This window comes from Theobroma cacao, chromosome 5, assembly GCF_000208745.1.
Source record: "Theobroma cacao cultivar B97-61/B2 chromosome 5, Criollo_cocoa_genome_V2, whole genome shotgun sequence".
Taxonomy (NCBI): Eukaryota; Viridiplantae; Streptophyta; class Magnoliopsida; order Malvales; family Malvaceae; genus Theobroma; species Theobroma cacao.
The window spans coordinates 21,325,611-21,378,112 of record NC_030854.1 but is presented as its reverse complement, the minus strand read 5'-3'; the positions used below and the strand labels follow the sequence as shown (position 1 = coordinate 21,378,112).

The window sequence follows — 52,502 nt, the reverse complement described above, 5'->3', positions numbered from 1 at the left end:
AATTAAAAATTAAAGAAGAAACATAACTTATCTAATTATGAACAAATACAAATATGTCTCAATCAACATAAATTTGAGTTATTACAAATAAAGCATACAATTTGTTGAACAAAATAAAAAATTAAGTTTCATTTCTAGAAGCTGTCCAATCATTCCACATTTCTTGTGCCAAGTTATTTCTCCAAGTAGTCCATGCATTTGATGTCTCAATGCATTGGATCGTATCTGCATTTTCCATCGTTTTTGATTCCACATACTCTTCATCCATTTCATCCTCAAGTGGATCATGTGTCATTTCTCTCCTAATGTGATTGTGTAACAATGCACAAGCAGAGATAATTCTACATTTTGTTTTCACCGGGTACCAAGACTTCTCTCTAAGTATTGCCCATCTCATCTTAAGGAATCCAAAACATCTCTCAATAACAGTCCTAGCACTAGAGTGTTTGTAATTAAACAGTTCTTCTTTTGAATGAGGAGTGCGATTTTGTCTCCATTCATTCAACTGATAACGCTGACCTCTATATGGACTTAAAAATCCCTCTCCATTTGTATACCCAGCATTACATAAGTAGAAAAAACCTATGATAAAAAATTTATTTGTAGTACATCACTCTAAACAATGTCGAACTAAAATAGTTAATAATTTAATGTATATTTTCCTCATACCTTTTGGGACTTTCAATCCATTTCTTCTAGATATTGCATCTCGAAGAACCTTAGAGTCTGAAGCAGAACCCTCCCTCCAGGTAAGATATATATGAATTGCATATCCTGTGAACATACCCCTAACACATTTGTAGCAATTTCATTCTTCCTTGTTCTGTATTTAGGCTTATCAATTTCCAGGGCATTGACTTTAATGTAAGTTCCATCTAAAGCACCTAAACAATTCTATTATTTCCAATATAATAATGACAAGAATTATCCTCTAGTTGCATTTTTAATAGGTTCTTATACTCAAGCTATAAATGATTAAGAAATTTTAGTTTACCTTAAACCATTTCCATCTGAAGTCAATTGAATTCTTGAGTACAGGCTTTGGCTTCTTTAGTAGTATTGATTGTAATCTTAAAACAGAATTCAAAACTAAAACAAAATGCCTACTCATTGTCTCACCACTTCTAACAAATTCTCTCTTGATGATCCTATACTTTGCATGATGAGAAATTATGTACAGAAAGATAGCCACCATTTCCTCAACATTCATGTTTTTTGTTGGTGTAAGCCTACCAATGCATTGAAGCATATTACATAGTTTATAAAATGCAACTCTATCCATTCTAATTTTTTCAATGCATGTTAAATCAGAATCAAACACCATTCTCCTAAAATTCAATTACCTAATAATATGTGTCATATACGTACTAGTTTTGGATCTTTTACGCTTTCTAATATACATTAAAATTTGATAACATCCTTGAACCAAAGTATTAGCTAAAAGTATCATGTGGAACAGCTTAATGGCTAATACAATAGTAAACACGATCGTTGCAGTTTGCTCTTGAGAAAACCCTTCCATTGTGTGAACAAACAATATAAAAAAAATAATTAATATCATGAAATATAAACATTATAGAAAAACAACATATAGTAAGCACAAAGTTAACTTATCATGTCCACCTTACAAATATTCAATTTAAAAATAGCATATAGAAGGATCCATTTTTTATATACAGGGAATATGTTCAAAAATTTTAATGTAAGTTCAATTGATACTAGAGACCGATTTAATGGTAGCAATCAATGGCAAAAAAAAAAAGATTACACTGCAAGAAGTAGGACTCAAACCCGAGACCAATAATGCAAGCATCACTAAGCAGGACTTTTTTCTTGCACCCTAAAATCTTAAAAAAAATTATAATGGTTTCCTACTATCAAGACCAAATTTACCCTAAACAAAAGAAAAATGGGAGGTCAAATCTTAAAAAAAAAGCCATGAAAAGAGTACAAATTCAAATTCAGGGTTAAAATGAGGTTTTTTGGGTCAAAACGGCAGCAGACCGCCTTCAACTGTCTGTTAACGCATAGATCTCAAAAAGTTACATGGAATTAAAAAAAATCACGCAATGCATTAACAACTAGTCATGCAATGCCCAAAGTCATGCAATGCCTACCAACTACTCACGCAATGCCTTAACAGAAACTAGTCACGCAATGAATTATTAAAAACTAGTCACGCAATGTCCAAAGTACGTCACGCAATGTCCAAAGTAAGTCACGCAATGCCTTATCAAAAACCAAGCACAAAGAAAATGGCCATGTCTTGACGACATCATGGATTTGGCAATGCTAGGTACAAGTTCTACTACTTTCGGCATTTCTAATTGGATAGTAGTTCTAATTGGATAGAACTTGAAAACTATTTGATAGCCCATACTTTGTTGAGGGAATAAAAACCAAAAATTGTAACACCAAAAATTACAAAAAAAAAAATGCACAGCATTTTATTTCATCACAATTACATGTGCCTCATGTTGAAGATTAGCCCAAAAATCCAACCTCGCTTGCCGATCAAGGGCCAAATTGTTTTGGTGGTAAACCCTAAAATATAAATATGAAGAAAACCCAAATTAATAAAAAAAAAAGTCATATTAAAGAATACAATAAGAAGATAAAAAAAAGAAGAAAGAAATAGAAGAATGAGAGATTTCAACCCACAATTTTAGATGATGAAGAAGCAGATCTAGAAGAAGGAGGAGCGACTTTAGCAAAATGGAGAAGAAGCAGCAGACCCTCAGCCCTAAAAACGATGCTTTGCTTCGAATTGTGAGTAATTTTTTAAAAAAGTGATGGGTAAAAGTGTCCTTAAAGACATGAAAGAATGCAATGTAATGTGATTGCATTGGTTTTGGAATGCAATCACATTACATCCATTGGCTGCAATGTCATTGCTATTAATGACATCACATCCCTTATACAAAAAACACCCTTTATGTCGACCGTTGTAATAAAAAAACAAAAAAGGCATAAGATAGCTTCTAACAGTTTCTTTCATATTTCAGTCTTCCCAATATCTATCGATAGCTGCAGTTTCATATTCCAACCGTTCCAAACTTAGTTTAAGGGTGAAGGAAGTTGAGCCACCAAAGCTAAACCGTCCTGCACTATCTTAAGCAATGGCCACATCTTCGAGCAGACCCAATGTCCATGACAATGGCGACCAAAGTATGGGTGATGATGAATACTCTCACCTACGATGAAGGAAGAAATGAAAATTAGCTCTTCAACTGCTTGCCGCATCAATTGGTTTTTCAATTGAACCAGGTAATGATCTGTGCTCTCCCTTACGGTTTAGGGACATATCACATGGTGGTAGGTATTGGGTACTAGAGAATGCCATGATATCGTGCAGGAAAGTGGTAGATTGGGAAAGCTTAAAGGAAAACATATACCTTGAGGGTGACATATCTTCGTTTTTCGACATGGGTAACCTTAAGGGTCTAAGTACCTTTCCATATTTTGATTATAGCCTGACTCTTGTTAGGGAATTTTACTCCAACATTCGCCGGAGTGAAAATGAATTTGAAAATCCTAGAGATTTTGACCCAGATGTTTTGAACATGTTTTTGGGAGGAATAGAGTTTACAGTGACTCCCTTTGATATTGGGAAGTTCCTGAAAATAGAGTATAGACACGGACAATACAGACCTCCACCATCATATGACTCGTCCCACATGTGGGCCCAGGTGACAAGTAAAAGAGAACCATACACCACAGAGTCATGTTCTGCTTGTCGTTTGAATTCTGCACCAGATAGGCTAGTACATAATTTTCTGGGGTCCACATTACAGGGAAGGATTAGTCATTTAAGACATATTAGCATTGAGGATATGTGGATGATGGAAACAATTGGAAGCAAGTTTGGCGTGAATATTGCAGAATATATGATCACGAGAATGAGAGAAGTTGCCATGCGGGAAGAGATGACCCTTTCATACAGGAACATCATATCGGCTCTAGGTAAGAAAAAAGGGATATGGAGCAATAGGTATCTAGCTTATTAGGCCAGTCGCAGGCCTCGTAATCTGTCGTTTCGATGGCTCGTGAAAAGGGGATATGACTTGAGTCTTAATGAGCCATCGAACTTTGTCGAAGGCAGCCCAGTTCATCCTGCCCATGACACTCCATCCAAACAACCGTCTAGAATTCCTGTTTCCAATGATGTGATGTATAATATGCTTTTAAGGATTGATAAGAAGCTCAGTAATCAAACTACTACAATGTAGGCAATGGAATTGAGGATATAGAATGGTGAGAATCTTCTAATGCAAAGAACAGATACAGTTGTTCGGGCAGCAAAAGCATGACAGAATTGACTGTCTTCAGATGAGTTTCTTCGACATTAACCTTAGAGAAAAAGGAAGTCAGTTGTCGTTGGTTCTGGCTGAGTCAAACATACGAGATGAACATTCATATTGAGAGTTGTGGGTTAACTAGATTATGGAAACTGTAGTTTGTATTTCATAATTCACTTGTGGTATTTTGTTTTCTTTAACTCGATATTTTGTTATGATGGTGCTTGGGGTTGAGTTATGGTTTGATATTGTCCATGGTAATTGGCTTACCCTTATTCGAAGAACATGACACAAAATAGGAGAGTCACGCGATGCAAGATCAACAAGTGATGCAATCCATATCATCTACTCACGCGATTCAATAAGAATTCGCGCCGCCACTCCATTTATACTACAAGAGCGACTCCATATCAACTAGTAACGTAATTCCATAATACCCAGTCATGTGATTCCATTTTCTACTCACGCGATTTTAGAATAAACACTCACTCCATTCTACAAAAAAGTCATGTCACGCGCTTTCATATTAACTAGTAACGCCACTCCATAGTTACTACTAACGAGAGTCAATATCTAATATTCACGCGATTCTAAATCTTAACGGTTCACGCGATCCATATTTACTACTAACGGGAGTCAATATCTAATACTCACGCGATTCCCAATCTTAACGGTTCACGCGATCCATATTTACTACTTACACGATTCCAAGTGGATTAGTAACGCGATTCCATATTAACAACTGATGTGATTCAGAATTTAGTACTCGCTTGACTCCATAACAAATACTCCCACGAATCAATATCAACTGGTGACGCGATTCCATCCACACCATTCACGCCATTCAATAGCAACTTCTTATAACCCTATGTCACGTAATGCAATTCAACATGTCTTATAGGCTATAAAGTAAAGAAGCAAATGTGGGTTAGCATATGCAAACGATTGATGTTTGGCCTGGCTTTTGCTTTTAAGAGGTAGATAAGATGAAAGGGCATGTTGAACAAGTACTTAATAACCAATTCAGCCCCCCTTCATTGCAGTGATATGGTTACAGAAAACAAAGAGTCAGCATTCATGCCTATAAATAAAGGGAACCATTAACCATTTGAATCAAATTCAATTATCTTAATCAATCTCAGATAATTGAAAAATGACCTCCAGAGATCCAAGAGTCGAGAAGGGGAAATGGGCAGCCTCCGAAGAGGAAGAGGTGCCTTTGAGTTTAAAAGACTAGTTGCACATATTCCAGCAGAAAAGTAAATCTAAAACACAATATGTCTCTTTGAAAGTGGATGGAAATTGTATGCAAAAGCAAACTGAACGGTCTGATTGAGGAATGAAAAGTAAGATACACAAGATGCCCATATGGAAGAGAAAACCTTCAAGTCCAATGATGGGGCCGGTGGAACTAGTTGGGGAACAATGGAGGTCCAAAACAACTGAACATGGGACTTGAAGGTTTTCTCTTCCGTATGGACTGCTTGCGTATCGTACTTTTCATTCCCCAACCAAACAGTTCAGTTTGCTCTTTCATACAAGTTCCATCCACTTTCAGAGCAGCTATTGATATATTCATAACCTATCGATACTCAAGCAGGTCCAGAACAACTAAACGTTTATTGAAACAGAAGGATGGGAAGAAGATGACGAAGAAGCTGTTGGAAGTGAGGAGAAAGTGTTGGAAATAATTTGATAATTGTATAGTTCAATACAGTTCCCCTTATGTAAAAAAATGCCATTGCATAGTTCAATCATAAAATTCCAGTTAGAGTACTTAGCCCATTTGTTGGATCATCAAATTCATTGTACTCCTTCATAATTTGTTTTTCTTTGTAAACGATTAAATAAAGCATGAAATATTTAATTTAATAATATTTGCGTGATTGATTTTGGCATCCTGCTTCATATTTTTGCCCAGAAAATTATGTATAATAATAGTAATAGTTGTTCTTAATGTCGACCGTTGTAATCAAAAAACATAAAGGGCATAAGATAGCTTCCAACCGTTTCGTTCATAACATGTGCTTTAACTTTCATCCGGTTGAGGGTTTAGGGTGTTCAACTCGATATTTTTTTATGATGATGCTTGGGGTTGAGTTATGGTTTGATATTGTTGATGATAATTGGCTTACCCTTATTCGAAGAACAAGACACAGAATAGGTGAGTCATGAGATGCAAGCGCAACTAGTCATGCGATACAATAATAATTAGTAACGCCACTCCATATATACAACTCACGCGACTCCATATCAAATGGTAACGCAATTCCATAATATCCAGTCATGCGACTCCCTTTGTCTACTCACGCGATTTTATAATACATACTCATGCCATTCGATAACAACTAGTGAGCCACTCCACATATTACTCACGCGAGTCAATATAAACTAGTGACGCGATTCCAAAAAAAGTCATGTCACACGTTTCCATATTAACTAGTAACGTCACTCCATATTAACTACCAACGGGAGTCAATATCAAATACTCACATGATTCTAAATCTTAACGGTTCACTCGATCCATATTTACTACTCACACGACTCCAAGTGGATTAGTGACGAGATTCCACATTAACAACTAACATGATTAAAAATTTAGTACTCGCGTGACTCCATAACAAATACTCTCGCGAATCAATATCAACTGGTGACGCAATTCCATCCACACCATTAACACAATTCAATAGCAACTGCTTACCACCTTATGTCACGCAATGCAATTCAACATGTCATATAGGCTATAAAGTAAAAACGCGAAAGGGGGTTGGCATATGCAATCAAATGAACGCTGTCATATAAATTGTGTAAAATACTAACAAACTTTACGATATGAATAAGAAAAAAACAATGTTGTTCTTATTGGACCAGTATGCTTATCACATGAATGAATACAAAGAATAATATGTAAATGATACAACAAAGAATAATATGGAAATGATATAGAATAATGTTAATGTTAATGTTAATTACAGAATGAATAAGAATAAACAAATTTAAAAATTTAACAACTTGAGCTATTGGCAAAAATCTCAAGGGCAAACTTTGTTCGAATGCCTTCTATGGCGTTTTCCTCGCAACTGTATGAATCTTACTATATCGGGATCTTCTCATTTAACCTATATTTCATCCGCGTCAAAGGTCCCTTTTGATGGTGCGACCTGAAAAAGTACCCCGCCTAGTGGCATATAATGGGAAACAATGATGTTAGTGGACTCATCTGCTTATCACACAAGCTGAAATTCAGTGCATCTTTTCGACCGTACGATGAGTCCACTAACATCATAGTCCATTTCACCAAGTTAACGTGCACTACCACCCAGTGGCCGTAAAAAATGCATGGTACGAGAATTGCATCAACCCCATGCCATGGCAAACCCCACGGAGGTCTCCCACCGCTAGCATACTCAAACAACTCATCTGGCAAAACCACCTCACTCGGCTTGAATGTCTTCTCGGTGGGTGAAGGCCACATTTCTTCGCTCAGTTAGAGCAAAATAAGTTGTCAATTACGTTATGCACAATAGTTAGATGCAATTAAGTAACCCTAAACCCCATACATTTGAATAATTACAACTCAATAAAATATAATATACTTCCATAAAATGTGGTGTCAACGATCAATATTTTTTGCTTGTAGTGTTGTGGATGGTGCTCGCACGCTCGCTCACACAACACACTGATGCATGCATCAATCTGTTGGGTGCCCATCAACTCTGTCGGCATCTCCAATCGTCAAAAAAAATCAGGGCCCTCTTGCCCTTCGATGCCTAGAATGTTAACCCTACAAATTTAAAATAAAGTTATAGTAAAATTATAGTATTACGGACTATTTAATAAATATCCTAGAACAGTTAACCCTAATATGGTCTATTGTTTTCATTTTACCTCGCTTCATCGTTTTTCAAAAAGGACTCATATTTGTCCTTCAAATCGTCTTTCACTTTGCGCTGGACTAATAGCGGGTTAACATATAGGCTTCGAAGGTATTTATTGGCCAAGATCACACATGCATCTTCGGGCTCAGGTCAAGGTGGAGCCTCAGCAGAAGGTCTGATCTCACCATGCGGGGGGCCTCTATTAGAGTTGGGACAAGAGCAGGACATGTGAAAGTTGTAGTTTCACTACTTTCAGGATGAGGTACCTCTTCGACCTCAAACGAAGGAGGTGGAGTGTCACGACCCAGTACTCCCCTCGAGCCCGTGACAACCGCAGCAATGTCCTGATAGACATTCTTCACCCGAAATGTCGACTAAAACCTCACAAGGCTTTTATATCAGTTTTTATCACCTCCCCTGTGAGCGACAGTTGTTAAATATCATGTTTTGAGAGATTATAAACTATTTCCAACTCAAAACAATAGAAAAATAATTTTTTTCTCACAAGGGTATTTTGGTCATTTTTCCTAAAAATTTCAAAAGTAGCTAAAAATGTTTTATGCAAGTGGAAAACACATATTTCATAATCAAAAATAAGTTTAGATATCTAAAACATTCATTTAAAGTAAAATTATAAGTATTTGAATATAATAAAAATATTCTATTTTCTTATAAAGCAATGTTTATAGAGTTACCGGTAAATAATTTTTATTGCGTAAAAGCTAAATAAATTTATACATACTGTAATACAGATAACCAAAGTATAAAATTTAATTTACAATGACACGTGGGCCCACGAACGACCAAAAGTATCAAAAGCGGTAAACCTACAGTTTTTTTTTAAGGATGCAAGTCCAACTGTAGCCCTCAAGAAAGTGAGCTATCTACTGACTATCTTGAGCCTTAAATGGGTGGAAATGAGGGTGGTGAGATTATATAATCTCAGTGAGTAAACAAATACCATCTAAAATATCTAAAGTTGAGTAAATTGAGACAGATTAAAATAGATTATCATATTGTAATTAATCACCTTTCAACTCATTTCAACCAAATAAAATTAATTCATATAAATCGAGTATTCAACATGGCTTATGAATTTCTTAAAACTTTGGCTCATGCCAAAATCATTCTCATACTCAGTTATCAGGGATACCTTGGCCGAGGGCTATCCCAACCAAGTCCGCCAAGCGTGATAAAAAGTTATGTACGCATAAATCATGTTTTTATTTTGAAAATATAGTCGTTCCTTAGCGTTGGCTGAGTTCACCCTCAAGCGGTGGTTTGGCGTGAAGTGAACTCTAAAGTTTTAACCTCAAGAGTTATCCAACCGCGCCTCTCATACTGAGGTATGAACATAATAGGGTTACCGTGCCCCTCTAATAGGCTGGTCCACAGAACCCGTCCACTACAGCGACCAATTATAACCCACCAATTCAATAAAATTCAACAGCATGACACGACAATTATTTTATTTTACAGCCTCTCAAGGCAAACAACAGTTTATACATTTTCAACACAAATATCAATTCAGCCATTCATGCCAATATTGCCATAAGCGAATCAATTAGAACCGTAAATTCACAATACATCAAATGGTCTCCAATTACTCTATTTTCAAAGCCATCATTCAATTTCAAGACAATTTATAAAATCATTTCATTTAAACACATTTTGTTTATAAAACATAAAGATTTACCATTTAAACTCATTTTTCTATCAAATCACAAAATCAGATAAAAATCACTTTAGATAATTAAGACGATAGTAAGGTTACTCACTATTTCGAGAGTTGAATTTCGAGTACTCAGATTCTTGATCCTCGGGTACTATCTCTTTACTTTTGCTAGAATACTCACCACCTAGACATAATGCACAATAAGCCATTTACTACATTTGTGCTAAATTGTTATAAAACCAATTCAAGCTTTATACTAATGTATGAAATGGGATGCAAATTGTTCAGATTATTGTCTAAACACGGTGCTTTACACAAATTCAATTGTGTACCTAAATAAAACGGTATTGGCCTAATTCGATCTATCACTCGATTAATTGGCCAATATGTCCAATTTAACTCCATTTAATTCCATTTTTCTTCCAATTCTCCAAATCATCAAACACAAATTAAATAACTTGAAATATGGCAAAATCATCCTCACATTTTCTCTTGGAAAATTCAGCCATGGTAGGTGCATCAATACTATGATTTTTCCTACTTGATTCTCACACCATAAATCACTAATTTCTAACCAAATCACTTGAAATAAAATCAAAATCATCATCAATATTCCACATGGAGAATTCAGCCAATGATGGGTGATGGGAGAAAATGAATTTTTCTTGTTGGTTTTTCATGCTACACATCACTAACTAACTAAAAACACTAAAATATCTTAAAATCTAACCAAATCAAGCATCAAAACCTCTCTCTAAGTGTTCAGGCAGCAAGATACCCATCATGAAATCATGTGATTCAACCATGAAAAATGCAAAAGAATGCATGGGAAAGGTAGATCACAAGTCAAATCAAGAAATTTTACCTTTGATTGCTTGATTACTTGAAATCCACCAATTTTCTCTTGAATTTTCACCTTAGGGTTCTGGTTCCTTCTTTTCTTCCTTTGTTCTTGCTTTGGCAGGCCATATGAAGAGAAATGGGCTGATTTTGTGCTGATTTTTAAGCCAAATATTAAATGGATGAAAATTTGACACATGTCACCATTCCATTGGTCCATGTGTCATACTTACCCATTAAGCAATCTCTCTCCACCACTTAAATTTTCTCAATTATCTATGATAATATTGGGTAAAATCCATGTGCTAGACAAGTGTTGGGTGGTGTAAAATTACAATTTTACCCCTGAGGTGGTAAAATGACTATTTTGCCCTTACGCTCAGAAAAATGCCGAAATTAAAATTTTTCACTTCTCAAACTCTAATTATGTTCTAAATAGTCAGTCTTGATCAAAAACTTCTTCCAACATTCCAATTTTAACCTTGGGTGGCAAAATGACCATTTTGCCCCTAAGTCATAAAAATTTCAATTTGACTCCAAATCGGTCCTCGAACTCTGAATCACCATTTTAAGTCATTCTGGGATTTTAAAATTCTCAATTTCATCTTAAAATCTCTATTTGGACTAGTTTGAGGCTTAATTCAACTTAATTGTACCATTTGGTACATTGTCGTCTTTTAACGATTTCTGAGGTACCCAAGTAAGCAAACATGCATTCTTATGTAGGAATGGCATAATAAACATATTGTAGAGCTGGGCTTGACATGGAGCCTCAAGAGAAGGTGTGGGCTGAAATTGCTAGGCTGCCTCTATCGGAGATGGGATAGGCATAGGATCATGTTCAATCGGGCTACCGAGAGGTGAGATTCGAATCTAAACAATCAAAAAAAAATCAAACACATTAGAATAGTATATACATCGTACATGTCATAACTCACGCAATGAATAACATAAAACCTCATATCTCAAAACGGTTAATCAGTCGACCGATAATCCGATCCTCCTGCCCTTGCAACGAGCGTTGGATATGCTCATGTAGTGTCTGCATTTGCATCTGCATCGCCCACTGGATCACCAACTGCATCTGCATCTGCATCGCCCGCTGGATCTCCAACTGCATTGATTGTTGGATCTCCAACTGCATTAACTGCATCTGCATCTGCATATTCGTCTGCAAGGACTGGAGGTTTTTCTTCCATTGTGTCCGCATCTTTTGCAGCTCTCCCTTAATGCTCGTAGTCATTTGCAGACGCAACGCCCGATTGCACGGCTCAGCATGAGGGGCAACACCCAAAGCAGGAGGTAGGGCAGCAGCAGAAGTAGGAAGAGCAGCAGCAGGAGTAGTAGCATGATGAGCAGCAAGAGATGCACCATGAAGAGCTGTAGCAAGAGAATGAGGTGCCTCAGCAGCACCTCGCTCAGAATGGACCTCCTCGTCCATGGTGCGACTCCACTTAACTGCTCGTCGTACTGGACTTTTCCCTTTACGGTTCATTATTTTCCTCCTTTGCAGGGGATCAAATTTTGGCCGACCCTCTAACTTCCACAATGGAATCTATTGCTGCCCCTCAAAGATATTGACCTTAATGTCTGCCCAATATGCGGTCAACATCTCTTCTGTCGTTGGCTCCAACGCCCTCACTACCCACAACTGCACCAAAACATACATTGCCATTAGGTATAACCCTTGCTACCCTACGACAATCAAAATGAAAATTAATAAAATAAAAAAAATATGGTTTATTTACTCACCTTGCCCTCTTTCTCCAAACTTGTAATATTGGCGTGGAAGCCTGAAGGCGTCTCGTCACATTACCATTTAAGCATTCTTGGCCAAACTTGTCCGGACTGTCGCTGCCTTCCGAACAAGCTTCTGATTTTAGGTATTGCTTCCAATGCCCAAAACTGCAAGTCAATTGTGTAACATTTTTACTCACCTCATAAATTCTTATGCGAAAAGAATAATGATAATGATAAACATTAGACTATGGCAGACTACCTGAAACGCCCATATGAATCCGTAGAGGTTGTAACGCTTCTTCTCTACTTTACCCATAACAGGAGGTTCAAAACCCCTTAGTAGGTAATCCACAGTCAGACTCCACACATATGTGCCCCACTCATCGATGTTCTCGACCAGTGACAATAACCATGGAACCACAGATCGTCTATAGTCTTGACCAAATAAAACATTCGTCGCTATCAAGATGAGGGCCATCTTGCTCGTGTCTCCCTCCTACTGAAACTACCCTCCCTTCAACGTATCTAAAACCTGTTGGATCTTCACCTCCTTCCCTAGTCCCCAATATCTTAGGTGAATTCCTCCAAGAAGGGCCTTGCACCGATTGACAATGAGGGCCGATAAGGGACCAAACTTCAATCTTGTGACCAGATAGAACTCCCTCTTAGAAAAGCGAGCCTTCGTTTTCCTTATTGTGAACCATAACTCTGCCTCGGTGGCGTCAGGTTTGTTGATTCTGCACAGCATTAGATTGTGCACTAGACTGAAGCAGAATAAACCCTTGTCTGCTTCGACATCCATCATGTGCCCGAAGCATGTTCTCTTAAAGTTTTCCAACTCGTTCACTTGACACAGCATCTCACGTATCACGTGCAGATGCGATCACTTACAGCGGATGTTAATGCCCGCATTGAACCCCTACCGATGCCTCGGCACACAAAGCAAGAACTTCACATTTTCCTGCTCTGTTAATGTGCTGGCCATCTGCAACATAAAACAGATAACATTCCCATTTTAGTCCTGTCAATACCATCATTGTAGATTAACAAAAAAACTAGCGAAATTTCTGAAAAATGACCCTCTTCATAAGCTCACTCAAAAAATAACCCTAACAATATTTTTTATTGTTTTTAGACATCCCTGAAACAGAATAATTAATCCAAGTGTGGAGCATGGATTATTAAGTAAATCAACATATACACATTAAAGCATTACAGTTGACCCAAAATAATACAGAATGAACCCATGCAAATAAATTTCATGCAGTTATGACACTCGTGCAATTTCCTACAACAATAGTCACGCAATACCTAATCAATTAGTCACGCAATTACTAACATTAAATCACGCAATGATTTATAAACAAGTCACGCAATTCTAAGAACAACTAATCGAGTCACACACACACTAACTGATGCCATGCCTGAACAATATTCACGCAATAACATAGAAACTAATCACGCAATGACCTATCAATCAGTCATGCTAAGTTGAACCCTTTTTCAATCACGCAACCCCAATGTGACCCCATGCCAAAATCCACTCAAGCAAAAGGTGCCAACCACCTAAGCACGCCCTCACTCACCCAACATCTAAACCCTCAACCGAATTCCTAACACATACATATCAACCAGTCACGCATGGCTGGTCACCTTTCCACCCCTAAACACCAATAATACCACCTTCATGTTTATATTCAAAAATTTCAAACAACAAAAATATCAATATGAATGTGCAACATGTATAGGTTTATGCTCAAAAACCTTAACCCTAAACACGAACAATAACCATTCTATCAAAAACCTCCACATGGTTCAAAATAAAATAAATAAATTCATAAAAAAATATTATACCTTTCTCAGCGTAATGTCAACTTCCTCACACTGCTCAATATGTGAACTACCTTTGTGCGAATAATAACCACTCCAAAAGGCTCCTACCACTGCCAAAATGCTCAAAAGTTGAACTGTCGAGGAATGCTTTTGCAGACTTGCTTCTGAGGATATGTACTATCTCTCGATGAAAACCGAAGAGTTGTGGTCCACATAAAGGACATACTTGACCGGTTAATAGGTTTCGGGTTGAGGCACGGAGCCTAGCAATGGGTCAATTTCATTAAGGACAATTTTGTCCATTTTTTTCTTGGCTAAAAACAGTTAAAATTATAAAGAAGACCATTCTAAAAAACGCCTTATGCCTAAGGCCCATTTATGAAAAGCACTCTTTTTCTTTTAGTACATAAGAAGAAGGTCAAGAGAAAATAAACGTTAGACTTTAATCCTCTTAAAGAAAATGGTAAGAACAATTAAGCTAAACCAGAATTGTTACATTAGTTGCATATTTGCTATGTGATTACATACTCAACCATATTAGTGTTATAGTATACTTTTAGAGATCTAACTGTTTGAAGATCAGTGCTACTCAAACTCAAACCTTGGGGACAAAAACCGATTGCACCACTAATTCCAATTATTGATTTTAATATAATAATATAACTTTAAAAAAAGGGTTCCTCAATGGTACGGTGCAATGATGGACACACTAGAAATACAAAAAGAATGAAAAAAATGATTATAGTCATTAAACATGAGATCTAGGCAATGGCCTTCTTTTTTATTTTATTTTTGCTAACGTCTGAAGAAGAAAATGGCAAAATATCTCTTGTTAGAGTATTTTTATTTCTCTTTTTTTTTGGTTGAACAAATATAATGTGGATGTATTAAATTATCCGAATTTGAAAGTGAAAAGCATATGTTTTGCTAACCCATTCATTCACTTCCGAGAAAAAAAGAGCTAACCGTTTATAGATGTCCAATTTTGATTAACTATTATTTCTTTAAGTGTTGTCTTGTATAATGAGAACAAATATGGAACATCTGTGTCATATGGGAGAGTGAAAGTAACTCAGAACGAGTAACAGGGTTCACGAGTTATTTTCACAGTGGGATATTTTAGAAAATTTAACTTGATGGCTCAGATATGGAGATAGTTAAGAGGACATCCTCTTAACCTTAAAGTACATGTGCTTTACCCTTTCCTTTTTTCTTAAGAGTACACATGTCACATTATTAAGTATCACTACTTCATTACCTAAAACTTATGGGCCGTTAGTGTAGAAGTCCCAATAAACAATATATCAAGAGGGGGTGAATTGATATATTAAAATTTTCTTTGAAAATGTAAGTATAAAAAATTAAATCTTTTTCACCCAAAAATATTTTGTAATATCAAAAACAAATTTCCAACAATAAATCACTACGTATAAAAATAATGAGTCAAGGTAAAATATTTTTCTTGAAATAAATGCTAGTTATGAAAGATCAAACAAAAATATTTTCCTAAGAGAAAAACAATAAATCAATATAAATCTATTTTCCTGAGGCCAGTATAAGCAATAAATAATAATGTGAAAACTAAAGAGAGACACAAGTGATTTATAGTGGTTCAGCTTTTTTGATACCTACACTCACTCCCTTAGTAACCAAAGAAGTTCAATCCACTATCAAGGATTCTTGTTTTTTAATGGGAAGCGATAACCCTCACACAATCCACAAAAAGATTTTGTTTTTCACGAGATCAAGTGACAACCCTTACAACGGCTTTTTACGGGATCAAGCTATAACCCCAACACAATCCACAAAGGGATTCTTACTTTTTCACGAGATGAAGCGGTAACCCACACAATCCACGAAGGATTCTTGCTTTTTAAATGGGAAACGATAACCCTTACAAGATAACTTTTCAAGATTAAGCTAAAACCTTTACAATATGTGTGTACGAAGCAGTAGTAGCAAAGATTTGCCTCATAAAGGTTCGATGCTAGATTTTTTTACTTGGGTGTAGTGAGAGAAGAAATTTCAGCTGGATTGAAGCAAGGATTCAACTATGAAAGCTTGGTGGAAGAATAAAAAGATGCTAGAGATTGAATATGAGTTTATGAGTAGTTTTTTAGGGCTTGAAGCTTTGGTTCAGGTATTCTCTACTTTAAAATAGCTTAAATGCATCTATTTATAGTTGAGGCAAGGTTTGGAGTTGTTAGACACAAGTTTTAATCAAATCTGACTGTTGCTAAAGCCTAAAGGTCGATTACAACACTCTTAGGGTCGCTGTGTTATTCAAATTTCTCAATTAAGGCTTCCATAGTCGAATATAATTTTCCTCTAGTCAATCAACTTCCAAAGAATGTGTATTTTTTCAAATTTGACTTTCTATAATCGACTATGCCTCTTTTATAATCGACTATGTTTGTTTAAAGTTGACTTCCTCTAGCATTTGACTTGTCAAGGTCAATTATACCTTTTCTATAGTCAACTATGGCTATGCAATCTTGACTTTTTCTTGCTATTGACTTGTCAGGGTCGACTATGCTTTCTTTGTAGTCGACTATGGCTGTGTAATCTTCACGTTTTCCACTCTTCTAGCCTTTAGATCAACTTAAGCTTCTCTAGGATCAACTCTTGGCTTGTGTCTTGAGGTTTCCTTAGCTTTTCGAAACTTCTCTCCAACTATTTCCTCTTTGCCTTGTACCTATGTTCAAATAAACATTTCAAGGTATGTTTGCTTTTGATTTCTTAGTTGAAAATGCATTGTTTGAAAGCTTATAAGGCGTTTTTTAAAGATGTGTGGCTTTCCAAACAAATATGTAAACATAGGGGATTAAAAATGTATTCGAGATAATTTCAAATGCTTGATATTAAATTCAAGAAAACATGTGATTTTTGTCAAATCAAAACATGACATAAGTTAAGGCTGACAATCTCTCCCTTTTTTGATATGATAAAAACATGAGCATATTTCATTTGAAATTTCTTGAAACCTCCCTTTAACTTAATTAGTTTCTATGCCTTTGTTGAAAACATTTAAGTGTAAATGAAAAGGGTATAAGAAATGAATATGAACTTTGAAAAATTCTCCCTCTTAATATATGCATGAAGTTCAAAAATGTTTTTAAGGCAAATCCAGCTAATATAGAGCATTTAAATGTGCTCATAAACCTTTTTCCCCTTTTTGTTATACAAAAAAGGTTAAGAAGTGTGAGCTTTAAGCACTTCAACTTAAGAGAGAATAGTTAATGATAATCATCAAATATAAATAAGCATTAAGTTCGATAATGATTTCTAACCATCAAATCAAAACAATGACATATATTTTTACTCAATATTCAATCAATAGATTAAGAAATATATGCAATCATCATGATATGAGATCACTAAATGAAGATGTATTTCCAATCAATAGATATTCAAGCAAAGCATAAGGAAATATACTCATTTAGCACATATAAGGATCATAACATATTTCTTCTCTAGATATTCAAGTAAAGTGTGAAGAAATATATACAATCATTGCAAATCAAAGCACATATAGATATTTTCAACTAAGAACTCAATTCAAGAATGCCACATATATAACTATACATAACCAAAATGATGCGGGCAGTACATTTTTCAAGTTCATGGAGTTAACAAGCATAAACATAGACATATACATAATTAATCATCCATATTACACAAGCAAAAATATAAACATGATGAAATGCATGAGTAAACATAAACCAATCATAGTTATATACATAAAATGAACAAGAATAGTCAATCAACAATAAGAGATTCAATGAAACAAAATACTACTACCTATGTAACATTAAAACATAGATTTATCAACTAGTCATGGCATATTCATAATACCTAATTCTCCATTAATCTTGTAAAAGGCCTCCATATCTAAAGGCTTAGTAAAAACATTAGCTAGTTGATCTTGAGTGCTTATATATTCTAAGACAACATTTTCTTTTTGTACATGATCTCCAATGAAGTGATGTCTTATTTCAATGTGCTTTGTTCTAGAGTGATGAATGAGATCTTTGGTGAGATTAATAGCACTAGCATTATCATGCTTATTGGGAATCTTTTCCATTGATAACCCATAGTCCTCTAATTGTTGTTTCATCTAAAGCATTTGAGCACAACAACTACCTATTGTTACATATTTGGCTTCAATTATGGCTACCCTATTTTGCTTTTTAGAAAACCAAGATATTGACATTTTTCCTAAGAATTGACAAATGCTGGAAGTGCTCTTTCTACCTATTTTACATCCTCCAAAATTGACGTCCGAGTTAGAGTATAAGTTAGAGAATGAGTTCTTTGGGTACCATAAACGTAAGTTAGGAGTGTCATGAAGGTATCTAAATATCCTCTTGACAGCACTTAAGTTAGACTCCTTAGGTGATGATTGAAACCTAGCACATACCCTACACTAAAGCTTATGTCAGGTCTATTAGTAGTAAGATAAACCAAAAAACCTACCATTGATCTATATAGTTTAGGGTCAATATGTGTACCTTCCTCATCAATGTCTAGCTTGGTAGATGTGGCCATTGGAGTGGAGTAGGATTTAGTTCCCACCATTTTAAATTTTTTAAGCATGTCATTAGTGTACTTGGCTTGATTGATAAATGTACTATCTTCTTTTTTTTTGATTTGTAATCCCAAGAAGTAATTTAGCTCATCCATTATACTTATTTCAAATTCTCCATACATTACTCTTGCAAATTCTTGAAAAAGAGATTCATTAGTAGCGCCAACATTATATCATCAACATATACTTGTACTACTAAGATCTGTATGCCATTTGTTTTAATAAAGAATGTCTTATCCACCTTACCTCTATCAAAGTGTTTCTCTATTAAAAATTTTGAAAGTGTCTCATACCAAGCCCCAAATGCTTGTTTTAGACCGTACAAAGCCTTTTTAAGTTTAAACACATGGTTTGGAAAGGTTGGACTTTCAAATTCAAGGGGTTGTTCCACATACACTTTTTCATTAATTTTCCCATTTAAAAAAGCACTTTTGACATCCATTTGAAACAATTTTAAGTTCACATAACATGCAAATGCTAACAACATCTTAATAGCCTTTAACCTAGTTATGTCTGCATATGTTTCATCATAGTGTATACCTTTCTCTTGACTATATCCCTTAGCCACCAATCTAGCTTTATTTCTAGTTATATTTTCATATTCATCCATCATATTTTTAAACACCCATTTAGTTCCTACAATGGGATAATCATGTGGTCTAGGTACTAATTCCTATACCTCCTTTCTCTTAAATTGATTTAGTTCCTCTTACATTGCTAAAATCCAATGTTCATCATTCAAGGCATCATCAATTTTCTTAAGCTCTATTTGAGAAATGAAGGCAACATACTCACAAACATGTTTGGCTCTTGTTCTTATTCCTTAAGTGGAATCTTAATAATTTTACTTTCATTAACTTCTTTTCTCACCATGAGGTAGTTTGGCTCTTTTTGTTCAATGATTTGTTCAATATGTTGTTATTCTTCTGGTGTTAATTTCTTCACTATCTTTGTTGAGATCAATGTCATCAATTGGCTCTTGAAAGATACCTACATCATCATCATAGTCTTCATTTCTAGAAAGAAGGTTAGAATCATCAAATAACACATGTATTGACTCCTCAACCACTAGTGTTATCTTATTATATACTTTATAAGTTTTAAAGTTTAGAGAATATCCTAGAAAAATTCCTTCATCACTTTTAGCATTAAATTTTTCTAAATTATCTTTTCCATTGTTTAATACATAACATTTCCAACCAAAGGATGAAAATATGCAATATTGGCTTTCTTGCCTTTGTAAAGCTCATATGGTGTCTTTTTTAGCATTGATCTAACCATTACCTTATTTATGATTCAGCATGAAGTATTAATGGCTTCGACCAAAAGATATCTAGGTGAATTATTTTCACACAACATAGTCCTAATCATTTCTTCTAAAATTCTATTCTTCCTTTCTACTACACCATTTTGTTGTGGGGTCCTAAGGTTGAAAAATTATGACCATTACCATTTTCTTCACATAATTGATCAAAGCCTAAGTTTTCAAATTTTTTGCCATGGTCACTTCTAATGTTTGAAATAGCAGACCCCTTTTCGTTTTCAACTCTCTTACAAAATGATGTAAATGTTTTTAAAGCCTCATCTTTATGTGCAAGAAAATACACCCATGTAAACCTAGTGTAATCATCAACAATCACTAACCTATAGTTCTTTCCACCTAAGCTAGTAGTCTTAGTTGGGCCAAAAGAATCTATGTGAAGAAATTGCAATACTCTAATTGTGGTCACATTCTTTTTTAATTTAAAAGAAACTCTCCTATGTTTACCTTTGACACGAGCATCACAAAGTTTGTTATTCTCAAATTTTAGCATAATAAGTTCTACTACAATATGTTTACCTTTAAAAACCCTTTGTTTTTTTTTTGTTCCTTCACTTTCCTCTGCTCTTACTGCCAAACATCCTCCCCCATTCCTCAACTCCTTTCAACTCTCCTGCATCTTTCTTTCTCTTGCACTCAAAATTTCTACACATATTTCTATTCGATTTTTTTTATCTTTTTCACTTAAAATCCTGCATTTTCTATCAAGCATTTTTTTTTTCTGCACTTCTTGCATTCTCAAGGTAAGCATTCCTCCTCCCCTCCTTCAAACATTTGGATTGCAATTATTTATTGTAGAATAGGGATGAGGTTGGTGTTAACTTTTCTTAATTTTTGCACCTTAAATGAGTTCATTGTGCCTGCTTGTTTATGGGTCTTTTCATACTTCCTCATGTATAATGCTTAAAGTGCAAAAAATTTAATGATTAGTGCTTAATTTCTGTTCATCTAATGGATCCATGGAATTTTTTGCTGCTAACAATAGACTTGATACAATCTTTGTTGATATGAGTACATGATGGGCTTGATTAATTTTATTTTTTTTATGTTTGGGTTGAATAAGTAGAAATAAATTTTGGAATTGTGGTGCAACACATGCCATATCTAGTAAGTTTGGATAAGTACATTGTCATAGAATTTTTTATTTTATTTTGTGAATTGTGGCAATGTGAAAACTATTATTATGAGAAGGCTATCTTAACGTTGTGAAGCATAGGAACTTTAGGCTGCATCTCAAGAAGTAAGATTGTCAATGGAAATCTTGAATTTGATTTGTTACATTGGACAGGCACTAATTAAGCTCATGCTTATAAATCTTTCATATTTTCATGCTTGTTGATACAAAACTACTTGCATAGTTTTCCTCTGATTTGTTTTGATAATTAACTTTCTTTTGTAGGAATGGCACCAAAACGATCCAAACCAAGTTCCAGTGGATCTTTTGATAGATCAAAGTTTATATCTGTCGAAGCCTTTACACGTTATCATACATCCTTGATCAACCAAAGGCCCATTCCCGAACGAGGAATAAAGATCCCCATTCTGCCTTACAAGGAGATTAATGACATGATTCATGACAGATATTGGTGCCAATTTTGTCACCAACCTGATGCAACAGTGGTTCCTGTAGTACGAGAGTTTTATGCGAATGTGGTTGAGCATGTTGATGGTGTGGCATTTGTTCATGGTAAACGTGTTCCTTTTCATAGCCAAGCTATCAACAAATTTTTGAGAACTCCAAATATTGAAAATGATGAATATGGGCAGTATTTGGGCGATCATTAGGATTGCAATGAGATTATATCAACATTGTGTGTTGAAGGAGCCCAATGGAAGACATCGCATGGTGAACCAGTTTCATTCAAACGGAGTGTCATGAAAAAGGAGTTACAAGTTTGGTTACATTTTGTAGCGGCACGGTTACTCTCTTCCACTCATATCAGTGATGTCACGAAGGATCGTGCAGTGCTTATTTATGCCATTGTCGCACATAAATCCATTGATGTTGGTAAGGTTATCTCTCATGCCATCTTACATACGGGTCGCACTAAACGAGATGGTATCGGTTTTCCTTCCCTCATCACTGCCTTATGTGCACGAGCTGGTGTGCAATGGAGTGATAAAGAACAGCTTCAACAACCAAAACTTCCTATCACCATGGGCATTCTCCAAAGATTAGAGGAATTTACACAAGTCGTTGGTAGTTCTTCCTAAGTCGCTCTCCCACCTCCACAGGCAGCGCCCACATGTAGTTTTGCTCAATGGATGGAGCGCATCGATCATCGTTTAGATCGTTAGGAAAGGCAGAATCGGGCAATTGAACAAATGATGCGAGCCTATGCTACACACGTTGGGATGGATATGTCTACTTTTCCTTCGTTACCTACGGATTCTGACTCTGAAGATGATTTTGGTGGTGCTGATGCGGCGGACTTGTAGACTACCGATTCGAAGTGAGGGGAGTATTCTTGTCTCTTGTCTTTTATTTTTGTTATCACATTGAGGGCAATGTCCATTTCAAGTTTGAGGGAATAGTTTAGACTTTTGTTAGTTTATTTTTTCTTGCTTGCTTTTATTTGCATGTTTTGTTGTGTTGTTGAAAAAATAATAATAATAATAATAATATTTTGAGATAGTTGTACCTCATTCATGATTGTCTTAATCCTAGGATGATATTTTAATTATTTTTTGATTCTTAGTTTTTGGGAAGCATATAGTTATGATTTATTTTCATGTGATATTTTTGTGTTAACTTTATTTTAAAATATGACTTCCAATAATTTGAGCACTTCACTCTTTTACTTAGAATCTTTTGTGAAAGTTTATGTTGAATAGAAAGTATAATGAAGTCAGGAATTCTAGAATTTGTTTGATTCTCTCTCGAGGCGAAATCTTAGATAACACTTAGGATAGGAAGTGATTTAGGCCATCTTTGGATCGTTTGAGCCTTTTTGAGCCCACCTTGTTATATTTATCCTTAGTTACCCTTTTTGACCCTAATTTACCTTTTCTTTATAATTACACAGTTATATTAGCCTTGGCCTGTTTATTTAATCCCAATAATTTGAACCTTTCACCCTCTAAGTATGATAATCTTTCTAAAGAATGGTTTGAGCTTAAAGATAAATTGAGGGAGAGAGCCAAAAAAAAAATGTGATTGCTGTTGGCAAAAATTACCCTTAGTTTATAATTGTCAAAAAAAAAGTTTGGGGGTAAGAAAAAAAGTGAAATAAAATGTGTGGTACAAAGAAAAATTTACTTCAAGTTTGAGGGTGCTATAAAAATTTTTTGAGCTCTTTATATAATTTAGATTGATTAAGTGCTTAGGGTAAAGTTGAGCTTAAATATATCCTTTATCATACCTTGACCCTAGCCTTACATTACAAGCTTGATAAGGACCTATTGATCCTTGAATAAGTGTTCATCTACATTAGTGGAGAGAGAGATGAAAAGCAAACTTATGGGATCTTAGTACTAATCTATGTTTAAATTTGGCATAAATTGATTTGAATTGCATGATATTCTTTCTAAGAGAACATTCACACATACACGGAAGTCCATTCGAAAAATAAATTTTCACTTGAATTGATGCATGAATTTAAGGATTAGTTGTATATTACCTGAAGTTGGAATTTGAGTTAATTTCTGAGGAAAAAATTGGGAAATCATTATTTGGTATTTCTATCTCTTGTTCAAGCATTTTTTTATGTTCAGTTTTCTTTTGTGATTTTCTTTTGCTCGAGGACTAGCAAAATCTTAAGTTTGGGGGTGTGATAATTCTATTTTATAGAATTATTTTACTCTAATTTTGTTATTAAATATTAACTAAGTCCTCAATTTTCAATTGTTATTTTATTTATTTTTAGTAGTTTTTATAATTAGGGTACTTTAAGTTAGTTATTTTAATTTTATGTTTTTCTTGTTAATTTGGCTATTATTTATTGGTTTTTATTTCTTTTGTAGGATTAAAGGTGATTGGGTTAATTTTGGAAAGTAAGGTGTAGACAGACCCAAAATCTGCTTGCATATACTTCAGTATTTTGGCCATATCTCAAGTTACAGAACTCCAAATGATGCGATTCTTAAACCAGTGGAAAGATAAGAGACAGAGATACAACTTTCATGAGGATCACTTTGCCCAGTTCTGCCTCGAAGATAGAAAAAATTGTGTCGTAAAATGGCTGGATGTACTGTGCCGGGAATGGAAATTTGTAAAGACTGATAATTGATTTTTGGGCCTTTCACTACACTTTTAAGCCCAATTAAACCCTAGGTCAGCTGAAGGAACTTTAGGTTAAGTCTATTAGTATAAATAGGATATGTTTAACAACATTAGAGATAACCTTTGAGAGATTCAAGAAACTAGAAGTTGAGCTGAAACTTAGAGATCAAGTCGACAATAATTGTTTTGTGTTCTTCCTTAGCTTTTAATTTTCTTGTTACTTTCAATGGTTAAATTTATTATAATGTTATTTGTTTTTGCAATTATGAGTGGCTAAATTTTCTTTTTCTAGGATTGCAATTAAACTCACATGTAGTCTAAATTTTTAAATCTCTTTCTTACTTATTTTAATGAGATATGAATTGTTTATTCCAATTGTTCTTACTGCTTTTAATTGTCTGATCACCAATTAAATTGATCTAGGAACCTAAACAAACTTGGGAAAGGGAGTTTAGAGTAGACTAAAATTGGGATAGCATATGATCAAATTAATTGATTTGCCTATAGGATAGGGATATACCTATAGGCCGTATGTAGCCAGATTAGAGCCTGAACTTAATAAATCTGCTTTAATTTCAAATCACATAGGGATATAGTGTTTTGGTTAAAATAGATATTTTTCTAGGTTGAGTCGAAAGATCCTTATAAATAATTTAGGACTCTAGGTTAGCAATTCAACCCATTGAAATAAGTTAAGTAAGAGAGGTAAGATTTAGATGAAGTGTGAGGGATATTGTGATCCTAGGCTTATTTGATTTGATATTTTCTCAAGTTATTATTACTTCGATTTTTCTTGTTGGTTTTAATTTTAGTTAATTAGTTTTAGTTAATTAATAAATTTGATTGTTTGGATAAGATTGAATTGTTCTAATTTTAGTAATTAGTAAAGTTTTAGATCAATTCCCTGTGGGATCGATACCCTGCTTGCTAATATACTATCTATTCGATACGTATAGTTACGTAGTAGGATTTTAACTGACACTTGGGTACTCATATTTGGTGTCTTTAGGTTTTTGTAATCATGGCATGTCAAATGATCATTTAAATGTTCTACTTTATATGCATCTCTTTTTGTAGGTTTTCTATTTTTATAGCTTTTGATCATGAACTTATCGAATTTTCTAGCTAGCATAGCTATGTCTTCCTCACTCTCACTATCAATTTGTATGACTCTTTCATCTTTCTTATCTATGGATTTAAAGGCAACTTTCTTTTGTTTGACTTTTTTCCTAGGTTCCTCTTTCTCATTTTCATGTTCAAGTGTCTTTTCATAAATGAGTAGGGATCCTATCAATTCTTTTAACTCAAAGTTGTTGAGGTTCCTAACTTCTTTTATAGCCATTACTTTGGGTCTCCAACATTTTGGTAGGGTATAAAGAATTTTCTTCACAAGTTGGGCATTTGGGAAGTTTTTTCCTAGAGCTTTCATACTTTTTATAATGTTTGTAAACCTTTCAAACATCTCACTTATTGATTCACCCTCTCTCATTTTAAAAAGTTCATAATCATGGATAAGCAACCCAATTTTGGATTCCTTAACTTGGTTAGTTCCTTCATATGTAGTATTTAAAGTATCTCAAATTTGCTTAGCATTTTCACACATAGAGACTTTGTTATATTCACTAACACTCAAGGCCTAAAGAAGACTATTATATGACTTACAATTTGTTTGAACTAGTTTCTTATCTCTAGCACTCCACTCATCTCTAGGTTTAATCACTAATTTTCTTTCTACTAACTTATATGGAACATTAGGGCCTTCTAATATCACATTCCACACATCCAAATCTATAGATTGAATAAACATTTCCATTCCCTTTTTTCCAATAAAGATAATTATTACCTACAAAGAGAGGTGGTCTTTGGATTTATTGCCTTTCACTAAGTATGATAGTCATCACTTCCATTTTAGTCGAATTGAGTTTTTACAAAGGATCTCTTAAATGCAGTTAGACCTACAAAATTAAGACTAAGCTCTAGTATCAATTGTTAGTGTAAAAGTCTCACTAAACAATATATCAAGAGGGGGTGAATTGATATATTAAAAACTTATTTCAAAATGTATGTATTAAATATCAAATCTTTTTCAGCCAAAAATATTTTCTAATATCATAAACAAATTTCCAACAGTAAATCACTAAGTATAAAAATAATGAATCAAGGTAAAATATTTTTCTTGAAAAAAATGCTAGCTATGAAAGATAAAGCAAAAGTATTTTCCTAAGAGAAAAACAATAAATCAACATAAATCTATTTTCCTAGGTATAAGCAATAAATAATAATGTGGAAACTAAAGAGAGACATAAGCGATTTATAGTGATTTGATTTTTTCGATGCTTACATCCACTCTCTTGGTAACCAAGGAATTTCACTCCACTATCAAGAATACTTACTTTTAATGGGAAGCAATGACCCTCACACAATCCACAAAGAGATTTTTTCTTTTCATAGAATGAAACGATAACCCTTACAACGGCTTTTTATGGGATCAAGAAATGACCCCTACACAACCCACAAAGGGCTTTTTTCTTTTTCATGGGATGAAGTTGTAACCCACACAATCCACAAAGGATTCTTGCTTTATAAATGAGAAGCGATAACCCTTACAAGATAGCTTTCAAGGTTAAGCTATAACCTTTACAAGATATGTGTACAAAGGAGTAATAGCAAAAATCTGCCTCATAAAGGCTGGATGCTAGAGATTTTAGCTTGGGTGTAATGAAAGAAGAAATTTCAACTGGATTGAAGCAAGGATTCAACTTTGAAAGATTGATGAAAGACTAAAAAAATGCTAGAGAATGAATATGAGCTTGTGAGTAGTCTCTCTAGGGTTTGAAACTCTGGTTCAGGTCTTTTCTACTTCAAAATGGCTCAAATGTGTCTATTTATAGTTAGGGCAAGGTTTGGAGCCATTGGACACAAGTTTGAATCAAATATAGCCATTGCTGGAACTTGAATGTCGACTACAACGCTCTTAGGGTTGGCAATGTTCTTTAAATTTCTCAATTAAGGTTTCTATAGTCGAGTATAGACTTCCTTTAATCAATCAACTTCTAGAAAAAGTGCATTTTTCAAATCTGGCCTTCTATAGTCGATTATGCCTCTCTTATAATCAACTGTGTCTATTTAAAGTTGACTTCCTTTGGCTTTTGACTTGTCAAGGTCGACCATACCTCCTGTATAGTCGACTATGGTTATGTAATCTTTACTTTTTCTTGCTTTTGACTTGTTAAGGTCGACTATGCTTCCTCTATAGTCAACTATGACTGTATAATCTTCATGTTTCCCACTTTTCCAACTTTCAAATCAACTTAAGCTTCTCTAGGATCGACTCTTAGCCTGTTTCTTAAGGTTTCCTTAGCTTTTTGATACTTCTCTCCAACAACTTCCTCTTTGCCTTGTACCTATATTTAAATAAACATTTCGAGGCATGTTCATTCTTGATTTCTTAGTTGAAAATGTATTGTTTGAAATCTTATAAGGTGTTTTCTAAAGATGCATGGCTTTCCAAACAAATATGTAACCTTAGGGGATTAAAAATATATTTGAGATAATTTCAAATACTTGACAATAAGTTCAAGAAAACATATGATTTTTGTCAAATCAAAACATGATATAAATCAAGGTTAACACAAGCACTATCCAATTACTTGTTCTTCCCATAATATCTAATAGGTTGTTCTTTAAGTTGCTTTTCCTATAAGCCATTCTTCCCATAATGAATGTGCTCTTCCTATAACAATCACATTGTTCCATACAAAATGTGTTCTCTTAAAAACACTATCCAATTACATGCTCTTCTCATAATGGCCAATAAGTCGTTCTTCAAGGTGCTATTCCCATAAGATGTTCTCCATATAGTGGATATGTTTTTCCCATAACAAGCACGTTCTTCCATACAAAATGTGTTCTCCTAAAAGTGTTTTCCTTCTACCAACTGCTCCTAAGAAAGTGTTCCTATTTCATATAAATATAGGAGTTTGGCAATTAAGCAAGAGATTAGAAATTGATCAAAGATTACTCTCAAAACGCTTTTAAAGCTTTTCCAAATATTTTCTTTACTCAACTTTTTCCATTCGCAGTGCTTCATCAAGGTCGACTATAGCATAAAGCCACCAAAGCCATTGCTTTAGCCCTCAAATTTTCATAAGTCCCATAATTTTATAATAATATAATTAATTATATTAAAAATATACAAAAATTAAGATAATTAATAAAATATCTACCTATCTTCTCATGCCTAACAAATATCTATTTTCTCTCACTTCACACATCCTTATTAATTTTCAACTATTTATATAATTTCTTATTAAAAAATATGTAAAAGTCAAGATAGTTAATAAAATGATATATTTTCTCACTTTGCTAAGTATGTGCTTAATAAATCTCAATTTTTTGTCACTTCCCAATTCCCATAATGCTATTAACTCCCAACTATTTCTATTATTCCAAATCAACTAATGATAACATGTATTTAATGATCTCCAACAACTATTTTTTTATATATAAAATTAATTTTTTTTCAATTTATAAAATTCGCTTTTGAATTCTTTTTTCCTCATTCTCTTTCTTCCTCAACTTCAATAAAAAGGCCTCATTTTCTTAATTTCAATAAAAAAGACTTCATTTAAATATTTAGCCTTAAGCTTTTGAGGTTATTGGGTTGCCTTTACTTCGTCGCTTTCTCCACCCACTTCTTGTTTTCTTAATCCTCACCACTTGAGGAAAAAAGGTTTATACGATAGGGTTATTAATTTCTTAAAATGAGTAGGAGTATTTTTATTTAAAAATATTTAGACTCTATTTCTTAAGGGACAGAATAATTCATACTAGGAGAGTCGATATTAGTTATTTTGTATTTTTAAATAATGACTATTCGTTAATACCAAAACCAACCAAACAAAGTAATAAATTTGTCATTCCTCCCAGCCAAATCTGTCATAAAAGTTTCATACTTGGACTATTTACATTGTTATATATATGGATTTTTTTAGCATTTCCCAATGAAATCACCTCAAGCAAATATACATGCTAAGTTATGGAAGTTTCCGACAGTAGTATTCCATCCAAGCATTTCTAAGTTTAAGCAAAGTGATAATATCTTGTGGAGTCTAAAACCCATATTTCGAGGCCAGAGTTTAATTTGTTACAAACTTCAATTAAAATTTGAAACCATAGTTTAGGCCTTGGGTTTATCAGTTTTTTCCATAATTAGTTTAATTGCTCTTCTAACTTCCATTTAAGCTAACAACTTCCAATTGTGGATCTATGTTTTAACACACACAACTTCCAAAGAGTTTTCCGTTTGTTAAATCTACCATTTTGAATGCCCTACGATTGCTTGGCAAATAATTTAATCACCCACCAATCAATTTATTCACATACAAACACAACTTGAATATTTTTTCTACATAAAATCCGATATAGATAAGTTGTTATAAAGTAAGAGATATATATATCATAGAATCTTGTATTCGAGACTAATTAATACCTGCCCCTAAATTCAAATGCAAGATCATTTATTATGGAGTCGGACAAACTTATCTCATGAATTAACTCTTCCATAGTACAATGGCATACAAATTGAATTTGGATATTAAGAAAATGAATAAAGCATATAACCTAACAATAAAAAATAAATCAAAATATTGAAACTATAAAACTCGATTAAAATTCACTATTAGCATGCAAAATTAACTGATTATAAGTTAAAATATTTAATAAGCTCCTAAAGTATTTTTTTTATATAAAAACCTGTTTTACCTTCTTTTACATAAATGAAGTGGGCAAAACAAAACAAAAAAAAAAGGAAACAATAATTAACATAATTAGGTCATATAGGGTTATAGCATAGCATGAAAAATCCTATGCTAGTGGACATTGGGAGCATCATCATGTGTCACAAGGCAAAATGGATGGAAAAAATAAAGCTTTGGTTTGATTGACCTCAACAAAGTCACAGTCACATACTTTGTTAGGGGCATTAATTAATTTTGTTGGCAAAATTTCATGTTTTGGGGCAGGGGTAAAAGCTTTGAAGATTAAAGCTTGTGGTGTGCGTAGGGGGGGGGGGGGGGGGGAAGGGAGGTGTTGAGAGTTTGGTGGAAGTTAGGCCAAGTAATGAGGTTGGCTTTTTTATGGCTTTGTGACAAATCAACATCCCACCCCCTTCCATTCTTCAATGTTTTAAAAGCAACCCATCAATCAGATATCAGTCCTTTTCTCCCCTTTGGAGTGAATTGGATGAATTCACTTGGGACCCACTTCAACTTAATCCTCATCTCCCACCTTCAACAACAATTTTCTCTTTCTTTATTTACATTTTCAGGCTGAGATTCCCAAGTTTTTGGTTAAGCTAAATTTTGCAGTTTTTGACTCTTCCTGCTATCCAACTCAACTAAGTTTGATGAGTTAGCAACCTACCAATATTTCTTAAACCATTTTTCTAGCTTCTTCTCTCTGTATTCCTGGACTTGGACATGTGGCTTCTCCTCACGTAAATCTAACAAGCCTTGTTCCCTAGATTTTGTCCCTGGATTTTTATATAATAAACTAACATATTCCTTTGATCTTCTCAATCTAAAACTGCCAGCTGTCCCCCATAGTCCGTACAATTCGGCTATCATTTCCCCCAGTCCCACGTGGTGGGGGGGGCGGGGGGGGTGCTGTGTTGTGGCAATGGGAATTGAATACACTGTATTGGGATGAGCCAATGGCTTTAAAACTTGATAGCTAAAAGGCTACAAAGCCAGCAAGGTGCAAGCCTATTGTTTCTCTTACGGTGCTCATCTTTGCATTTGCTAATCAAACTTGTAAGCAGCAAAAGAAAGAAAGAAATAATCTAACGACCCAAGTAGATGCAATCAATGAATTGTCGGCTAAGGTGGCTGCCATTTATTACGTTTCAGGCTTTGTGTTTGAGGTCCACTTGACAACTCCGTCCATTTCGCTATGACACACCACAATTTTGCCTCTAATTGGTTCATCTTTCTTTATCATAAAATTTAATCAAAGTGAAAACACAACCATAAAAATATTCCTATTATAATCTATAAACATAAACCCCTACATAATATACTCGCTTTGTTTATAGCCTTATGGTATATATATGGTATATAGTTTCATTTCATGTCTATTTATGTTGTTCTTATATACCACAGCTTGAGCCTTGAACACAGCAATTCTTGAGATTTAAGAGTGTCATTCAATCCAATGCTTTTATTCTTGATATCTTGTTTCTCTTTTATTCTTCTATCCAAGTCATTGTCTTTCAAGAACCAATATCCAAGAATGAAGGGCGAGTGGAGATTGTTGTCTCCATGGTTTTGGGAAGGATTCTCAAGCTTTATGGTGTCCTGGTTCCAAAAGGGTAGGCTTGGAATCTGTTTCTATCAGCTTCCTATGATCTTGACATTGAGAAAGAAGATGAGGCTTGGTCCCAAGGTGGATAATGTGGAGGAAGAAAGGATTTCTCTGCTGGATTTGCCTGAACTCACTCTAGAATGCATTCTAGAGCGCCTTTCACCAGCTGGACTGTGTAGCATGGCAGGTGTCTGCTCTTCCTTTAGGGAGAGATGTACAAGCGATCATCTGTGGGAGAAACACATGAAGCAGAAATGGGGTAAAGTGATTGGCGATGCTGCTCATAGGGAATGGCAATGGCATATTGCTTCAAGAAAGAGACCGAACCTATTAGGTCCAAGTAAGCAAAAGGGGTTTCTGGGATCTCTTACAAACATGTGGCCTTTCTCTTGGTTTACACCAAATTTAGAAGGCAGTAGTAGCCAGCGGAAAACTGATTTGCCAAATGATTCAATGATGTCCTGGTATCTATCTCTGGAAACTGGAAAATTCTGGTTCCCGGCACAGGTCTATAATCGTGAGGTAATTGGCCTGCAGATAATTATTTCAGTTCTAAATCATATGTTTTTCACATTGATTCTTCACCACATATATGTTGCTGGTTATAAAATTCATCAGAACTGCTATTTTTGCTGTAGAAAAAGTTGAGTGAAAAATTCTTTTTTTGTGATGGGTTGTAGAATGGACATGCTGGGTTTATGCTATCATGTTATGATGCCAAACTTTGCTATGATTCCAAGACAGACACCTTCCAGGCAAGGTATAGTGTGATTTCTCTTTTAATCCACAGTTTCAAGCATCTGAATTTGAACATTTGACTTGCGAGCACTCAACTTTCAAACTTTCATCAAATTCAATCCGCTTTCTCTATTGATCTTGTTTTGCTAAAATCAAAGGAATTTCAAACCCAATCTAAGAGTTAAAACAAGTGAGTTAAAAAGTGATTTTATATGCTTCTATGTGGCTCCTTACTCAAGCTGTATTTTGAAGTTTAGGTACTCACCTCACGGGCAGCGAACAACAGAGGAGTATATATCCTGGGATAGGTTAAGAGTACCACCAGTTGATACACCTTCACATGTTCTTCACATTTCTGATTGCATACCTGACTTAAAACCGGGTGATCATATTGAGATCCAGTGGAGAAGAAATAAAGAATTCCCCTATGGTGAGTTTCCACACATTAGGTCTGACCTTTGAGAAAAACAATAAATGTTATTTTCCTATGTGAACTCAATCCACAGTTTAAATCCTTGATTGCTCTGAATGCTTGGTGCTTAACATTAAATTTTTACTCAGTTGGAGCTTAATTTCTTGCAGGGTGGTGGTATGGTGTCGTCGGCCACTTGGAATCATGTGATGGAGCTGAAAATCACTGCCGTTGCCAATATACAGGTGAGAAAACAATTTAAGCCTTTCAAATTACTTTCTATTTTTCCTGAAAAAAGTTTACAGCAAAGTAAGCCAGCTTAAAAATTTTCTTATAAAACCAAAATATGCAGGGCAGTTCTGCCTTGCATTGCCTGGATGAAAAATTCTCAGAACTAGGGTCGTCTTGATTGCAGCATTCTAGGCCAATTAAAAAGAACTACATTTCAAAAACTTGAAAGATAATGCAGTGCAGGCCTCCATAGATATATCAAAGTTGCTAACTTATAGTAGTACGGCTCATTGGACCATAGTTTATTGTTGTGATTGTGATTTCAATGTGTATGTTTTCTGTCCTTGTAGATGTAAGATGTCAGTGGCCCTGAAACTACGGATCATAGCTAACAAATACGATTTTTCATTATTTTCGTCTAACAAGAAATGAGGAGTTTTCTCCAATAAACTACAGTATAAATTAAGTTCAATCATAATCTTAGATTAAAAAAAAAAAAAACTACAGTATAAATTAAATTACACTATGCCATGTTCTTCAAACTTCAAACCAGCCATTTATTCATTTCTTCAGATGGATATCATCAGTTTTCATCTTGAGTAGGAATGGAGTTTTCTCACCTCTTAGCATTTTATTCTCCACTGAGAGAAGGGAAATGCCAGAGTGCTAACATGCATAACAGGCTATTGGCAGGGAACTATGGTGCTAATAAATTTCATCTTGCTTGAATGGTGACAATAAAACAAAAAAGCATCCTGCTTCTGTAGTAACACCTGTTTTTTTTTTCAGTCTCGATTCCTTAAGAGGTCATAACCCTCAAAATCCCTTGTAACTGGATCCTTGTGAGAAAAGGAACATTCTTGACACTTTTAAGATAAAAATAACACCTGTAGTTACTGCAGGAACATAATATGTGCTTCCCTGAGTTCAGAATTTCATGAAGCACTTGGTTAACTAAGTTGCAAAATAGTTCACCCATGAAACATCTGCCATCAATTATGTAAACTTTGTTGTAAAATTTGCAAATGCCTCTGCTCTCAACTACCCTTTTAGTATGCATAAATCCTCAAACCTTTCTTTCGACTCTTTCTTTAAGAAGTTTTTTCTAGAAACAATGTGTTGATTTGACCATTATCTTTGTTGACAGATGCAGTGATACTAGAGTTCAACCAGTACCCTGCTAGCTCGAGATGGAGAAAAACAATAATCAACAGAAAAGACCATAGAGAAGTAGGCAATGAAGCTGATGGATTTTATGGTGGAATAAGAAAGCTTTGCAAGGAAGAAGAGATCTTAATGTGGAAACGTCTGTGGCCGAATCAAGTCTTAGAATAGTCCCAAGTATCTGCTTTTTTCCCCTCATGCTTTGTACATATATATATATGCCACCCTTATTTTTCTTGCTCCTTGAATTGTGAATGGAAAAAAAGTTTAAAATCCATATACAGAAACTATTCTATAACATTTACATTAGGCTTCTATATATACTTTTTGACCTCACCACATCAATTGTACCTTGAGCACCAAGCTACATAATTTTTGCTCATAAATCTTCAAAGCCGTGCATGGTAAGAAATTAGACGTCTGAACTCTCAAATGGCAATGAGGTTCCAACTAATATAGCATATGGATTCTATCAAATATTCTAGCTTTCAAGTAGCTTGTCTTCATTGACTCTCGAACATTTGATTCATTGGTTGGTGCATGATTTTTTATCTAAAGAGTAAGATTCGAATTTTTTTTTTAATTAAAAAAAAAAGGAGCATGTTTTTATTGAGAGTGAGAGGGACAATTCTGTTCTAACTCTTCCCTCTTGTCATTTTTACTTTGGAACACTATTGAGCTAAGCCTGGCTGGGATTTTGGAGTTGGACTTGGAGGACTACTGGAAGGCCAACCTGGAAGACGTTTCATGGTCAACCAGCCTCCACAGGTTACCTACTTAAGTTTGAGCTGTGGTCCAGGGCTCTTGCTCTCTATTTTCTTACACAATTATCCGAGTATTTATTTTTTTTTATGAGTAGTTAGATCTTCGAATATTTTAATATTTTTAACTTGATTACTAAGTCTTTTGATTCTTACATTGTAATAGTTAATTTTTCAACGTATTGGCTCTTCGTATAATATTTTATTTAATTATAAATTATCACATGTTTTTTGAAATTAATAAATTAAAAAAATTTCTTGAAAATAAATCATGTATTGTCATATGAACTTAATGACACCATTTAAGCTAGCCGTATAATTAATTGTAAAATAATTAATTTCTTGATTAATTATCTCAAAGATACAAGGTTGAATCAATTAAAATTCATTTGTCATTTATTTTATTTTTAAATAAATCGATATAATTTAAAGATAAATTCAAGTTTGGCCGTCTAATTTATTTTTAAATAAAGTAAGATAGTTCAGAGATTGAATTAAAATTTGGTCAACTAAATTTCAAACACTTGAGTTTGGCCAATCAAAAGATTATTTGAGTCACATCACATTTTATGTCTAATTAAATTAAAATAATTTTAAAATTAAAAACATAAAACACTAAATTCACATGGAAGCCTCTAAGCTAGCATTTTGACACAAATTTGGGGAAGAAAATGATTTTGAATAACAAAGTCTTCAAAACTCTCACAAATCTACAAGTCCAAAGAAGAAGATAATAAAGTTTTCATAGTTCCAACAAACAAATCCAAGGAGAAAGATTCTGAAAAACCAAACCTCTCCATAGGAAAACCTGAAGAAAAACAAAATTTAAAAAATTCCAAAACACACTAATCAAAAAAGAAGATTTTGAAAACTTAAATCTTCTTCAAAACACACTAATCGTTTTTGGCTACGACAATGTATAATAAATAAGAGAAAATCATTATCATATCCTGCAACAAGAGGAAAGTTTTACTTTTAATAAATTGTCTTTCATCAAATTCTGATCATATCTAATTTTTTTCACTTATCTGCACGTGTATGAAATGCGCATAATTGAGAAAGTTTCATTTAAGAGTATTTTTATCAAAAAATTTTATCCTTTGACTAAAAACAATCAAAATTATACAGAGAACTATTTTCAAAAACACCTTATATTTGAAGAATGAAAACAATTCTCTTAAAAAAATCATGTATCTTGTAAATAAGATGAGAATGGACGTATAGAATGATAAATAGTGATATTATTACCCTTCATTTTGTTGAACACCGGATATGAATGCAAGATCATTGGATTCGATCTAATTGCTAGCGATATTTCATGATTGCATCTTTCTTCTTTACTGTTTGATTCTCTTGTTTGGTCTGTTTTTGGGACTTCTTTCAGTATAGCTGACTGAATTTTCATTTTGTATGTGAGCATTTTGGAGCAATATTGTAACAATTTTTAGACATTTCTTTTAGTTAAAAAAACAAGCTCCATATCCGCAACTGTGCCGCCCGAGCACAACGCGCGGAGCTCTTTCTAGTAATCCTTAAAAAGTGAGATGGTCTAACAATTCTTTCCTTCTGTTTTCCTCCCAAGATATTTTTTAAAGGGAAATTCTCCCGCACTGCCACCACCACACACCAGAACAAAATAAAACATAAAAATCATTCTACCCAGAGGGCAGAGCCCAGAAGGGAAAGGCTCTCATTCAATCTCCTCTTCACCAGGAGAAAATGGCACTTGCCTTCAAACTGCCATACTGCTCCCCATTGTATTCTCCTCGACACTCAACTCCTCCTTGCCCCCTTCATTTCCATAACTATAACCCCAAATTCTTTCCTTCTCTTCCCCTATCTCCATCTCCGATTCGAACCTGTGCTCATTCCAAAGGCCACAGGAGGTCAGAGTCTTTGGGCGTCTCGTATCGATACTCCAGCAGCGCAGATAGCAAAGACGACGAGAATTGTAGCTTTGACGAGGCAGTTTCCCTTTTCAACCAAAGGGAATACTATAAGTGCCATGACCTGCTTGAGGACTTGTGGAACAATGCCGAGGATCCCACCAGAACCCTCATTCATGGCATTCTACAATGTGCTGTCGGATTCCACCACCTTTTTAACCAGGTTGAGACTGAAATAACGTTGCTGTCTTGATTCATATATACATATATTCTAATGAAAATCTTATGCAGAACCACAGGGGAGCGATGATGGAGTTGGGAGAAGGACTGTGTAAACTTAGGAAGATGAATTTCGAGAGTGGACCATTCTATGACTTTGAGCAAGACATTGCTGCGGTTCTCGACTTCATTTATAACACTCAAATTGAGCTGGCTGCCTGTAAGTTCTCTTGTTTTCATCTTTTCCTTACTTTCTTGTTTCCTTGAGATGAAAATGACAACACTTCGTTTCAAATAATAATAATCAAGTACATCACGAAAGACGCCCTCAGGCAGAAGAATCAACCCATACTACCTCAGATTGAAGTCAGAACTTATCCTAGCTATGTTATGAGCTACAAAATTAGCATGACAATAAGCATGTGAGACGGAAGCAACTTTACATAATGATGCCAACCGATTCTACATCGTCAACCACCATAGCAGAGTCTAGCCAGTCTGGGTTTGTTTTGTTTGAACCTAAATGATTGCTTGGACTCTGCACCAGCAGCTTCATCTTACCATACCTTATTGCAACTTGAAAGCCAGCATTCACACCACCCAAATATTTACAAGTCACCGCATTTAACAGAACCTCGTCCCAATGATAGTCATTTACTTAATTTGACACAATAAATTCCTAATAATACTTAGCAAACCAGGTGGTGATGATCTATGTGTGACAATGGAGCAGTCAGAGAGGTCATACCTTCTCCTTGGAGGCTATGCGGCCGGGCAGCATCTTTATCATCTACAAGCTGATCCTAATCAAGTTATGTACATTGTATTTTGCCCTCAGCGATCTTATGGATCTGCTCAGGCTTCAGCTCCATCTCCAAGGGTAAGGCTTCCAATTCTTCAAGCAGCTGAGAGGCATCTTTCGGTGTAGTCACTAGCCTTTTGTACAGTATATTGTAAATATACCATTTCTGATCCTTTCAAATGGCTGTGGTCTAAAGCATGTGATATAATGTACAATATCTGATTGTTCGATCAAATTGAAGTTTGTTTCATCTTTTGAGCTAGATGAGATTGAGACAGGCCAAAATATTCATTAGCCAGTTTTTGTGATAAGAAAACAACAGACTCCCTATGTGCTACAAAACCAGAAAGGAGCAATGTAATGGTTAGGCATCAATTATTTTGTTCCGGTTTCAAAAACCGAAAGAGAAGCTTAAACAGAATCTGAATTGCCATCTCTCCTTTCTCAGTTTCATTTGGAGTCTTTGCAGGCTTTTAGACTTGAAAGTTTAAATTGCACAGGATTACTATAAAAGGTATTTAAAGCTACTGCCTTGAGGAATAGAGAGTAGATGTGAAAGATAAGTTGGACTCTTTGATCAACTAGGAGAGAGTTAAAAGCAAAATTATGACTGGGTAAAGGAAGGCAAAAATGCAGTAACAGAGGTTACAGAAATTTTGCCAAGATACATCAAACCATCAAAAGCAACTATCATCCCTCTCCACTGACTGAACAAATCCAAGATTTAGCACTGTTTAATCAGGTAAGGCTGGGCATTAGTTTGGTTGATCTTTGGAAAAGGCTGCTACTAAGAAGACTTATCACCCATATAAAAGAAATAACACACGTCATCTACATATCCTCCAGCTCCGCGAAAGCATCTTCAAACCTTTATTCCAATTGGAAAAGAATCCCTGGCAAGCAATGATCAATAAAAGTAAACTCGAGCAGATAACAAGGAGACGAGCAATCTGGATAAACAAATTTGTGCATAACCTTGAAATTATGAAAAAATCAGCTGCCTTTCCTAGCAAATTATTAGTCCCTACTTGTTCACAGTATTCAGGATACATTGCGAAACTAGTGGGCACAGTACAAAATATCAGGACACATACTTCTCAATGTGTACATGTACCACAAAGATTATCTCAAACAGTTTTTGTAAAATGTCAAGACACGTATATAAAGCAACACAATGAATGTACACCTAGCACAATTACTATCAATATGGCAGACTTAAGAGTTTAGACGCAACCAAAAGTAGTCATAGTAACTATGATGATAAGCTCTCATGTTTGGGTTTTACATGGTACAATGGCTCTAATTGAATGCCCACTTAATGCCAAAACTTGAATAAATGAATGAAAAAAAATCTTCCAAAAAGACAAAGAAAGAAAGCCTAATCTGCCATCCTCACCTCTAGCCGTCATAAAATATGTGAATGGCATCTAGACTAAAGGAACTCATCATATTACCAGTACCAACTTATTCCAACCACTAGTATGATGCCAACAAAATAGTTTATCCCGCATTTGCATTTCAAATTACTTTTCAAGGTGATAGATTCATATGATGTAAACGCCAACACGAAACTATAAAATGCAAAGATGTAGCGAAGACCTTTTGAATATTGATTTTCATAGATTTGTTTTTATCAAAACTTGTGGATACAGGAATATTGCAAACCATTCTAAGATTGGCATCTATTTGCTACCAAATGGTTTAAATCAGTGATTTCATAGCATAAAGCAAACCATTCTAAGCTAACACGATTATGTGTTTTCTACTTGACGGTTTATATCTGTATTTAGTCTAACAGAGCAAATTATTTTAAGATAACACATTATGGTAACGTTTAGAACTTGAATTTCAAAGGAGGGATTTTTATTTCAAATATGGTTTAAATTACACAATTAGAAGTTAGAACTTATAAAACATGACTATTGTGATTAAATTAAAATGCATGAATTTATTAGGTTTCTACTTAGTAGTGAATTTCAAATCCCTAAATGAAATTAGTGAATTTTAAATTCATCTTGCTATGCTTTCTCAAATTTATGTCTATGTTGAATGTTTTCTACTTTTACATATATCATGCCCACATCTTACTATAAGTAACCAAATCCAATTTAATCCTAAATATATGTTCCCCAATATAGCATACATGTATTTGCTACTTGATAGCTTAAATCTGTGATATAATCCTGCAAATTGGTATCAGGCTATGCCTTTAGTTAAGAAGCAAGCAGCAAATGATCATGACACCAATGTGTTAGAAGGCAAAAGATTGTTAGACAAGATCAGGGAAGGTAAAAGAATCTGTGGTCTAGCAGATGTGTCATTAGACATTGCTAGAGAAACTGAAGAGATTTTCATCATGGAGAGAAAACAACAGAAGTTCCATATATAAAACCTATAACTGCACTTAAATACAGTCTAAAATACGATTTGGTATTTGTCTGCTTCCTAAACATAATGTGGAATTGGGATAATAACAAATTCCTTTCCTCTTGACCTTCACCAATAAAAAAATAAATAGCTTTCATTCTTCGTACAGCAAAAGAACTAGTATGGGCAATCAGTACACATAATGTGGCGTTGAAACTTCTATGGTCTGTGTCTGCCACTTGTCACCTTAAAATTGTAACACAGTTAAAGCTTGCAAGCTTGCTCAATCACACAGACCATAGAAGTTTACTTCTCTGAGGCCCATTCTCTTCTCATGTAGACATTTTCATAGATATCTGACTAGGATCAGATTATATACAAATATGTATATGTACAAACTACCTACTATTAATGAGTTAAAAAATGCAAGTTGTCTGTGATCTTGACAAGAATGACCAAAGAATAAAAGACTCCTTTTTTTATTTCCCCAAGAACATAGAAGAAACTAGTAAGTATATATAACTAAAGAAAGGAAATAAAAGTAAGTTAATAAATAAATAAATTTCTCCAGCATTTTCTCCTATCTGAGGGAATAAAAACACCTTTGTGGCTGAGGCAATAGCCTAATAATAACCACATTTTATCTCCCAAACTATAATTTCAGTTAAAATCACCTCTTATTCCTAATTAGAAAAAGAAAAAAAAAAAAGGTAAAACCATTGTTCATGTAGGATAACTGTGTAAGCAAATTGAGAATTCAACATTATGGCATGAAGAGCATCAAGGAAGTTACTAGTAAAGCCCACTAATCATCTAAAGCATTCAAATTTATATTAACTATAAATACTACCTAGACCCTTAAACAGACGCATGCACACATATGAACAAAAACTGACACGAGAGAGAGAGAAAGAGAGAACCTTCAACAAAAGGCTATTTTGCCATCATTTACGATGCATTCAAGTTTTCATGCTTATTCTCTGCATCTTGAGGTGCCCAATAGCAGAAGTATATGAACTGAATCAGTATCTGCAAAATGCACTAAGGTTCTACAAAGAATATGAAATTTTTTCAGGTGACTGTAGCAACTCAATTAATGATAATAAGGAGAAACAGTGGGCAACATAAGGGACACCATAAAAATAAAAAAGTGCTACTGAACATAAAAAAAAAAACATCCCAGGGTTTGTGATTCTAAATAACACTTCCATTATTAAAATTAAAAAGTATCATATCAGAACCATCCTTAATAAGGATACAAAAGTATCAAGCAGCACGCATCCTGCTGCATCCACCAGCCACGGTAAATTTGGTCTGATTCTTGACCAATCCGTGCTCTCGACAAGTATGCTACAGGGAAACAAATAAAGGAAAGGTAACAAAAACAGTGGAACCAAAATGCACCATTCGGTAGCTGAGAAATGGTTCAAGTACAAACCACACTCAATAAAGTGATAAATATGACTCAAAGTGAAGCCAAATATCAATGATGAGTTGACCAAATTTACCTAGCAACATATGTGGAGTTTCCAACCAAAGCAAACATAAACATAAAAGGGTTCAGACCCTGCATACACGGACAAGCCATACAAGATTCAGCCCCTGCATATAAATTGATATAAATACAACATGTCCCCTCCCAGCCTTCCTCCCTCTCTTTCTCATTTCTCTCATTTTGGTGTCAATGATAAAGACCTATATATTAAGTGTCATGCCTATATGACTAGCTACAAAAGCATTTTTCTGTTTTATTTCGTATAGTTAAGCAGCATTTGACAAAAGTCTTTTAACTTTTCTAAAAGCTGAAAATAAGCTCTCAAGACTAAATGTTCAAGCTCCAATTTGCAGTTTTACGGGAAGAAAAGGCTGCATTAACAATTGACAGAGGTATTAAACGAAGTTTTTGAGCTCAAAAAGATATTATTAATTCTTTCAAATAATTATAATTCCAAAGCACTTTTCAATAAGCTCCACTTCAGAGAATACTTTTTCCTCTAATCCCAATCAGAAAAAACAAGCTCTAAATATGCTACATGCTTATTCCAGTGATTCAAAAAGTTTTATAAACAAAAAGGAGCAGCACACGGCACCAAATTTTGTGTGTGTGTCCTTGCTTGCATGTGGGTATTGAGAACTAAAATATTAATGAATGTGCTTACCTCTACATTGCCTCTTCTAATCTGCAAAGTTGAACAGGAAAACTACATTAAGTTCAACTCAAATACTTGATATTCAAGTTGTCAGCTTAAAACTAAATGTTGCCAAAGAATTTCATGATTTTGGACATATAAAGAATAGATACCAAGGCAATCCTTCCTTCACCAGTCAAAAGTATAATAATTCTTTTGTTAAACACATGCTTTGTGAAAAAATCACATTGTATCACAAAACTTGTGACAACTAGAAAGAGAGTTTAATACTATAACAGACATAATATTAGTTTGGCCCCAATCTACTAGCTTAAGCATTTAGGTCTAATGGTTGAGTATCATGCTATTAGATCCTGTTTTATCTAAAGCCCTAGAATTCTAATCCTGATATCCTTTGCTATATTTCATTTTAGGATCAGCAGGTAGTAAGTGGAGGAACTGTGCTTATTCTACTTGGTCTGGCAAGGAGGGGAAGTCTTACATATGATGCTAGCTTGCCCCAAGTTACCAATGTATAAGAACCATACTTATACACATCTAATAGAAGTTCAGTCTAACACTATAGTTACTAAGAAGTTGAAGGATTAGAAATTTAAAATTGAAAGTTCAAGGGGACATGAGCAATCAAGTCAAAATAGAAGAACATATAGCATTTAAACACTTTCATCTTTTTATGTGAAACAGTTAAAACACACTACTCATTTGGTTCCTGCAAAACTTACATTTAAGCAAATTTGGGGAAGGCGTCCACCCATGTAAATAGTTGCCATTGCCCAACCAAGAAAAGTTCCAACCCTGCTGCCTCCTCCAATACCACTTTCTCCTAATGACGCAGCATTTACCTGAAATCCCAGTAAATGGTTAGTGACACCTATTCCTCTTGAGCAAAGTTTGATTTAAAATATCACAATGAGTTCAATCTAGTTGAACAAAAGGGCATAAAGAATAAGAGCTATGGAGCCAATAGGCATGCAAGAGCTTTCGCATTCCCTAAAACATGGTGGCATCCAATTTACATGCTTATCCACAACAGAGATGAATTCCAAATTTTTGACATGCTACAACAGGAAGTCAAATAAAATAGGTAATGCCAATAAAAAAATAAATAACTTAGGGTTAACAAACATGTTGGATAGAGGAGGCCTAGGAGAAACTCTATAATGCTTTAATATCAGGCTATACATATAAATGTGCTGTTCCAGCAAATGATTATGCGAGTATAGAGGAAACTAATTGCAGGTTGAACTACCTGGAGAAGCTTTCTTCCAATTTGTATCACGAATCCTTGATTTACTATCTTATGCTCTATGTGAAGTTTATTAAATGCTGAGAGCTGGGAATTAAATGTGGCAATGAACATTAATACAGATACCTGAAACAGAGAAAAGTTAATTCATATAGTACATTCTTTTTAGACTAGAATAGGACGCTAGTTCTTCAAGTTAATTAATAGTCACCAAGCATAACAATGATTTGGAGCTTGGAGGAGAGGCAGACTGGGCAGAAACATGTGCACTGAGCAATGGCTCTTCAACTGAACTTCTTGTATGAGAAGGAGGAGTCATTCTTTGTACGAGGAAGGATCCTGCTGTGGGAGTATGACTTCTTGATAGAGATCTAGCTGACCTAACATAATATATATATAAAAACAAACTGAAACTATTAGATCATCACTATATGCATCATTGGGCATATCAAAATATGCAGAAGGTTTTCTGTGACCTCTATCTTTCAATGTGACATATACCTTGAAGTAGTTTGATTCATTACATGTCGTACTAGTCACAGAAAACTAGGTTTCTAACCTTCTTTCAGGATCTGAAAAAGTATGAGAAAACTCGCTCTAAGTTTATCTTTGTGTCTGCATCATGCCTCTATCAGTTACTTTTTCTTCCTAAATGTCCCAAAATTTTGTTGAACATCCAAAAAGTGACATACAGTCAAATATAATGGAATGAAGAGAATTTAAATAGTATATGTATTTGCAAGTGTACACGTAGGCTGGGAAATGGGTAAACCAATTCTAAGTCTGTTACATATGCTTAACTAAATGACAATCCAGGAGGCATATATTGAAATTTGATCTTTTAACTTGGATGGCAGAACCAATTCTAAGTTCAGTGAACCTAAATATTCCAAAAAAATAACAGAATCCAGATGCAAACTAAAAAAAAAAAGGAAAATGAATCATATTGTCTGCGTTTCTCATGTACAAAGGTTGTTGAGGTATTAAGTCCAAAAATTCAAGCAAAATAGTGCAAATGTGAGAACTTTAAGGTGAATATTGAATTACATGTAGTATAATTCTCTGCCCGGAGAACTCTTTACATTAATTGCTGGAAGAGGAATAGGAGAACTTAATCTGTCAGCATCAATAACTTTTTCCACAGCCTCAGGTTGGTGCTCTTTGGAGTCCTATATATGAAACACAGTGAATTGTGGAATTTTGAAGCATAATACATCTATGAAAACAAAATAAAAACCTTCATAGAAAAAAATGCAACCATCAAAAACCAATGAAGATGTTTAATACTCCTGCAATGCTTTCAGAATGTTATACTTATGTTTCCTTCCACTACTGGGAAACTAAATACAAGTATGGAGAAAAGAACAGAGCGAAGATCACGAAGATTCCATAGCATATCATCGTTAGATTCTTTGAGATTGTTCCATGATCACATATCAGGTACATAAAAAGTTACATAGACTTGATCTCTCAACTTAAGACCTCCTACCACAATAATTTGAAAGTTTTTTCCTGGTATGCTTAGAATTTATTAACAGAAAAATGGAACATACTAAATGCAAAAGCAGCAACAATCAAACAAGAAATTAGAAAGAAAGATTAAATACATCTTGAATGTCCAAATAGAATGTCAGTGAAAATAAGTTAATATCCTAGAAATGCAATTCCAACTTCTGCATTTCAAGCTTTATTTCTTCACATCAGAGCTAATGACACTAAAATCTCCAGCCTTCCCAATATGTGCGTTTTCCGAAACTCATTTTCCAAGCATGCAATAAATCAACCACTATATCTGGAATCGCCCAAGTGGCAAGCCACTATGAATAAAGCAAAAACTGGAGACTATAATTTTTAAGCTATTGTACAATTAGGTAAAAGATGATCTATTGATTCAATGTTGTTCTTACACATGAAACAACTGTTAGCAATGATCAACTTCTTAATAAGATTATTGCAAATCAGGAGTTCTTTTAAACTCATGCAAAAACACCTCAAACACTGAAAATTCATATCTATTGCAGTAATACGTTTTCCAAAAGTAAAGCTGAACAAGCTACAAACTAAAATATTTGGACCAGTTAAAAATTGACCACCAAACCATGCATAAAGTTTATTCTAATACAAAAGGTTAAGTAGATTATTTACATTTATTCCCTTTACACTTCCTTGAGCATGGGCTTCCATGCACTTGGTAAAGCAATCAAATCTATTTTATTAAGACCAGACAGAACCAATTCTACATCTAATTGTTCAAACTACAGCTCAACTGAAATCAAATTTTTGAGAAATCAAGTTTGCAAAATCCTTATGAAGACAACCAAGTATCTTTTCATGTACTTGCATGATCATAACAATACACATAAGTCCATAAGATACCATATGCTCTTCTGAAGTTACATGAAAAACACAATTGATTAGCATCTTCTTCCCCAATTCTTTTTTTTTGTTTTTGACCTTTTAGTTAAATCCAATAAAAAGATTTATATCATTTAAATATACAACAAAAAATACCATACAAGCTAGTTTTGGTTTAATGAAAAACTAAACATTTTTCTCTGCTGCTCACGTTTTAACAAAATAGTCTGTTTTTTTATTCCATTAGGTTCAGCAGTTTCGGGAGTGCAGAGCTTTAACTTGACCATTGTGTTATGTAATTTGACTCTGAGGAGAGACGAATTTGTAATGTGCAAAATTGTTTCATAAACTTTGCCAAGAGAAATGTAGTTTAAGTTCTTACCTTGTGGCACACTCTTTTGTACTTTAATCGAGGATAAATGTGACCATAGTATACAGTCTGTGCCGCAAGAATTGATGTAGTCATTGTATACAACTGTGCTTTGACATCATAGCAAGAAGGTCATGTAAATCAATAGTTGAGAATTAGAACAATATAGTTAATTAAGAATTGACTAGACTAACAACATTTTGGGTTTAGCATATTCTTACTACTGCCATATAGAATTGTGTCGGAAGCTGCAAAGAAAAGCAACAAAGTTTCAGTACACTGGCTGCAACAATACTCCCTATAGAAAATCAAAATAATTTTTTCTTTCAAACTAGACTAGAGCTCCACGAGAATTTATTCTTAATATTTTTTAAAGCAAGAGGATAAAGTGTCCCTAACAAAAAAATCATGCTCTCCGAATGTGAAATGTCTTTTAGCAATGAATAGATGCATGTTTTTACACTGGAAAGCAAAAAAGTTGCACCTGTCTGATATGGAAACAAGTTTAAAACTTTTAAAATAAGAAAAATAAACCATATAAGGACATGAGTAAAAGAATGAGTAGGTATATTATCAATGTCAAATGTGTCAAGAAACTCAGATGACTATAGTTATCTCAAACAACCTCTGAGACAAAGCAAGGAAATAAGAAAAGAAAAAAAAAAGTTACAAGTGCTTTTAATTTATTAGTGCATTTTTGGTTCAGTTGTTCACTACCTTCAGCATAAACCAAACAGTTAAAAGTGTTTTCATCCATCATCTACAACAAAAATGAAATAAGCTTATGATTACAAAATGAACTGAAAGATCTCCTTATGTATTTGAAACTTAGGTTGAATGCAGCAAAAGGCCCAAGCCAAAAAAGTTAGGCTGCATAGGTATTGTTGTTGCTTGATTTTCACTTTTGAGAGCCAGCAAGAAATAAGTACGAATATCAATTAATTTTGTTATATGAAATATTACATCTCAACCATTGTTCATTCATAATTAAATATAAGCTTTTACTTTTCAGGAAGCGAAAAAGCAAATCGCAAAAAGTAAGATTCAATTGGATGACAATAACAATAATGTGAAGAAAAAGGAGACCGTCATTGAACCTGCTTATAGGCACATTATACCATAACAATAATGCAAAAGAAAGGAAGTGACATAACAGAAAGTAACAATGCAATTTGACTGAGCAGCACAATGAAAAGGATAACAAATTAGATTCAGCTATCAAACTAACACAAGGAACAAAAACAAACCCAAAACAGGTAAAAATCACCATATATATATATATACGGGAAACAAGCCAAACACTTACAGTAGCCGGTTCAAGAATACAACCGAAAAGATTGAAAAGATCCCTGCAAGTAGAATGGTGATAAAGTCCTTTTGGTAAACAATATGGAAGTAAGAAAAGGTGGTGATAGAATAGAAGAAATACTCACCCAACAATCCAAGTGATCAAAAAACCGAGAGAGAGGCCCTCAATGGATTTCTCCTTATAGTTGGTGATAATCTGAGGGATTTCAGCAACGCTCCAACTTATGACACTGATCAAACCCAAAGCAAAAGACCCTTCATCTCTTGCGCTGCAAATACAGTAGTTTATGTACACTCTCGCCCACTCCCAGCAGTCCCTACGTCTTGGGCACGTAATTGCCATTATCTCTGCCTCTGCCTAATTTGCCTTTGCTTCCCCTGCTACCACCTCGTCAACCTATATATATTTGAATACGTATGTGTTTCCTTATCAAATCGTGTCATAATAGGAAATGAAATAATAATTACAAATTAAAATGCTCCATACTAAATGAAAGGATTCGGTTGGTCCCTTGTTTGAAACGAATTATCTCATGAGAAAAACATTGTTATGGAAATAGTAAACAAACAAGAAAAGAAGAGTAGTAGTTTTGGATGAGAAACTCACGGATGCTGAGAGAGAATAGATCAAATACCGAAACAAAAGCATTTATGTCTCTTAGGGCAAATATGGTCAATCTATTGTTGTATGTATAGAAGGGTTGGGAGGTTTTTGTTTTGCTATAAACAATAATAATAATAATAATAATAATTAATGAGATTTGATGGGACAGCAGGCATGTTCTTTTCCACCGCCTACTTGTGCTCTGCAATACTTACTCCTCTCCAATTCAACCATATTAAGCATCACTGCTTGCACGTTGGATAACTTCTGTTATAAACACATTTCTAAGGTTGTTATTTATGTCTGCATAAAATTACTATAATATAAATTTTTGTGTTGTGAAAATATAACTTTCAAACGGATTATTTAGAAAGAAAATGCAAGAAGATCTTCTATTTCGGTATATAAATATGTATATTGAATATGGAGAAATACAATATATATATATATATATATATATATATAATGAATATTCATATATATGAAAGTTATAAAAATATATAATAATTTTGAAAGAAATAAAATGTTGATATTAAAATTTAATGTCACGAGATCACGTTCTTAACTTAAAACACTAGTGAAAGATTCATATTTATATATTCAAAATCCATCTCATTCCTTACTAATGTAAAATCGATGACATTCGTATATAGATATAAAAAGCTATTATTTTATTCATAATCTAACTCTAAGTAATTAACAGTATAACTCTTAACCAAATAATAGTATTGTATAATAATAATTATCTTAACAGATGGAAAGAGCAAGGTTAATATAATATTATGATGAATTTTTAAGATTGAGTGTCCAATTTTATTTTATTTTTTGAAAAGTGATTGAGTGTCCAATTTATACCAATAAGTATAGTGATTTTACTATACTTATATGTTTAAAACAATGTCTCAACTTAAGAAATATGAAATTTCTTTGTGATTTAACTGCAACCATTTCTCATACATGATATAGTCTGCTCGAGGATAAGGCCAAAAGTTAATTAGCTGTTAAATATAACCTCTAATTTTGTCATATTCTGGGAATTTTCAAATCAAAATCCACATGCATGCAGGGCATAGATATAAGTATGTTTTACTGAAATTTTGGACTCCACAATCCTGTTTTCGAAATTTAAGAATTTTCCTTTCTCTATTAGTGGTAATGTAAGGTGGAATCAGATAGATATATTGTAAACAAATGGAAACCACTAGATGCTGGTTTTCACTGTATAAAATATTGTCCCTTGTTTGTTTTGGGTTTATGGCTGCAATGCCTAGAAGACAGAAGCCTCGTGCATGGGGAAAGGCACGTGGATGGCCACTGGCCAAGAAGGTAAGGAAAGGAAATTTATTAACCCCATTGTAGTTTGTAGATGAGATTCGGATGTCTCCATTCGCACTTGGAAAATGGTATCTCACATTGTTGATCAAATTCAATGGCCACAAGCAAACAACTTCACCTCTCAATGCAATTTGTCTTTTGCCCTCCATTTTTCACAGCCAGAAAGATCTTGCCATAAATCTCAATCAGTAGTTTTCATGTCTTTTTCTCCATTTTATCTTTACCCATAGAAAAAACTTGAAGATTTTAGATCAACCTAATTCATAGATAAATTGAGAGCTCTGCAACTTGAAACAAACTTTCTTCTTTATCAGGTTGCGGAGGGACTTATTTTAACAAAATTAGAGTAAGAACTTGGGTTTTAAAACAAATCTTAAAAGAGATGTTTTAATTTTCACTTGCAGCCATAAACATGTATTAATATTGTTCTTTTATCAAAATAATTAAACATGCATTAATATCCTTTGTTGCAGTCAAACAAGGGTTCAATATGTATATGAAGGTGATGTAGAATATGTCAATAAGCATATTGATAAATAGTAATTAAGCAAGTTTTAAATGTGGGTAGAAAGAATGCCTAAAGCATGTAAAAAAAAACCAATGATGAATGTGTTCATGGTTGTAGTTGCTTGAGTTATAATTTGTATTCTTAAATTGTATTTTTGTATGGACCAAATACTTTGGAAGTTGGCTTAGAAAAGGAAATCAATCTAAGCATGCTATACTATTTACGTTGAAGTCATAAAAAGAGTTTTGATTGCGTGTTAGAGTAAATAGGAAGGAAAGTATTAAGATATCTCTTCAAACTTGTTTAAGAGTAGAACTTCCTCAAGTGAGTATTAAAATGATTTTTTTTTTATAATAAGTAACATCAGAATATTAGAATTGAAATGAGAAAATGAAAAGAAAAAAACATGGAACAAATCGGATAAAGCAATTGTAGCAAAGATTAATAAACCAATAAATGTTACTTTACACTCAATTTTTCCTCCTGATGTTCAGTGGAGGACACAGTATAATGTTGTTGAAAAGGGCAGCGATATTTTACATAATGACAAATAAATAAGTACGAAGAAAAATCATACCAAGAAATCTAAATATATACTATCTTTAGGTTTTAAATATAAACCTTATAGGATCAGTAATAATAAAATAACAATAAATTTGCAAAATAATTATATCATAAATAAGTTGCTGGTGTGTATAAAGTGCTGAAAAATAAATTCTAAACCCTCAAGAATCATAAACAGCAAAGTATATTTTGTGATTGTTTGATAATGTGTTTTTTTTATTTTGAATTTATTCGGTAAATGAACGCCTAATTCTCATCTATGATCCAATCATTCAAGCTATCAAGAGAAAAAAAAAAAAACTAACTAATAAACCATCAAACGAAGTAAACCAAAATTGAGCCAAATCAATATGTGAACTTCATAACAGCATTGACTATTTATCATAAAAGACTTCAATTGCATAAAAAGACAATATGGTAATAGAAACAAACACAATAATTTTACATCATTTCAATAAAAACTTAAAAGAAAGTACAATAAAAATAAAAGTTTGAATTTTGATGCAATAATAGTCAAATTTATTAATAGTTAACATCAAATGAAGTGAACTAATAACAAAACTAAAAAGGATAAACAATACATAATTTTTTTCATAACATGCTACCAAATAAATAAATGAAGGGAAAAATAATCATACCTGATTTGATATAAAGCGAAAAACTCGCAAAAAGAAGAATGGAATTACACCGCAAGAACAAAAGAAAAAAAATCATACCAATCGCCATGTTAAGATCTACCAAATATAAAAAATTACACATTTTATTCAAAAAAAAGTTTAAACAAATAGCACCATGTTCTATTTAAGGAGTAAATAAATGAAAACAAAAACATAGACATAAACATGGAAAACAATTTAAAAAAAGTAATAATAATAATAGAAAAGCAATGCACATTTGAAATCTACGATGACCATTGAACAAAAGTAAAAAATGATCCATAATGCCTCATGCACATGAAAAATCTGAGAGAACATAAACATTCTGAAATAATATGAAGAAAGAAATAAAATGCAAAGACAACTACATATTTGCGACACCAAAATTACCCCTGATTTCCTCAAAAAAGTTGCATTCACAACTATTATCAATTAAAAAGGTTAGCAAAAGTTTATCTTAATGATAAGAAGTTACCAAGATATTTATATATATAGGAGAGAGAGAAAGTGCAGAGAAATCCAAGGGAGAAAGAGAGAGAATCTAGAAAAAAAGGTAAGAGGAAAAGACTAAAAAGGCAAAAGCATTTATAATGTCAACAAATATATTGTTAGGTGCTTCGATTGAACGGACTAACGCCACAATTGACATTTGCACAAGCCACATGCCACTCAAGAATCACGACGCATAATAAAAAATTTATATACATTCGCCTACACATCAATGGTCAATAATTAGTAGCATTCCTACATTAATAGCAATTGAAGATGGAGCAATACAATGAACTTTGTTAATTAAGAAGATATTACACTGAACTTTGTGAATTAAGAAATATAATCAATGTAGTGTAAAGATAAGGCAAAAAGTAAAAAATAATGATCTATATGGAAAAGAGTGCCCCAATTCATATCCAATAACATATCACATCGCTAAATTTTATCCTCATAAATAATAATTAATAATGCTAAACTATGGAAAAGATCACGCATAAACTATGGAACCAAATGCTCTAAATATTCATGCAGAATTCTGATCCATCACAGTATATATATATATATATATATATATTTC

General features: G+C 34.0%; 3 protein-coding genes across 6 annotated transcripts; 2 read left to right on the top strand and 1 right to left on the bottom strand.

The window, feature by feature from the left end:
* LOC18598673 (F-box protein At2g32560) lies at nucleotides 31,209-34,688 on the top strand. Its single transcript, XM_018122053.1, has 5 exons — nucleotides 31,209-32,279; nucleotides 32,438-32,517; nucleotides 32,753-32,925; nucleotides 33,078-33,152; nucleotides 34,286-34,688. The coding sequence occupies exons 1-5, from the start codon at nucleotides 31,608-31,610 to the stop codon at nucleotides 34,471-34,473; spliced, it is 1,188 nt and encodes a 395-aa protein (XP_017977542.1). The 5' UTR covers nucleotides 31,209-31,607; the 3' UTR covers nucleotides 34,474-34,688.
* Nucleotides 36,577-38,264, top strand: LOC18598672. The gene is made up of 3 exons (XM_007028279.2): nucleotides 36,577-37,172; nucleotides 37,241-37,388; nucleotides 37,870-38,264. Exons 1-3 carry the CDS (start codon nucleotides 36,783-36,785, stop codon nucleotides 38,094-38,096), a joined length of 765 nt encoding a protein of 254 aa, XP_007028341.1. The 5' UTR covers nucleotides 36,577-36,782; the 3' UTR covers nucleotides 38,097-38,264.
* Nucleotides 38,524-48,411, bottom strand: LOC18598670 (probable vacuolar amino acid transporter YPQ2). Of its 4 annotated transcripts, XM_018122285.1 has the most exons (15): nucleotides 48,254-48,330; nucleotides 47,892-48,163; nucleotides 47,765-47,807; nucleotides 46,680-46,706; nucleotides 46,471-46,563; nucleotides 44,781-44,902; nucleotides 43,945-44,113; nucleotides 43,737-43,859; nucleotides 43,210-43,329; nucleotides 42,497-42,517; nucleotides 41,846-41,904; nucleotides 41,597-41,687; nucleotides 41,258-41,366; nucleotides 41,055-41,073; nucleotides 40,328-40,634 (listed from the first exon to the last, which is right to left on the bottom strand). In XM_018122285.1, exons 2-13 carry the CDS (start codon nucleotides 48,107-48,109, stop codon nucleotides 41,286-41,288), a joined length of 1,167 nt encoding a protein of 388 aa, XP_017977774.1. In that variant the 5' UTR covers nucleotides 48,110-48,163; nucleotides 48,254-48,330; the 3' UTR covers nucleotides 40,328-40,634; nucleotides 41,055-41,073; nucleotides 41,258-41,285. The 4 variants fall into 4 exon arrangements, 3 of the variants coding, with proteins under 3 accessions (XP_017977773.1, XP_017977772.1, XP_017977774.1); XM_018122284.1 differs by lacking the exons at nucleotides 40,328-40,634; nucleotides 41,055-41,073; nucleotides 48,254-48,330 and adding exons at nucleotides 38,524-38,863; nucleotides 48,374-48,411; XM_018122283.1 differs by lacking the exons at nucleotides 40,328-40,634; nucleotides 41,055-41,073 and adding an exon at nucleotides 38,524-38,863.

What these genes read in the sequence shown, in the direction of transcription:
- LOC18598673 (XM_018122053.1), top strand. Translation starts at nt 31,608, where the DNA reads ATGCTTTTATTCTTGATATCTTGTTTCTCTTTTATTCTTCTATCCAAG. An exon ending in AAATAAAGAATTCCCCTATG is followed by an intron (nt 32,926 to 33,077) that starts GTGAGTTTCCAC and finishes AATTTCTTGCAG; the next exon opens with GGTGGTGGTATGGTGTCGTC. An exon ending in CTGCCGTTGCCAATATACAG is followed by an intron (nt 33,153 to 34,285) that starts GTGAGAAAACAA and finishes CTTTGTTGACAG; the next exon opens with ATGCAGTGATACTAGAGTTC.
- LOC18598672 (XM_007028279.2), top strand. Translation starts at nt 36,783, where the DNA reads ATGGCACTTGCCTTCAAACTGCCATACTGCTCCCCATTGTATTCTCCT. An exon ending in TCCACCACCTTTTTAACCAG is followed by an intron (nt 37,173 to 37,240) that starts GTTGAGACTGAA and finishes AATCTTATGCAG; the next exon opens with AACCACAGGGGAGCGATGAT. An exon ending in TCAAATTGAGCTGGCTGCCT is followed by an intron (nt 37,389 to 37,869) that starts GTAAGTTCTCTT and finishes TTAGCAAACCAG; the next exon opens with GTGGTGATGATCTATGTGTG.
- LOC18598670 (XM_018122284.1), bottom strand. Translation starts at nt 48,109, where the DNA reads ATGGCAATTACGTGCCCAAGACGTAGGGACTGCTGGGAGTGGGCGAGA. An exon ending in CACAATTCTATATGGCAGTA is followed by an intron (nt 46,564 to 46,679) that starts GTAAGAATATGC and finishes GTCAAAGCACAG; the next exon opens with TTGTATACAATGACTACATC. An exon ending in TTAGAAGAGGCAATGTAGAG is followed by an intron (nt 41,905 to 42,496) that starts GTAAGCACATTC and finishes CCGTGTATGCAG; the next exon opens with GGTCTGAACCCTTTTATGTT.